Here is a 72,089-nt window from a genome sequence, read left to right as displayed (position 1 = left end):
GCCTATTTCTCTAATATATATATAATTCAGCTAATAACACCTCATTTAGTTATTGCCTTTTATCAAAAATTTCATGGGTTCCTTCTCTGCCAAGGTTTTTTTTTTTTGCAAATGGGGGAAGGTGAAACCCCCCAAAAAACAACCCATACTCAACTTTCCCCACTGCTCCAAGTCTCCCACTGTGGTCCTTTCCTGCTGTTTCCAGGGTCTTCTTTTGGCTGAGGTTAGTCTAATACAAGAACCTAGAGCAGCTGGTATGGACTGTAGTGGGAGACTCCTTTTGCATCTTCGCCTTGCTTATCCTGGACAACCCTTTTAGGCTCCTTGGTCCCAATAAAAAATCTGAGCCAGGCCTTCCAACTAGGATGCACTGTTTATAGTACTGGTCTCTTAAAATTGGGAAAAGACACCTTATGGGCCTCCTAAGGTCCCTGTTCCCAGGTGTGACCACACCCTCTGTACCCCTTCCAATAACACCAGTTTCTTTGCAGTTTAGTCATTCAATCCCATTATGTATGGGTAAATCAGAACTGTGAAAACTGACTCAGAGGGCTGATCTGTAAAAAAGAAATAGAGCATGATTTATTTTTTGTGGATCACAGACAGCACATGACAATGGTCAATTGTCATATGCTGTCTAAAAGCCAATGGTGTGAATTGGCTCCGAAAATCAGACTCTTCTTTATGATGGACTGTTCCATGAAGGCTGTTCACAGGGGGGACACAAGCGTCTATCACCAGTTACTGATGATTAGATAGTCTTCTTTCACACAATTATAATAGTGAAGCTCAGTTTCCTTTTCTGCATACTTGTGGTCACTTGTGGGTAACTACACCATCCCCCAGCAGGCAGAGATGGCACTGTCTCTAGTTGTCCATGTGATGTTGTTCTAAGATATCATGGGGTTGATAGCAGGAGAAAGAGAAATATAACCAAGATAGTTTCTGATCTGAACAGAGGAGAAGATGGACAGCAGGGATATGATAGTAAGAAAGATCAAAGTGCAGAGTGACAGACCATAAGGTGAGGGGCCCAGCAATGTCAAAAATCTGTTTTCACTGGACTGCTCCTTTAGGGTGTATATACATTATAGTTCCAAATCAAGGCTTAGTTATGATGGGGCTCAGATATAGTAACTGTATCCAGGTCCTGGTACATGATAGGTCCCATAGGCAACATGCAACATGGGAAGATATTGGAAATATACTATGTGACATATGATAGTTGGGGAACCCTGTTACAGATTTTCCATTGGTATACAGGAACGTTATTATATATCCGTGTAAAATTAAGATAATAGTGCCATATTGTGCCCAAATGCCTCTTAGTTTGCAGTTGTCCTCTTCAGAGTTTTTTTTATGATATTCAAGGGGGATATTTGTTGATATCAGTCAACACCTAAAGGGTTATTCCCATATACAAAGTTATGGTATATTGTTGGGATATGCAATTACCTTGAGCAAAGTTTATGCCTATTGTATAGGTTTTAATGTTAGAGACCTTTATCATGAGTTTCTTGACAATTTCTACAATATTCAAGATACATAATAGATTCCTTCACATTACTGATGAGCAGATTCTGCCTCGATCCCCACCGGCAATTATATTGTGGAGAGATTAGACAGACCCATAAATCCACTTGCTCTCTAGTAAATCTCTGTATATCACATTGTGTTTGGCGTGCCGGCTTTGTGAGCTTTGATTATGGAGAGATCCTGCGCCGTAAGAAGACAAATGACTGCTGAGCACATAAGAGAATTACGCTGCTGCATCCTAAAACAGAGGCTTTAGCAAATCAAGATGCTTTTCAGGATTCTGCTAAGACACTTGACATGCTGAATATCCTCTTACTGAGCCACCATCTGCTTGAGATGCTGGGAGATAGGACTGTGCCTAGTGCGGAGCTTCAGAGAAAGCCTGTATATTCAGAGGACATTACTAGATATTATCATCTCCCCATATAAGATAAAGGTGAAATATACTGTAAAGTCTACAAGTAACAAATTCTAATATTATCCACACATCTGTATGGATGAGGAACATCTGCAATGTTCATGGAGGTTCTCAGACCTGCAGATACGTAACATCAGGTAGTCATCATGGAGAGGAGACATTTGTTTGTGACCTCATGTAACTAACAAATTCTGAAGTATTACACTGACAGGTATCCTATTAGACCAAGCTTCTGCTATGGCGGAATAGGCTGATACTGAGGGCAGACTTCTGATAGACCCCTAGCTGTATGGTAACCCATCAGTGGCCCATGATTGTGCCTATTGTTGTGCCAATGGACTAAATAAGGGTGTTACCTCCCTTGTGAAATGCTTTAGATGCTGTCGTTGCTATTTACTGAGTTACTTAAGGGGTTAGTTGGTTGGGATCAGAGTGATCCTGGCCAATGCATCAGGAGTTGTCACTCACCCCTGTGCTCCTGTAGTTACTCCATAGGTACAAGAACTAAGCCTGTGTGATCACTATGATGTACATGCACAGTATTCTCCATTACAGGGTTTTCCGGGACTTATTAATTGATGACCTATCTTTGAAAATCTGAAATTGTTCGACACCTGAGACCGCTGTAGATCAGCTGGATGAAGCAACAGCAGCACTCCCTGAGCCCTGTTTCCACTGCTCAGGCCATGTAATGTCACATTCATTGGTGACATGGCCTGATCGCAGCTCAGTTCCCTTCAAGTGAAATGTGCAGCGCTATATTTGGGATGGAGAGTGCAGCAACTTCTTCAAAAATCTAATCAGCTGGGTGTTTAATGCTGAACCTAAGGCTAGGTCATCAATTATATAGCCTTGAAAACCCCTTTAAAGAGGACCTTTCATGTCCTCAGAGATGGGCAGTATTATATACTGCTAGAAACATGATAGTGTGCTGAATACATCGCACTGTCCACTTTGCCGGTATGCACCTGGGAGCCAGAGATCGGTGCTGTTAGTTCTGGAACTGATATCCCTCAATGTCAGAAGAGTGGGCCGTATAGCCTAGCCTCATCACCGGGCTTCATTGAGCTGCGAGGAACTCCCGTTGTGACAGTACAAGGCTATGGAAGAGTACTGTCGGGGCTGAGTTCCTCACAGTCCAACAATGACACTAGGCTGTGAGGCTGCCCTTCTGACAGTGGAGGGATATTGGTGCTGATGAAGGTCTCTGTTCTGCACCTTGTATCAAAACCAATGCAGTATAATAATTCTACCAACTGCTCCCAAATTTCATTATAGGTCTTCATTCCATTAAGCAATACTTCACCATGTAGTGCCTACCCTCGGACTGCAGGGAAGCTTGAACTTGTTTGGATGTTAGTCGAGGTTCTTTATCCACCATCCGCACAATCTTGCGTTGAAATCTCTCATCAATTTTTCTTTTCCGCCCACATCTAGGGAGGTTAGCCACAGTGCCATGGGCTTTAAACTTCTTGATGACACTGCGCACGGTAGACACAGGAACATTCAGGTCTTTGGAGATGGACTTGTAGCTTTGAGATTGCTCATGCTTCCTCACAATTTTGCTTCTCAAGTCCTCAGACAGTTCTTTGGTCTTCTTTCTTTTCCCCATGCTCAATGTGGTACACACAAGGACACAGGACAGAGGTTGAGTCAACTTTAATCCATTTCAACTGGCTGCAAATGTGATTTAGTTATTGCCACCACCTGTTAGGTGCCTCAGGTAAGTAACAGGTGCTGTTAATTACACAAATTAGAGAAGCATCACATGATTTTTCAAACAGTGCCAATACTTTTGTCCACCCCCTTTTTTATGTTTGGTGTGGAATTATATCCAATTTGGCTTTTTGACAATTCTTTTTGTGGTTTTTCTATTGAAGACAAATTAAATGAAGATAATAATACCAAAGAATTAGTGATTGCAATCATTTTCTGGAATAAAATGAGTATTATCTGACAGAATTGCAGGGGTGCCAATACTTTTGGCCAACACTGTATGTTCCCTCCTATGTTCTGAATGAATGGGTTTGGCTGTTTCTTATGTTATAGACATGACTACATGTGTATGGAGATGCTTCCATTGGAGACAATAAGAATTCTGGAACCCTGCGACTGATATGGAAGATACCATTAGAAAAATGGATCTGCTTTTTTCCCAACCCTTGTCCATCGGCCATGTCTGGTGTTATGGATCAACCACAGTCTTTAGGCATTTAATCTACCCAAATGAAAGCCCAATCTGCACTACATGTTCTTCTAAGTAAAACTGATATCATCATGGGTTACAATGAACTACCTTTGCTCTCTCGCTCCTTGTAAAATTGTGGTATTTCTGATGCTTATATTATCCAACCCAGAAGGTCCGGTCAACAGATATGTCCAGAAGATAATGCCCTCTTTCTTCTATTCATAATAGTTTTCTGTTGGAAATAACCTGGCTCCAAATTTTTAAGTTATGTTAGACATATCTAGTGGGGTCCAAGCAAAGCCACAATGTTTATTCATAGTATGGCAGCCTGCCTATAGATTTACAACAGAGCTCTTCAGATCTTTATGGTGGACTTGGTCCCAGGTTCATTCTTGGCTTCTGCTAAGTGGCTGGATCCGTCTTTTGTGGATAAACATAGAAAAATACACTTCAGTGTCTATGGACAACCTTTAACCCCTTCAAGGACAAGTCATTTTTTGGCTTTCTGTAACACACTAAGTTTGGAGATTTTTCTACTCTTCATTCCAGATCTAATCACTTTTTTATTTTTGTATCAATACAGAAATATGGGGCCTTGTTTTTTGCAGGATAATTGTAGATTCATGTACCATTCTAAATTACATACATGTAAGAATTTTCTATTTTTATTTTTTGGTGTGTGTGTGTGTGTGTGTGTGTGTGGGGGGGGGGTATGCAAGAGAACCATCTGATTCCATTGTTCTTTTTCCCTATGTTATATCACTGACCTACAATAACTATATATACTTATAGCACTCGTTGTGATGGTTACTTTGATATCAAATATGTGGGAAAGAAGAATATGTAGGTATGTTGGGGTATTATACCTTATAGAGAGTCAGTATGGGACATTATACTGTGTAAAGGGGCCATTGTGGGACATTATAATGTATGAAGGGACCACTATGTGACATTATACAGTCTAGATAGGCCACTATGGGGCATTATATCTTGTGAAGGGCCACTATGGGGCATTATACTGTATGGCCACTATGGAATATTATACTTGATGAAGAAGCCACTATGGGATATTAGAGTGTGTGTAAATGTGATGTTATACTGTGTAGAGTGGCCACTATGAGACATTATACAGTCTGTATGGGCCACTATGGGGCATTATACCTTGTGAAGGGATCACTATGGGATATTATACTTGATGAAGGGGTCACTACGGGATATTATAGTTTGTGTAAATGTGATGTTATGCTGTTTGGGGGCCAGGATAGGGGGGTCCTAAGTCCAAAGTTTACTATATGTCCCAGTCTTTACTAGTTGCACCCCTGGGCATAGATGTGAACATAGCGTTAACTGCTTGCCATTGTGCTGCGTCAGCATTTATGAACTGGGAATGCCATTCCTCTATAATGCCACAGAGTGGTGCCAGGAAAATCACTGTGTGGCTCCATATCTTGTTCCTGATTTGCTTTCCCATAGGATTAGCACATTATACCACAGTCTATTCATAGGATATGTTTACATGGTAGAATTTGCTGTGAATTTGGGGGAGGATTCCGCCCCTGAATCTGCAGTAGGATGTGGTAAAGATAAACTCAATACAAGATCGCAGCAGGATGTTAAATAAATAAGTGTCCTGCTTGATCTTGTCTAGGATACTCACGGCAGATTCCACCTCGGAGTCCGTGACTCAAGACTCCCTGACAGTGGCATAACTAGGAATGGCGGGGTCCCGTGACAAACTTTTGACATGCCCCCCCCCGACCCACGCTGAAGTCCCCAACCAACTCCCCCCCATTCCTGCGCGCTCTATTATGCCCCATAGTTTCCCCTGCACACAGCATTATAACCCATAGTGGCCCCTTTACTCAGTATTATGTCCCATAGTGGCCCCATCACCCAGTATTATGCTCCATTGTGGACACCCATTAACAATTATTATACTCTGGGGTCTTTTCAGACCCCAGAGTATAATAATCGGAGACCGAGAGGGGGATACAAACATAAACACTGTTACTTACCTATCCCTGCGCTCCCCACTGTCGGTTATCTTCAATGGCGCGACGCATAAGGACGCAGGCCCCCGTCGTGTGACGTCTGAGACATCACACAAGTAGGCCCCGAAGCCTTTGTGGAGCGTGGAGAGGTAAGTAACACTGTTTGTTATGTTCTCTTACCTCTCCCAGGCCTCCAATCATTATACTCGGGGGTCTGAATAGACCCCTGAGTATAATAATGATGTTTGCGGGGCCCACGGTGTTACTTACCGATCCCGGCCCCTGACAGGATCGGTAAGTAAGTAGGGCCTATTAAAAAAATAAAAATTGCAGCGGTAGCGACTGTCGCCCTGTGGCAGCTGCCTCCACTGCTTCCCCGGTAGTGACACCCCTGCTCCCTGATGATTTCCCATTTGGAAAAGTTTTGGAATGCTGTTGTCCTGCATTGGCATCCCATCATGGCTAGACCGAGCCTGAATATACGGTGGCGGAACAAGAAGAGGCATTCCTCTTCATTTTCCTCCAGGTGAACATACCCTTAGATATTAATGGACAAATCACTGCAAATTCCAAGCAAATCCTTATTGTAATGTCACTTGGCAGCAGGTGGAAATACTCTTCTCCCTCCCTTAGCTATGCCACCTGCTCAGAACCTGCCTGTCTTTGCTCTTTGCTTTCATCTCGAGGACAACACTAGACAATGAATAACACGGTGAGCTGGAATATTTTTAGCTAAGGCTGCTTTTCAGACTATTGGGATATTCTATTGATTTTAGGTGTGTGCGGTGAAAATGGACAGCGCCTATATCATATAATTCTTACTGATCCTACCTGGATATAACCTCAATACACAGAACTCTCTGTCCCGCATTCCTTTCTCAGGCTGGGCTCTATTACATAATGTGTTTGCCAAATAGATAAGGATTCCTAGTACAGTAACCGCTGCAGATACGGAGCCTCCTGCGGTTTCTTTCACCCACAACTGATTCAGCCAAGAGCAAAAACCCTGAGAAGTAAATAAAGATTTCTATGGAAAGGATAATGGAGGTGTACCTATGTGTTTTACAGTCTTCCTATCCATAGCAATGCAAACATACTCACATTGCTTTGTCCAGCTGCAATGATGTTGATTTATACTGTAATACCTGTACAATGGCTGGTACTGCTGATACACGTTGGGGGTTGTAATTGTTAAAAGGAGTCTGTCATCAGTAAATAGGTTATTACCTAACCCCAGTACCTGGTAGAGGGGACAGGGCCTACATAAAGCTGGTTTTAATCCTGACTTTTCATAGCTATAGACATAACCATCTGATATATTATCTATTGCGCTTATATAATTCCTGGCGCCACCTTGTGTGTGGCTGCCTGATACAGTGCTCCAAGCTGGGAGCAACCTTTATGTTTCCTTTTTCACTCTTTTTCTCTGTATCTTCAAGAATCCTGTAACCAAGCAAACTAGCACTATGAATTAGCAACTATAAATCGAATGGAAGATCCTGTGGAGTATTTTGTTCCTTTTGTTGCTATTGTTAAGCATGGACAATGACTCAAGACCTGGAGTTTTTCCTGTGCACATGTGCATGTTACCATCCCCCCAGGAGCTAAGGACAGCATGGACACCATGTGGCATGGAGGAGAAACCTACATGGAAGTGTGGACTTCTTCTTTTCAAGGAGATGATTTTTGGAGTCTATTGCTGATGTGTGAAGATGCCTACAGCTGACTGGTATTTCTTTCTATTACTGTGGACACATGGGACTGTTACAGCCTGGGAACCTACCATCACCCACCTACCCATGTGTTTATGGAAGCTTGGCAAGAGAGCAGCACCCTGTCTGGATGGCTTCAGACCTCTCTGGGCAGTAGAACACAGTGGTAAGAAGAAAGGAAGAGGAGGGCTCGTGATGAAGGATATTTGGGGCATTTTTTTGTGGTTAATGGACAATATCGCTAATGCAAGATACCGAACTATCAGCTGTGAGCAGGAGATCTCACCACCTACCAAAGGAACTGCCACATGTTATCATGATAGCGGCATATGCCCCCCACCTCTGCAAAAAAAAACAAACACGTTTTTTGCTTGTTATATCTACATGCTGTGACCCCTCCGCATGTCCTCCAACCATGGTCAGGCTGTATTATTAACATCACTTCATACAGAGAACTAAATGATCCTGCAGGGTGTCTGTGTTTCTTTCTTTTTTAGTTGCTATGATTCCTAGGATTTCTCTATCTGCCATGTGCTTGTACGTGTTTCTCTCTTGTTATACACTACTGTACCATCTATGAAACTGTATCACTGAAATTGCCCCATTGTGGGACTATTAAAGGATTATCTTATGTTATCTTATATTGGTATAAACATGGTGTGGTTATAAGAACTGATTTTGGTTTCCATTCAGACCTTAGTCAGTATCATTGTTAACTGGTACTGTATGTGTGTAGGATCTGAGCCTTTACTGTATGTTGTGCTTCAGTGTTACTTGGTGTATAGTCAACTGATAGAAATTTGTCTCTTGTCTAAATAGCTCTTATTCTGGGTTTTCACTCTCACTCCTTTTCCTTTATTCCGACTCTGCATCTTCTCCTTCCTTTTCTTTAGTTTTGACCATCTTTCCATTTACAGTCAGACTTTTGATACTCATAAACACAATCACAGGCCTCATGAGTGATATAGTGATAACATCAGGACGAGAACCATAGCACATAGAGGACGCTCTAGGAAGAAGACTGGACTCCCTAGCAGAGCCCAGGAAAGGTGAGTATGGTCATGAACGAAACATAAATTTTTTAACTGAACTCAAACTTTTTGGGGTTCAACACCTATGCATTATTACTATACTCTGAAATCTGTTCAAGCGCCAGCGTATCTTGGTCTGAGGTCAGGGAAGGTGCATAAAAATAAAGAAAAAAATTAAAAAAACACTTAAAGACTAAAGCGCCACGTTTTTCTTTAGGAAAACAACTAGACTTTAGAGTACAGTAATAATGTAAAGGTATTTAACCCTGAAACCCAAACACAGGGAAAACATAAAAACTACTTGCAGATATTGTCCTTGGCTAGATGCGTACCCAGGACTCCAGCGCTGCAAGGCAACCATGCTGCCCGTCTGTTTGCATAGGACACTGAATAGTTCTACCGTGTATGACATTTCCTTCTTCAGCATGCTAGCACCTGGCACAGTGACAAATGTTGCCATAACCTCAAACAATTTATTTGTCATATAGGACACAGGAGGAAGTGGTTTTCTAAGCCACCCCAAGGCTTTGTTGGCACATTATCCTAGACAGTATCTTATTATTGTCCAGGGCGTAACTAAAATCTTGTGGGCTCCGGTGCAATCTTTTGTCCGAGACCCCCCTACCTCATCCCTATAGTGTATTCTTGATAGTGTTGGTTATGGGAGCTAAGGAGTTTAATCCCCCTTAGTGTGGTTGGGGTAATCTGTGGGTCTCCTTGGCTTATGGACCAGATGGAAGCTGCAATCTCAATACTGATGCCAGTGCTTATGGGCCCCCTAAGGCTCCTGGGCCCTGGTGCGACTGCACCCTCTGCACCCCTCGAGTTACTCCCCTGGTGTAATGAATAGTGTGTAGGATCTGTATCTTTCCTGCATGTTTTGTTTCTGTGCTACTTGGTGTATGTGTGATATTTTTGTGCTGTGATCCAGTTTGTACCCGTTCCTGTAAGTTTGTGATGCTTACCTGCATCTGTCTGCAAGAAGATAATGAACAACTTGTGACTAGATTATCGACAGGAGACCGGTGTAACTAAAAAAATTGTCCAAATATATGAACCCCATTATGTTTTTTGTACGTAATTGTCTGCTTGTAGAACAAAGACAGTAAAATGTCAACACGTAAAGTCTCTTGACCTGAATGTGGGGATTGTGACCTGGGATCTGCACAATGATACGTTTGCACTTGGGCATAGAAATATGCAGTAGTTCCCTATGTCCTACCTGTGAGAAAAAGCTCTCAGATTGTTGGACTTGTGAAAGTGTCGACTTTCCGGTGACTTCAATGACAATGAAAACATAAAAGCACTATAAATAGCACAGCAAATAACACTAAAATAGTCAATGTGGTTTGGTATATACCTATCATACACAAATCCTTAAAGTGACTCATGGTAGGAAAGATCACATTACATGGTCCTATGACAAGTACAATGGGATTGCTGCTGGTACTGCACACAGAAAAATGAAATGGTAATGAATACTTGTATAAGCAAATAAAGAAATATAGGAACTATTTTTACATACAGGGTGGGACTTTATTAATATCCTGGAAAATTTGTGCATAATAAGACGCTTTATTGTATCGTGGTATTGTATAACACTAAAGTGCTGCTAGTATCATAGATCCGTCTATTATGTGATTCCGAGAACAGCAATGGATGAGATCAGCTATGAGCGGAAGAATGTTTGGTACACGCCAGTGGGTTTGGGCCAAATGGGCCTAGTTCATATGGGTTGACTTGTAAGTAGGTTGGAATCCATCATTGATGATATACTGTATCTTGTGTGTACAATGATAATCATTATATGTGTACTATACCATTTAATGGATAGACCTTCAGTGGATAGACCTATAGACTCTTTTCCATGTGGCCCCTATGACTCTAAAAATGATGCTGTCATGGTGGACTCATGTTAACCAAATTACTGGTAAAACAATTACTTATTTTCCATGTCATCCCCTATGACAGCATATATTGATAGTTTCAGCCATCATGGTGGACTCATACAAACGGAATTACTGGTAAGAATATTTCCTACTTTTCTCTGGTTGACCCAAGGAATCCCAGTCTGGCTTTGAAAAGAAGATTCTACCTGTATGGTGTTCTGGATTTCTTATAGGTTGCCTATGGTCCTTGGGATATATGTATTAATGTGTGTTCTATGTAGTTGGTGGCTACTGCCTCATTTTATGGCATACACCTCTACCTTATGTCTATGACTGTTAAATGGTGAATTTAATAGAGTAGTGGTCTGGGAAATATCTGTGCTTGTAACTGTAACTGTACAATCTACTGCCAGCATGTGTGGACGTACTCCTAAGACATACTAAAATCTGTAATAAAGCAAATAGACTGCAAGTGACTCAGACAAAGAATAAAGCACTATTACTACTTGTGCATGATGGCACTATAGATATAAAACGGCAATAATACTGTCTCGCCCATGTCCGCTCTGTGTCACTTTACTTTTATGTACTCCTTACTCACACCCAAGGTGCAGACGCCATTCACAGACCTTAGTGCTGATGACCTGGCCACGTATTTCCATGATAAAATTGATAAGATCCATCAGGAAATAACTGCCCAAGCCCAAGGTGGCATTGATTCCCACACCTACCATAGTAATGATCCCCTCACCAACCACACTTCAGACTGTCTCTTCTCATCTTTTGAACCTGTTACAGAAGAGGAAGTCTCTCAGCTACTTTCTTCATCTCGCCCTACAACCTGCAGTAGTGACCCCTTCCCCTCACACTTTCTCCAATCTCTGTCGCCAGCTCTCACAACTTACCTTACCAAAATGTTTAACCTCTCTCTCTCTTCTGGAATCTTCCCATCCTCTTTCAAGCATGCTGTTATAACCCCGCTATTGAAAAAACCCTCCCTGGACCCGTCCTGTGCTGCTATCGACCCGTCTATAACCTCCCCTTCATCTCTAAACTTTTGGAACGCCTGGTCTATTGTCGTTTAATCCGCTATCTCTCTGCTAACTCTCTGCTTGACCCCTTACAATCTGGTTTCCGCGCTCTGCACTCTACTGAAACGGCTCTAACAAAAGTCTCCAATGATCTCCTGAAGGCTAAATCCAATGGTGACTTCTCTCTTCTTATTCTTCTGGACCTCTCTGCAGCTTTTGACACTGTTGACCATCAACTTCTCCTCACTATGCTCCGCTCAGTCGGCCTCAACGACACTGCGCTCTCCTGGTTCTCCTCTTATCTCTCAGACAGCACTTTCAGTGTATCATTTGCGGGCTCTGTTTCTTCCCCTCTTTCCCTTGCTGTTGGGGTTCCTCAGGGCTTGGTCCTAGGCCCCCTGTTCTTTTCACTCTAAACAACCCCCATTGGACAAACCATCACCAGATTTGGCTTCAGGTACCATCTTTATGCTGATGACACCCAATTATACTCATCTTCCCGTGACATCACCCCTGCACTCATACAGAACACCAGCGACTGTCTTTCTGCTGTCTCTAATATCATGTCCTCGCTCTATCTGAAACTAAATCTCTCTAAGACTGAACTACTACTGTTTCCACCATCTAATATATCTGATATATCCATTGCAGTCTCAGGCCTTACTATAACTCCTAGGCAGTATGCCCGCTGCCTTGGGGTCATGTTTGACGTAGACCTTTCCTTCACCCCTCATACTGAATCACTCTCACGTTCATGTCACCTCCACCTCAAAAACATCTCCAGAATATGCCCTTTCCTTACCAGAGATACACTAAAGACACTTATTGTCTCTCTGATTCATTCTCGCCTTGACTACTGTAACTCCTTACTAATCGGTTCTCCCCTCTACAATCTATTCTGAATGCAGCGGCCAGGCTCATCTATCAGGCTAGACACTACAGTGATGCCTCTGGTCTGTGCCAGTCATTACATTGGCTGCCTATTCATTATAGAATAAAATATAAAGTTATTACTCTCATCCACAAGGCTCTCCATAATGCCGCACCTCCATACATTTCCTCCCTCATCTCTGTCTACCACCCAACTCGTGCTCTCCGCTCACTCAATGACCTAACACTTACATCCTCTATTATCAGAACCTCCCACGCTCGTATACAAGACTTCTCCCGAGCTGCACCACTTCTCTGGAATGCTCTACCCCGGACAATCAGATTAACTCCCAATTTCTAGTGTTCAAATGCAAACTAAAGACACATCTTATCAGACAGGCCTATCACAATGTCTAACGTAAACCCGTCCATACTATAATTAGAATCCCCAAAATGTAACCCTCCTCTGTCCCCACTCCCACATTACCCCACATAATATGATGCCTTTTCAGGCTAACTTTATTTGTCCAAGCTCCATCCACATGTTACAGGACACCACTAGTGATGGCTCATAAAGTTTTGTTTGTGTAATGACAGTCACCTCTATTACAAAACTGTCTGAATACTGTATAAGCAATGCCGCCCCTGCTACCTCTTGTGTCACCCCCTCTACCTCATAGATTGTAAGCTCTTGTGAGCAGGGCCCTCAGTTCCATTGTGTGAAATGATGTTCTTTGTTATGTATCTGTCTGTATTTGAACCCTACAAATTGTACAGAGCTGCGGAATATGTTGGCACTATATAAATAAAATGTATTATTATTATTATTATTATTATGTACCATGCAATAGTACCATAGCCATCCTGCAGGCAATAATCCTGAGAACTTCAGTATTATATGGAAACTGATCAAATAGGTTTCATAGAAAGTGTTCCGTTCCTGGGAGATGGCACTGTGACTTAGCACCAGGGATAATATATTTCTAATATTACTGCTCTGGTTTGATAGATTGCAGTCATTATTTATATATGTTTAATTGGTATATTAACTGTTTCATCCCTGCAGGGTTAGTATTGATCATGTCTAGCCAAGGTACATTGATTAGATTATTTCCTATGAATTACACAGTTCTAGAAAAACCAGGCGCCCCCATACATCATTGTGAAATTGACTTATATGTCTTTGTGCTCCCTATGCTCATTTATAACTAACAACATCAATACAAGGGGATATTGTGGGCACGGGATAAATAATGGCAGCTACGCAATGACACTGTACAGCAGACACAACTTTTTTGCATTCATATGACTCCATTAAAACTTATATAGAGTGCCAACATATTCCACAGCTCTTTACACGTCAGAGGGGACATGGACAGACAGCATTTGACATTACAATGTGACAAAGAAATGAATGTATCAAACAATAGGGGGATGGCTCTGCTCACAAGAGCTTACAGTCTATAAGGAGATAGGGGGACACAAGATGTAAGAGGGCTTGTTTGGTACAAAGGTCCAGCCATCTTCTTTTTTATAAATGAGGCCATATAACTGAAGCTGTATGAACCAACACCAGCCGGTATCTGTGCATATAAGATACTAAGTGCATGGAGTGCAGGTAACTTCTAGATGGAGAGGTAAAGTTCTGAGAAATAAAATAGGAAGGATAACTTAAGATGAGATGTTAGCATAGTATGAGAAAGCAGAGAACAATATGATCAGGTTATGTGATAAGTTTGTCTAAACAGATGTAATTTTATCGCAGTTTTGAGCTGTTAGGGTTGGATATTAATCTAATTGTCTGGGGTAAAGCAGTCCAGAGCACTGGTGCAGCTTGAGAAAAGTCTTGGAGATGGAAATGGGATGTTTGAATAACAAAGGATACAAGTCTAAGGTCATTGGCAGAACAGAGAAGACTGTTAGGGTGGTATACAGTGACGAGGGTTGGAGATGTAGGGTGGTGCAATTCTACGGATGGATTTATGGGTGCGTGTTATAATTTTTTATTCTATTCTATGGTAGATGGTCTACCAGTGTAGCAACTGGAACAAGGTAGATGTATTTGTGTACTGGTTTGACAAAAATATGTGTCTGGTGGCTGCATTCAGGACAGAATGTAGATGGGAGAGTTTAGTGCCTGAGCTCCACTGGCGGATTCCGTTCCCCATTCTGTTTTAAAAATTCGGAGAGAAAATTCCTGCAAGTATTTTTCAAGCAGAATGGGGAACGGAATCCTCCAGCGGAGCTCAGGCGCAGGTGTGAACCTAGCCTTACTGACAGTCCACAGCTACATAAGTCCACCAATAACCTTATCTGTTTGGTCAACCACGTACAAAACACAAAGTATATGGGGAGGAGAGAAGAAAGGAAAGATGGGTTTGACCATATACACAGATATTTAATAGCCCAATTTCTCACACTTTACTACTCAAGACCAATCACTACTGTCCTAAAAATCAATACACAAAGAAATTGCCAAACAGCAACAGAACATAGTCCATGTGCAGACATAGACCTTTTGTGTAGTCCATGTGCAGACATAGACCTTTTGCAGAATGTCTCAACAATGGTCGGATGCCCGAGCATTCCACAGAGCTGGTGTCTTCCCATGGGGCGGTGACAATATGGCTGTACCACTGCGATTGGCACTGCACTCCTCTACTGTGCCTTTCCTATTTCCACACAAGTTGACATTGACCTTTGTAGGTCATCTGAAACTCCCCAGTAGCAAAAATAGCTTAGACATAAAGGTTTATTGAAAACTGGACATGTAGATGTAGCATCTGTCCATCTATGGTCACTTTTACTTGCAATGGACAGATAAGATCTCATAACGGATTAAGTTTTATAGATGTAGTGCAGACTTGTTATGAGACTGAAGGGCAGGAGAATTTTACAAATTCTACACCCTGATACATGCAAAACTGTGCAAGCCCCATTGATTCTAGAGAGCTGTTTGTTACTATGACAAAAGCAATGTCACCCTGACTCTAATAGGATCTATATGCTCTTTATCACCATATTGATTACCCATAATATCATGACACTGCGTACAAGCCTATATCCTAAACTACAGTATCTGTGCTGGCAAATGTAAGTCAATGGATACTCCTAGTGGGTACTAGTACAGCCCTGGAACTATGGAGACTGGGGGAACCCTTGTGAATCCCGCCTCAGTTGCCAAGATGTTGCTGGTTTGTCAATATGCAAATGAGCATTTTGGAGCAACTTGGGTATCGTCAATGCTCCAAATTGGTAAGCGCCAATGCCCTTGCTAAGCCAAATACCTCATTTGCATATTGACAAAAATAGTAATATCTTGGCAATGGAGGAAATGATTCACAAGGCGAAAACACTGTTTGATTCGAGTGACCCTAATCTATCTATCTGCAGGTCTGGCTCGATATGTTGGGTTCTTGTGACATACGTATAAGTTTCATTACTTGCCTATACCAAAATTTTCAGTAGTTTTATATGTAACTGGAGGAAGGAGTTAAAAACGTAAAAAGGTTCAGGGGTGTATCATTGAAATTGGGTTGGGAATTGCCTATCTAGGTGAAATCTTAAAGGGGTTGTCCAGTTAAAAAACACACTTTTATACATTCTGAGTTTTTAGCGTGACCATTGACAATATCTAGAAAAAAAGCGCCTCTTGTCTGGAGGACTCAGAATGCTCTAGAAATACATAACCCATTAATTTGAATAGGAGAAGTGTAATGCTTTTGTTCCCCTGTGGGGGTGCTGCAGGACAATTAAGCTCTTGCTGCCAGGTCCCCCTTAGATTACAGCTAAGAAGAGAACACCCTAAAATTAGTTTATTTTTGGGACTTCTCTAGCAAAAAAAGGATTTTCCAAGCAGACATGAACATTTTATTAATTCAGATGCCATTAAATCATGAATAAATTATAAAACTGTTTACAAAATTGATACTTAAAGGTTGAATAAAAGTTTTATAGCCAACAATAAAAATAATTTGTGAATGTGAGTGCTGTTCAAGGTGCTGATCTCCGGAGAGATGTCCTAACGGAGGGTCAATAATATAAAAAACACTTGTTGGGAATTTCAGATATAGAGTAAACCTTGTTAGCGGTTCCTCGCTTTCAATAAATCTAAGCATAATGTTTGAGTTATTGAATATCCCAATGACATAACTTTCCTTTATGGACGCAAAATTTATAGCCCAGGTTTTGCCGTTGGCAGAGTGGACAACACCTTGATGTTGTCCAAAACAAGAACTCCGATTACAGAAAACCATTAATAAACCTGATGATGTAATGATGGATGGAAAACTAAACCACATTCTAAAAGATGCTTAACCAAAATATACTGTGGTTTGGCAGGCAAGGATGAGACGAAACATTGAATCCACAGAAAATCCCAAAAAGTCATATACTGTAAATAGTCCTGAAGAAGGCTAGACAGCAGCAGCTCTCACCCTGGTGGACCTGGTCCATGGACTGTCCATGCTTCACCACAGCATCTGCTGTTTGGTGCTGCTCTCAGGTGCAGATCTCATGTTAAAGAGACTGTAATTTGAAAGCCCCTTTAATTTTAGATCCTGCTACGATATGGCTATGGCATTAGATATTAGTAACAAATTATGATTAGCATTTTGGCATTGGATACAAGATCCCTTAAAGGGGTTTCCTGTGACCTATAGATATTGGATACTTATGACTTATCCAGAGGGTAAGTCATCAATATCAGATCAGCGGGGGTCTGACACCTGGGTCCCACACCGATCAGCCAATTTGGCTGCTGGAAGCCATATACTGTACATATATGGCCGTATAGGAGCAGAGCTGCAGTTCCCAGACGTCACTGCTACAGTGTATGGAGCAAGGTGCTATAGACAGTGTATGGAAATGTACATTGAAGCACTGCTTTCAACTGTATACAGCTTCCAGCAGACGCATCAACTGGTCAGTGTGGGGTCTGGTTGTTCTGAGGATAGGTCATCAGTATACCATTACCCACTGATCTTGGACTATACAATACAACCTGCTGCTATTCCTCCAAAGCTCCACATTAACCTGAACACATTGCTTAGTCAATTGGGGAGAGGGGAATAATTTTCAGACACGTAGTTTATCTTCCTTCAGAAAAAAGTGAAATCTGTCTGATTTTGCCCCAGGAATTTACTGAATGTACTGAAGATGGCTAAACAGTTGGCCAAACTATAACTATATATTGGATGGTGGTCTGGTTCTGCAGAACTTGGTGAGTTTGGCTGAGCTTGATCTAATGGCTTGGTCACCTTTGCATTCTATAACTATTTCTTATCTAGACGTGCTGTGCAGTTTTATTACATCTATGCTTTCTGTACGCAGTCACTTCACATGGGGATGTCTACTGTGGAGGAGTTAGAAAATATCTACTCATGACCATTAGTTTATAGCACCTACCAACACGTTCTCATTGGTGGACTGTCTATATAATACAGGACAGATCTTTCAGATCAAGATCCGCTCTATGTAGCTGACCAAGAGATGAGTACTCGGTCTGGGGGGCCCCCTTGACTTCCCTAATAGGGTACAGATGTAGGAAAGTTTTAAGAAATACTCCAGGATAAACCCTTTTTCCTATGTATCCATCACCTGATTCTCTGTCACTCTCCTGGCTTCATTCATGTGTAATGCACTCATATCCCTGCTGTTTAGGTTCTCCTCTGCTCCATATCTGACACCATTTTGTCTTCCATATTTCTTTTTTTCTTTGGGCAGCTAGAGACTATCTACCTGCTGTGGGGACAGTGCAATTGTCCTTCTCTATATATTTCTATAAGAGACTGTAAGTATTGTGAAAAGGTGAAAGGCAAAGTGCTGAAGTCCTGCTATATCAGCCCTAGATTCCTGACTTATGTGTGGTTCATGGCGGGTCTGGAATAGGTTTCAGCTCCAGGTATGGGTCCTGAGGCTCGTTACTGGACATAAAAGCCGCAGAGCCTGCACTTCAGGGCAGATCCTGAGAGCGAGAGGAGGTGTCTGGGTCTGTCCTGAGTCCGGTGAGACCAATTTGTGCTTGTGTTTTTTGTGTGACTGATAGTAAGTCACAAGTATAGTTAGGTTATTACTTTTGTTTAGTTAGCTGCTCAGACGAGCAGGAATTTGTTTTATTTTTGCCTGAAGTTAAGGCTGTATTTTGTTTTGCTCATTTGTGCCTGAAGTGAAGATTTATTTATTTTTCTGTTTTACTAAATAAACCGGTTTGCTGCGTAGTTTGTGTCCCTGCTTTGACTGTTTGGGTCCGCACCACTGCTTCTACCGAGCTACCTTCCCCTCAGTATGTTATCAGGAATGCTGAGGTGTGAGCTCCTTCATCATAGCTGTTTTACAGGAATTGTCTGTGGAGACCCTCTGTGGAATAATCCATTATAGAGGGAGTCATTAAAGGGGTTTGTCCAGGAATTTGATACATCCACCATGGAGGCCAGTGTCTATTCAGTTTCATGCTGTGTTGTCGTTGGTGAAGTCATGTGCTCCACGTGATCTCATAGACCAATCGGTGGCCTCGGTGGTCACTGGTAAGGAACTAGTGACATATATGAATGAAGTCCCCAGTTCCTTTCCACCAACTGCTGAGGCTAATGATTTTCCTCAGTAGGCACGTGAGGCTCAAGACTCAAGGCAATGAGTACACTGCATGAGACCGAATCGATACCAGCAGTGGACAATAATGATGTTATGGTTATAATGACATCCAACTAGAGATGAGTGAGTAGTACTCGATCGAGTAGGTATTCGATCGAATACTACGGTATTCGAAATACTCATACTCGATCGAGTACCACTCGCTATTCGAATGGAAAGTTCAATGCAGAATCAGCATTGATTGGCCGAATGCTATACAGTCGGCCAATCAACGCTAGTTATTCTCCTACCTTTAGAAGTCTTCTCCGTGCAGCTTCCCCGCGGCGTCTTCTGGCTCCTCATTCACTCTGCCAGGCATCGGGCCTGGGCAGGGCCGACTACGCATGCCCGCTTGTAGTGCCGACATGCGCAGTTGGCTGTGCCCAGGCCCGATGCCTGGCAGAGTGAATTCAGAGCCGAAAGACGCCACGGGGACACTGCACAGAGAAGACTTCTTGGAGGATCCAGCCCGACCCTCACTCGTGGACTTGGTAAGTGTAATTTGATCGAACGTTGCCTACCCCTGAAACGAGAATTTTCCCCCCATAGACTATAATGGGGTTCGATATTCGATTCGAGTAGTCGAATATTGAGGGGCTACTCAAAACGAATATCGAACATTTTACTGTTCGCTCATCTCTACATCCAAACCTACATCCCATAGGCTCATTATCCTCATAAGATAGCAAAATTCTAATAAAAAGCCTTTTATTATGGGACAGACCCTAGTATAAAAACCGGTGTAACACCAGGGTATATATTCTATTCCAGAGAGGCAAATCCTAATTTTCAATGAAATAAAGAGAAACCTTCACCACAGATGAGTACAAAAATGATGTTTAATATCCAAGGGTAGTCTTAAATAACTAATATCCAATAGCCAATCACACAACATTGCAATTAATTTAGAATACAAATAAATTAAGTCTTAAATATCACCTTCTCTTCAGTGCAAGATATACATTAAAGTTACCATTTCTACAAAGTGACCGCTCGGCTAGAATACAAAAGAGGCTCGGAAAACGTCAGTTGCTATTGAAGTTTTTTAGTTTTACGTTATTAACCCGGATCAAGGCTCGTCGTCAGATTGAAAAATATTTGTGCAAAAACAGAAAAAAAAACCCATGAAAAACATTTTGTACAATATAGAGATTGAAAAGGCCGGTATTGTATCCATGGAAATGTGGTCTATGTTTTCACCATTCATTTGATTCCTTTAATTTGGAGTCAATTTAGTTGGAATTTTAGGAGAATTTATCAGAGTTGTAAATAATTACAACTAGCCCTATATCCATGTTTCCGCGGCCAAGGCAGAGTGACTGTAGTGTTCCCCCCCAGCTGCCAGCACCCAGGGCACATGTCTCACAAGCCCCCTAGCCCACCTTGGATATATTTTATCTATATCCAAAAATACTTGCCACATTGGTGCAAAAGGTGAAGACATCAAGTGCATGGTAAAAACAATCTCATGGATAAAATGCCTGCCTCCACTATAAGGTGAATGCACAGATTCAAGGGAAATTTTTTTTGGATAGACCTTTACCCAATTGGGTGATTATTGTTATAGTTGGCATTATTGGATTGTTGGAACCAGTGATAATATCACTATAGATGCACCTAATATTGCTCTAAATACTTGATATTTTATAGTGTCTATGTTGTTGTTACTTTTCTGGACACTTTTTGTAATGCCTTTAGTTTATACTACTTGTTCCTGTTCCGCAAACTCAAGTCCCAGTGGTGGTTGACTAAGAATGTGTTCACACTACCGTTATTAATGTCTATTGCTTTCATCTATCATAGGATGAGAGCAATGGACTTTAATAGAGTGACTGATGCAGATGGAGCCCTCTCCTTCTGGCGTTCATTTCTATTGACTCTAATGTAAAAAAAAAAAAACATGATGGAAGTTTTCTTCCATCTTTTTTTTTACATTAAAGTGAAGGAGAGCGGATACAGACAGAGGGATTTTCATCTGTTCAGTCAGTCTATTGCCATTAAAGTCCGTTGCTCTCATCCTGTGATAGATGAAAGCAATAGACATTAATAACAGTAGTGAGAACATACCTTAAGTCATCCACCATTGGGACTTGTGAACAGTATTGTGAATGTCCTCTTATATGAAAACCACAGTGCAACGGATGTTGTAATGCTTTGGAGTAAAAGAGCGCACATAATAAAGGGAAAATCTTATGGCTACTGAGGGGTTGTACATGTTGTGTAATATTAGAAACAAAAACATTACAAAAAAACTCTCCAGTTTCATGATGTCTCGCAAGTGTCCTTAAACTGAACCTCCACCCTTCAACAGTAGAGATTAAAATTTCAGCATAGACATAGAGTTAAAGGGTTTGTCCAGGATACAAATAATCAATAAGCAGGGGAATGTGATAAAGTAAAAAAAAAAAACAACAACTTATATTCACATAGTAAATCCTCCACCACTTCCTTGTCTCTGCTATATCTCCGGTGATCCCTGTTGACTTGTCTTGTGATAATGGCATGACGTACATGCGCACATGACCACTGTAGTGAATCACTGGCCTCAGCCGTCTTGTGCCATACATGCAGGTATCATGGGAAAGACGTTCACAGGAGCGAGGGATTCACAATGTTATTATATCTTATTTTTTGTTTTACCATATATCCCCCTTTCATTTTTTTGGATCCTGGACATCCCCTATGCATTATATGATTCTGGCTGCCTGTAGCTTCCACTAGGGGGAGGATGTATATAAAACCCCTCTGAAGCTCCCTCTAGTGGTAGCGGCAGGCAGACAGTGTTTTATATCTGATCTATATAAAGTGCAAGGAATTTGAAGCGCTCTACTAGAAGAAGAGACACGGCACTAGCACAGATTTGTAGACCTAAAAATATTCTACAAAAGGTGGAAATTCACTTTAAAGTTAATCAATAAGAAAATGTTTCACTGGAGAATTTGGGTTGGCCTACTTGTCTGTTTTCCCCATGTGCAATGCATATCTATGGGAATCTCCTCATTTAACTTGGTAGACAATGGTTAAAATGGATCAATAATAAAAATGAAGAACTAATGTAGGTAAATATTTCTTTGAACAATGGTTAGTGCAATTCTAAGTGTATGGTAGCAGAATTATGTGTAGTGAATGAAGAATTCAGCGTGAACCTGAACAGTATAAGGTTTAGACTTTACCATTGGGTTACGTTAGCTAAGGCAGAGACTCACTTTTTAACCAGATTTTTTTTTCCTTTTCGTTTTCTTATTCTCGAAAGCAAATATTTACAACTAAGGTTACATTATATCAATCTCAATGCACAACTCTCCGTCTGTGATATCTAATGACTAAGGAGATCTCGACTGTATGGTCAACAATAGAGCTGGCATTTCAGATCCCTGGCCGTGTTGTCTTATCCTGGCCATACAATGTGCACTTTATGGCCTTTGCAATAATCAAATTGATATTTAGAGGACTATAAAATGCTACTGAAAGCATAGGTTCTATACAGTATAAGAAACCTCCTTAAGATTACCAAACGTCTTACTTCCCTTTAGAACCTGGTCATTTCTTAACTGTTGGAATCTATGGGACATATATGGCCAACTTGGGTACTCTGAACACAATGACCTATCATAAATGGATGGCTCAGCTTGTATCGTACATTATGGGGCATCAGTCTTGGCTCCAAAGTGTCTGGGTGTTTTGTCTATAAGACAAAGAAGGGACAATTTTGGTCGAAAAGAATAAGGGGTTGGTGTTGCGAAATTAAAGTTTTACATGATCGGGGATAAGTATCTGATCACTGTCGGGAACCCCATTGGTCATGAGAACAGGGGTCATCCATATGTGTGATGACCACTCCATTTCCTACTGGTCCTCTAACACAATAATGGTGCACCAGAAGACTCTCAGATCTGAAGGAGTCTATTTCCTAATGGTGGCTGGAGGATGGGTCCCCAGCATCGTTTTATATGATGGGTTCCAAAGAACCTCAGTAAGATACTGTTAGTCCCATATTAGTGAATGGAGTGATGGCCATGCATGTAAAACTTCATTCATACAGCAGACTTGGGGACCCCCTTTCTCAAGATCAGTGGCCAGCAATCCCACGGATAGGGATAAGTGTCACTTGGGTAGCAAAACATAGATGGACTAGTTAACCCTAGGAATTAGATGCTGTCATAAGTAGTGAAAGTAAATACCTGTATCATAATTCTTATATATCTTGGTATAGGGGAGAATTATTCTTGTGAATTAGCCGTATCTTTCGAGAAATCATCAAAATGTGTCACATCAGATATCGCTGTTCACTTTTCTTCCTGTTATCTGTGACCGAGTGCACTAAACTACCATTTTTAGTTAATGTATATGAAATATGACAATTTTTGTTAACCTTTTTCTATAACATTTCACTTTTTTTTTTAGACACCTATTCTTACAGTCCCGAAGTCCAAAAGCCTCTTAAAGTGTTCAGGAGAATATGGTGTACTGCCCTTTCATTGGAGACTAAATAATGAAGGGGATCACATACAATGCCAATATTCTGGTAAATAAAATGGTTATCTACAGTTTACATCAATATCAGTTGTCCAGGGCAAGTTGATTAAATCCTGGCAGGACTCTTAGAAGAGGTAGAAAGAGTCATGAGTAGCATTCAGAATGATTGACAGCTTGTATCAGTGGGTTCATATACAGCTGTCAATCTGGCTGTGTGGGCGGAATAATCAGGACTCTTAAAGTCTCTCCAAGGAGTCCTGTCAGGATTTACTTAGAATCCTACTTCGAGCAACCTCTATCATATGCTTCTTCTAGATATCACCTGACGTGTTCCCTTTACTGTTCATAGATGCTCCCTTCTACTAACATGCTAATATTCCTTGTACACAGCATTGTATTGTATTATGTTGGCATATTGTGTGTGCACCAGTGGGCAAAATAAACTCTAAAAAAAAAAAAACAGTTTGCAAAATGAGTCATTTTTATCCATAGCTTTCCTTAAAGAAGGTTAGTGTGAAATATCACTACACCACACATGCTAAAACCTGCTTTACAACAATGAATACATCTTACAGGCAGTCACATATCATCTCCTTGGAATCTCAGGTAAGAGCTGTGCAAGGAATGTAGACCATGTCGGTCTGATGCCAAGCACAGCTGTTTTTCTACTACTCCAGACATGGGATTGTGAGATCGAAACCCTTATCTCATAGTGACTCACATTCTCACCATTGTCTACGGTACGAGCCAGTCATTAGGACTCCATGTTAATTCCTCTTACCATACATACTATTCTTCCCAAATACAGATTGAAACAAGTAAACCATGAAACAATACAAGAACTGAAGAAGGGAGAGTCCATTGGACCAATGTCTACAATCCAAGCCATTTATCATGTAGCGTCGATGGAACGATGAATGAACTTTACTATACTCGTACTCGTGACTTGAGAGTAGAGGTGCTGTGAAAACATTCCAGTTGGTCATTGAGTATCGGTTTACATGGACTTTTTGGAAAAAGACACGCTTGGCCAAAGAAAGTTGGTTGTTCACGTGAGTCTTCTGATGAGTCTTACAAGACCAAAGGTAATAGGCTAAAGAAGATTAATACTAATGCACTGTATAGGTAATTTCCTTCTTAAATATACAAAAATAGCTTTCTTCTTCTCAAGTTTGAAGGTGTCAACATATCGGCTCCGAATGAATATTCTTTTCCCATGGATATCACCAAGCTGTCCCTAGATATACATCTACGAATATACTGAAATGCCAGCAGCATGGTATATAAGAGAATGGTCCATTAGAAGCAACACTTTTCAGAGTGTCAAAGTAATAAAAAGTCTTACGGACAGATGGGCCCAGAACTCATAGACTTACACACTGCAGTTTGAGAAATAAAATATTAGTCTGGCCCAAACTAGATGCTTTTGTAACAAACAGGTTTAACACTTGTAGCGTCAGTCATTTCTACGCTGGACACACACCCGTAGAGTACTTGGAATCCAAATATATCTCAATTTCCAGTGTGAAGTGTTGTCCTTCTCCATTCTCCACTGCTTCACATTATGCAAGACACATTGGGTACTGTCCCATGTCTTTGGGAAGGATCATGGACCCCAACATGTGCCCTGTTAAGTATATGTGTCCCAGCTGTAGTCTCAGATGTGAATTGAACAGGATGGGTCAGGAAGGTTGCTCCGTAGCTGGGGAATGCCATTATTTTCTGCAGATCCCTCTCAGACCACTGCAAAGCAACAGCGACAAAATTAGAAGTTTTTATATGAGTAAATACAAGGTAGTCTGATAAAATGGCAAGTATTATAGCATTGGCTTCTCCAGGTCGCAGAATGAAGGTCGTCCATAGATTGCACGGGAATATGCTTAGCAGAGATGAGACTGCAGTTTATAGGTGACCTTCATTCTGGGACCTGTAGAAGCAAACACTATAGTAGCTGTATATACATGGCACACTCCGGATACATGGAAGACTGGTTAAACAAACATTTCAGCATTTTAAGCTCTGGCCTTATATATCTGCAATGCATAACATGTGACCCAGGAGTCACATGTGTGGCATGATACCTGCTCCACTATTCAGGAGCAGGTATTTTATTTGGTATTATATGTAGATTTTTGGGTAACTATGCTTATACCTCTCCACTATATTGTATGGGATTTATGAAAGGCTGGGCTGTAATTAGAACACCCATAATCTACGATGAAGAAAGCCAAAAGTTCACTGGTCTTCTTGTCTCTGGAGTCATGACTCGGGAAGAAGGAGACCTTTATACTCCAAATTGGTTGAAGTCCGGGAAGTGGAAATGGAACGTATCGGGCATTTATAGCATATACTGTTGGTATATGGTAATATCCCATGAATCTTACTGGACCCTTTGGAGTGGTCAGTATGACAATGTGGCCCCTAGACCTATTGTTGTGAACCCCTGTTCCAGCACCTTTGTCCCAAGATATATACGTACAACATAGATATACATATTATCTGAATATGACAAACTACCGTATTTTTCGGACTATAAGACGCACTTTTTTTCCCCCCAAATTTCGGAGGAAAATGAGGGTGCGTCTTATAGTCTGAATGTGGGTGGAGGAGTGGGTTTGCAGCATGGCCGTGCTACTGCCGCCGCTGGTTTTCTTCAGCGGCAGGAGCGTGACAATCTGCAGGCCCCGGCAGCTAAGACAGTCCCCGGCATCTGCTGTAATAGACCGGCGGATGCCGGGGAGTGTCTTAGCTGCCGGGGCCTGCAGATTGCCGCGCTACTGCCACCGCTGGTTTTCTTCAGCAGCAGGAGCGTGACAATCTGCAGGCCCGGCAGCTAAGACACTCCCCGGCATCCGCCGGTCTATTACAGCAGATGCCGGGGACTGTCTTAGCTGCTGGGGCCTGCAGATTGCCACGCTCCTGCCGCTGAAGAAAACCAGCGGCGGCAGTAGCGCCATGCTGCAAATCCGCTCCTCCTCCGCAGGTCCCGGCAGTTTAAAGTTAGCCCCGGGGCCGGTCCCCACCGGCCCCATACCTTTAGTGATGCAGGCCGGCTCCTGCACGGCGAGGCCGCAGGAACCGACCTGTTCCGATGACAGCCGGGAGCCTAATAAAGGCTCCCAGGCCTGTCATAGATATATATTACTATCGCGGCTGGTCTATGACCCTCCGCGATAGTAATGTATAGAATCTCCCATAGACGGCAATACACTTGTATTGCCGTCTATGGGACTTGCAATCAAATGATTGCAGGTTCAAGCCCCCTAGGCGGGGGATAATAAAATAGTAAAAAAAAAACAACAAAAAAAAAAACTTAAAAAAAATATAATAAAAAATAAAATAAATAAAAGTTCCCCTCCTTTCCCTAGAATACATATAAAAGTATAACATTACTGTGAAACATACACATTAGGTATCCCTGTTTCTGAAAATGCCCGGTCTACTAATAGTTTTATGTACAGTGAACGTCAAAATCAAAAGTGCTAAACTGCCGGGTTTTTCTCTCTGTTTTGCCTCTGAATTAAATAAAAGGTGATCTAAGCAATAAACATTTCCCAAAATGGTATATCTAAAAAGTACACCTGGCCCCACAAAAAAAACGCCCTATACATCCCCGTACAGCTGCAGGGTCACCTGTCAATGTGGCCTTGCAGCTGTTCCAAAACTACAACTCCCATATATTAAATATTTTACCATTTTTTGCCTGAAAATTTTTTTTCCCTATTTTTCTCCTCTAAAACCTGGGTGCGTCTTATAGTCCGAAAAATACGGTATATAAGGTCATGTTCATGTTGCTTAATGAACTGTTCTCATGTACAGGACTGGATGGGAAAGACCCCATCATTGCTAGAAGTAGTATATAAAATCATGGTAAATGGATGGTTCAATTTTTGTAGTCGTATCCTAATGGTGGGACCACCTGACTATGTTATGTATACAGCGTCTCCACACTCTCAACAGAAGATGTTTGGGAACGAAGGATCAGTCATGTTGAATTTTCATGCCCAATGAAAGCTGCTGTGAAACGTATATGGCAACCCATTATTCCCCTCTTCCAATGCCGAACATGCATTCATTCCAAGCATACATGTGTATGGGTGGGCCAGAAAGAACTGAACGTTTCCTGAGCCTAGTTTTTGGAAAGAGTTAAGTGCTTTTTTTGATGGAGCTACATTTTAGAAGACAATACTATATTATCTACTGACTGTGAAATGTGGACTCATTGCATAAAATAAACATGGTTTTCTGGATTTCTGTTTGCGCTAATTTTATAGCAAGTGGAAACAGGATGTTCTATAGGATGAAGTTTGGAAACCAGAGAGGTTTTTGGGTTTAGGGGTTGAAAAGGGCAGCTCAGACCATAAATCTGTGGCCTTCTGCCAGATGCAATTCAGAATCAGTGAACGGCAGGGCTGAAAGGTTTCAGTATCTGCAGCGCTGTTACGTCTAACTGTCGACGTGAAAACAACGCAGCCATTGTGCGGCTGAGTAAGATGGGGACGTGCACAGAGTCCCTCTGTCTCCTATGGAAACATGTGGAGAGATGGAAAGACTCCTCACCCCCATGAGGTGCTGCTGTAAATTCATAGTCGGGAGTTGAGAATGTTTCTCTGTTCTTGACATCGGCCAAGTCACACCTGATGCTTCCCAGTGTTAAACCAGTGGATAATGGAGGATTATTAACTGGTTCTCAGGCTCGCCACCATGAAAGGTTCCTGAGTCAGAAGCACATCAAAGACAAGTAACATCCTAAAATACTGATGAGGATGTTAATGATGATGGCTTCATAAATAGGTAGGTAATATGTATAATCCTCAACAAGCATGTAAGCCTGGGTTTCCAATTCCTGAATGGTTGTAGGAAACCACAATATCTGTGCAACGAGAAACACATCTCAGTCTTGTTATGGCCGGATGTACATATTACATCATGATATCACACATACTTAAAGGGGTGGTCCACTGTATGAAAGACACAACTGGATGTCTCCCATATATAGTACCATGCTGTATCCCTTCAGTGTTTGGCAGTGTGGCCTGCCCATTCTTCATTTAGTTTTTGGGTGGGATACATCATTATTAGACATGAGTTAGTACTGTTCGGATCAGCCGATCCGAACAGCACGCTCCATAGAAATGAATGGATGTACCTGGTACTTCCGCTTTGACGGCGGCTGGCCGCTTAACCCCCCGCGTGCCGGCTACGTTCATTCATTTCTATGCGAGCGTTCTGTTCGGATTGGCTGATCCGAACAGTACTCACTCATCTCTAATCATTATGGTTAAAAAAAAATAAAAAAAATGTCAAGTTGTGATTTTAGAAGATCCCCAACTTTTTATAGGCAACATAACACTTTCAAATATAGTAGATGATATTGAACCGTATGGCTATTAAAAGGTTAAACTATTAAAGATATGGCTCTTATCTTAGTGTTACATGGCAGTGAGCTGGCATTGACCCTAGTCCCAAGTTCTAGTAATATTATGGCATCCTTGATGTCAGTAGTGTACAATATACTATCTGGATCTGCCAATAACTGGAGGGACACCAGTCCTAGTATTGGTCAGATCCTTGACTTACTTGAGCAGAAGGGTCTACTATTAGACAGCTTAGTTATGGGGAGACATCACACTTACATATTCCCTTTGCACTCGTACCATAAGCTGGTGTGATGTCCATCTGCTTACTCTCCTAGTAACTCCTGCTTGCTCATCTTCTGACTGGGTGTTGAGCATTTACGGCTATGACATCAGATGTGTAATTTGTACACTAACACTTATGACATTAGTTTAGTTAAGGAGCATAAAACGTAACATTCATCGTCCTCCACCTCATTTTATCCCTAATACATAGGTACCTGTCTCTGACTTGCAGCAGGAAGCTCCTCCTTTGAAGAGTCCATCTGGTTTCTCCTGCCGACACATTACTGATCGACACCACTCCCGGTACTTTTTCCAACTACAACAACTGAAACACAAAAGGAGATTGGAGATGTAATGGATGGAGATCATTGGATCGTTGTTCTTTATGGCCATTAAATATCCAGTGTCTAATGCTCTATGATTAATATCGCATATGTGGGTAGAAGTAGAGAATTGTCGGACAATGCCAGGAGTGACTGGTTGACTCTGAAGAGTTGGAGTCACTAGACAAGGCCCAGAAACCATATGCGGCTCTGGTGTCACTGGTCACCACCCATCTATATACCACACGTTGGTGAACATATAATATAGAAATATATAGAAATATATTGTGCTAAGTTTGGAACACCATGACACCATGAGCACAGCTTCCCCTTCACTAGCAGGGGCTGTACCTGGGCTTGTTCCATTCACCTGAGCTGTAGTACCAGGTAGGCAATGTACGTCCATTTATGTACCAACAAGGGTTCTGGACATGGTCCACCCTACATTGGCCTTTGCTAAGGTCAACCCATCAATGATTATATCTTGGAGAGCCTGTTTACCACTATATGGTCACTGTATTACCAGTGGCATAACCAAAGTCTTGTGGGCCCCACTACAATCTTTAATCTGGGCCCTCTATCTCATCTCTACAGCGCAGCGAATTCTTGATAGTGATGCTTATGGGTGCTAAGATGTTGAATCACTGTTAGGGCCCCTTCACACGGAGTAAACGCGTGTGTATTTTGGCAAAACACACGTGTAAAAAATACACGTGTAAAAATCAGTCTCCCATTGACTTCAATGGCATTTCTTTTTACACGTGTAAAAAAACACGTCAAAATACACGTCAAAATACACGTCAAAATACACATCAAAATACGCGTCAAAATACATGTGTAAAATGTCATTGAAGTCAATGGGAGTCTTATTTCTACACGTGTATTTTTACACGTGTATTTTGCCAAAATACACGCGCGTTTACTCCGTGTGAAGGGGCCCTTAGTGTGGTTAGGGTAATCTGTGGGTCTCCTTGGCTCATGGGCCAGATGGAAGCTGCAATCTCAATACTGACACCAGTGCTTATGGGCTCCCTAAGGCTCCTGGGCCCTGGTGAGACTGCACCCTCTGCACCCCCACAAGTTACACCCCTGCTTATTACAGAATGGCCGCAACTTAAAGATGGTACGACTAAAGGAGAACAGATTTTCCTACTTACTGCATTAATATACAGCCCATAATGAGAAGGCCCGTGCATATGACGGACACCGCCACTAGTGCCGTGATGGTATTCTTCTTCTGACTTGCTGCCACAACCGCCAGGAGGTCGGCATGCTCACAGCGTTTGCCAGCGAAGCCTGGAAGACATCTGGAAGAGAAGACAAGAAGCAATGTCAGCTGTGGTCTATCTAACATATACCGTATGGTGGAATTCAGACCTTATTCTGCTCACAGTCAAATATCTTGAAATTAGATACAAATTTTTGGAATGACATGATATAGTAATTTGATCTAATTCAAAAAGAATCTGTAAAGTTCCCTGACAAGTTACCTTTAGTAAATACTTGTATTCCCTATGAAGTATGTGTTATAACTATGTGTTAACTAAGTTGTTGTGCATAAATTGACAACAGGCTGTTTCCATTCTCCCTGTTAAAGGGATGAGTTCTTATACAGTCGTCAATGACAGGGCAGCCTCATACTTTGCAGGGACTCTCGCCCAGTGGAGCCTTCATATATATCTCCATGGAAAGGGTATATAGCAACGTTATTTGTTGTTGTGATTCTTTTGCATTGTACTTTTTACTTTGCTCTCTGAAATTTTAAGGCTGACAGCCAGCCGGGTGAAAGTGACATAGAAATGACGTACAACGAGGCATATCAGAACTAGTTATCAGAACTGGTCTTTCCCAGTTATTCCATGAATGTTGAGAAAATCAAAGGTTATCTGCTTTATACGGGTATCTAAAGGCGCGTAGATGAGGCAGAAGGTGTGAAGTCCATACTGAAGTGCCTTTTTGATAGAAGGAAAAACTCCCATGACCTTGTATGTTCCATATTTCATGAAGTATGATATAACTAGGTCCATTCATGTATTTTGTGGCTTATTGTTTAACTATAGTACATGGATTTCTACTTAACGCTTCAATTATTTCTTAAAGGGGTTTCATAGGACTCTGATATTGATGATCTATACCAATATCAGATTGGTGGGGTCTGACACCTGGCTCCTCAACAGATGAGCTGTTCATCAGATGCAGCCACTTCTTACCAAGCACAGTGCTGTACATTATATAGTGGCTGTGCATGGTATTGCAACTCCTTTCCATTCATTTTAAACGGGCCATGTGACTGATGAACAGGTCATTACGGACCCTGCTAAAGTGCTGTGAATGCTTCAAGCAGCTGATCGGCGGGAGTGCTGGGAGTTCAAAAAAGAAACAAACTGTGTGTATTCTCATTCATAGGTGGCCATACCCATTAATGTTGACTGAACCTATCATTTTTGGTGGGACTGGCTGACCATCTAGTGTGTATGGGGGTTCTGACTCTCCACTATATTGAATTTCAATGCCTGATCATTTTGTTCTTTGTGGAGATAAGCTGCTTAGTGTCCCCTCCCCACAAAAAAAACAAAACCCATGCACACTCAGCCAAACTGAGTTGGAACGTCATCCCTTGAACAGGTGGAATAGAGACTAGTTGAGGCTTTGGAACACTATTGTAACTGTCGGGGTCACAGTGATATCAACTGGGCCCAGAAGACAAGGGAGGGCCTACAGGTATACTAGGGATGGATAAACTTTTTTGATCTTCTGTCTGATTTCTTTTGATAGCTGGAAGGCTGTCCATTGCAAATTTAGGACTCCTAGTCTCTGGTGAGCTGGAGTGATAAGATTTATGATCCACAGCCTTCCACTATCAGAAAGGAGCAAATTAACCCTTCATGGAAAAAAAAAATACATTTGGTCAGTAGTATATAGTCAAGGAGTGATTGAATGGTGGAGGCTGTAGCATGAAAGGGGGCATTGACAGGGAATGGGAATTGGGAAACTAGTCTTTATGGCGATTTGGGCACAGATAGAAAAGAAAATGCTGCTAAAATGTACAGGCGAAATGTTGCTGATGGAAGTAATGAAACCAGCAGCGAATCGGTAAGGTGAGCACAGATTTTCGGAAAAGATCGGATTCCGATTGGTGATCGAGTAAATTTCACAATCGCGATCGGAATTCCGATCCCGATCTTTCCAGCGGGATCGAGGTCGGAGGTTGCCTCAAGATCGGCTCAACCCTATAAGTGACTTTTCCCATAGAGAAGCATTGACTAGGGTTGAGCGATCGGGATCAGAAAAGATCGGATTCCGATCGGCGATTGAGCAAATTTCACGATCGGTATAGGTTGGAAAATGATCGGAAATTGGATTTTAAAATCGATCCTGAAATCTCAAGATCGGCTCAACCCTAGTCCTCAGCCCAGGAGAATTGTGAATGCAGCTCTAGAGGATGTAACTCTGTGAATCAGTACAAGATCAGTGATATATGTAAAGTTGCACAACTTTTTTGCAGATAAGTTCTATATATATACGGTAAAATTATGTGTAAAGGTGAATATACTCATGTTACTGCTAACCATGACGCAAGGTCAAGTAGACACTGTTCAATGCACCGGCACATTTCTAAGACTTGCCTTGGTATTTACCTTGGTCACATATATCTGCTTCTATTGCTACAACATTTTCCATGTATTGCAGTGCAAATATTTAATTGTACCAAGTTTTGCTAAGATGAGAAAATATTTCCATGGGAAAATGATACGAAAACATATGGACATGTACCTGACTTGCCTTGGGGCTAAATGTTTGTGTCTATAGCTAAATTCTCTGACATTGCGGTTTCCAATGTAAATATTCCTCAATAAATCCAACATATCCTTCATACAACGTGGCTATATTATAAGAAGTGGAAAAGCAATGATGTGGATGGTAACTTACACACAGGCCGGTTCCTCTTCTTGCACCAGGTACCTGCAAGTTCCATGGAAACAAAAATTGATGTGGGCATCTGGGCATTCTAGAAAGTGAGATCTCACGGCAGCCGCGACCGGAGGATCTGCAAAAGGAAAAACACATTAAGGATAATGGATATATATACAGGTATATGTCAGGTGTACAGGATATAGTAGAAGATTTCCAAAAAGCCACCTCTTTGAGAAGACCATTCCCTAATGCTATACAGTCCTATGAAAAAGTTTGGGCACCCCTATTAATCTTAATCATTTTTAGTTCTAAATATTTTGGTATTTGCTACAGCCATTTCAGTTTGATATATCTAATAACTGATGGACACAGTAATATTTCAGGATTGAAATGAGGTTTATTGTACTAACAGAAAATGTGCAATATGCATTAAACCAAAATTTGACCGGTGCAAAAGTATGGGCACCTCAACAGAAAAGTGACATTAATATTTAGTAGATCCTCCTTTTGCAAAGATAACAGCCTCTAGTCGCTTCCTGTAGCTTTTAATCAGTTCCTGGATCCTGGATAAAGGTATTTTGGACAAACAATTCAAGTTCAGTTAAGTTAGATGGTCGCCGAGCATGGACAGCCCGCTTCAAATCATCCCACAGATGTTCAATGATATTCAGGTCTGGGGACTGGGATGGCCATTCCAGAACATTGTAATTGTTCCTCTGCATGAATGCCTGAGGATTTGGAGCGGTGTTTTGGATCATTGTCTTGCTGAAATATCCATCCCCGGCGTAACTTCAACTTCGTCACTGATTCTTGAACATTATTCTCAAGAATCTGCTGATACTGAGTGGAATCCATGTGACCCTCAACTTTAACAAGATTCCCGATGCCGGCATTGGCCACACAGCCCCAAAGCATGATGGAACCTCCACCAAATTTTACAGTGGGTAGCATGTGTTTTTCTTGGAATGCTGTTTCTTTTTGGACGCCATGCATAACGCCTTTTTTTATAACCAAACAACTCAATTTTTGTTTCCAAAATGAAGCTGCCTTGTCCAAATGTGCTTTTTCATACCTCAGGCAACTCTATTTGTGGCGTACGTGCAGAAACGGCTTCTTTCTCATCACTCTCCCATACAGCTTCTATTTGTGCAAAGTGCGCTGTATAGTTGACCGATGCACAGTGACACCATCTGCAGCAAGATGATGCTGCAGCTCTTTGGAGGTGGTCTGTGGATTGTCCTTGACTGTTCTCACCATTCTTCTTCTCTGCCTTTCTGATATTTTTCTTGGCCTGCCACTTCTGGGCTTAACAAGAACTGTCCCTGTGGTCTTCCATTTCCTTACTATGTTCCTCACAGTGGAAACTGACAGGTTAAATCTCTGAGACAACTTTTTGTATCCTTCCCCTGAACAACTATGTTGAACAATCTTTGTTTTCAGATCATTTGAGAGTTGTTTTGAGTAGCCCATGATGCCACTCTTCAGAGGAGATTCAAATAGGAGATCAACTTGCAATTGGCCACCTTAAATACCTTTTCTTATGATTGGATACATCTGGCTATGAAGTTCAAAGCTCACTGAGGTTACAAAACCAATTTTGTGCTTCAGTAAGTCAGTAAAAAGTAGTTAGGGGAATTCAAATCAATAAAATGATAAGGGTGCCCATACTTTTGCACCGGTCAAATTTTGGTTTAATGCATATTGCACATTTTCTGTTAGTACAATAAACCTCATTTCAATCCTGAAATATTACTGTGTCCATCAGTTATTAGATATATCAAACTGAAATGGCTGCTGCAAACACCAAAATATTTAGAACAAAAAATGATTAAGATTAATAGGGGTGCCCAAACTTTTTCATAGGACTGTATATACATAGCCGGTACTTGGTTGTGCATTTCATGGATCCATATGTGACACGTTCACCTTAGGCCGCCAGCTGTGATGTCATCCATGTGCCGCCCGTGCACCGGCCGTGCTTTGGCGGCCCCATTCATTCAATCAATAGGAACTGCAGAAGCATGGCAGCAAAAGTGGACAGGAATAGGCCCTGTCCTGAGTTTTGTGGCCCAGACTGTCAGCCTGCACACGGAACCGTGTAATTCATGGTCATGTTCAAGGACTGACAGAAATGAATGGTTAAGGGGGCGCTCCTGTGCTCTCTGTGTCATTCCGCTGGGTTTCCATCCTATGCCACGGAGAAACTGGACAGGGGTTCGGCTTCCCGGCGGTCAGTTTTAAACCCCATTTATTTGAATAGGTTTTAAAAGCAAACCGCTGGTGTCTGTATGCCGCCTCTCCGCAGGGAAACCATTTTTTTGAGCCGGACACAAAGTTGGACATACAGGGCGCAAGCATGAACGCCCACTAAGTATGCTATCCAGAAAAAAGCCACAGTCGTCTGCAATGGAGAGAATCTGGTCCATGATAACAGAACCATGAGTATGATCTGAGCATGTTCTAATTTGTCGTAGAAAACGAACACCACTTGGTTGTGTGAATAAGCCCTTATCTGTACTAGTTTCCTATGACAAATGTTCAATTCCACTATGTGTTATGCATGCTGGCTGTCTTCTTTAGAAGACCACCCCGAAGAAGAGTATTTTTTATTGCAATATCAAAAATATTGCACTATACGATTTCCTAGATCTATATCTATCTATCTATCTATCTATCTATCTATCTATCTATCTAAATGTATATATACATATACAGTATATATATATATATATATATATATATATTTTAATGGCCCGTTTTTTACACATTAGATGGTCTTAAAATATCAGTGGGTTTGGTTGACATTAATCTAATGAGTGTAGGAAGCGTTATTCCATTTCTAAAGCTATTCACACTAATAATATTACAATAATACCACTAATATCAGCTCACAGCGATTTCCTGCCCCCTCCCCATAACATGTATTCCCGACTCACCATCCATTCGAAGCTTTACCCAAATCCCAACACTCCTCGGGATAACAAAGATTACAACAATTCTAACAGAATATATATTTTAGTTTAACCAAACATTATGTTATGAAATAAATCAAAGCCTCACATCATATTTCACATAAGAAGCATATAGGAAAAACATTACACCATGGTAAAACCCCATAGAGCTGTGCCGTAACCACGCAACAAGGATAAATTGTGACTCAGAGCTGCTTTATGTCACAAGAGTAACATGTAAAGGTCCTGTAAACACATCCATAGATTTTGTGACTAGTGATGTCATCGGTTACATCTGTAGTTACGTCGTCCCTTTAAAAAGTCAAACCTCCAACTGAATGTGAAATATAGAACTGGAAATGGAGATGTAACACCCTTTATGTGAAGGCATGAGCTAATGTGACTGCCTTGTACTTACTTTGGACTGCCTGATATATATATTTCTATATATTTGGATATATTGATAACATATGATTATGTTAAAAAATTTCAGCTATTTTTTGTGTTCCACTCCCACTTGCTCACTTGAAATACCACATTGCAAATAACTGGGCGTAAGCAAGGGACCTGCATAAAGATGTATCATGACACCCCTGGGACCCAGTAATGACTGCCTGTTTCATACAGATACTGTATATATAGATATAGAATATATGATTGTGTTAACGGCTTTCCAAAAATTCCATTTCCTTTGGTTACTTCTTGTCTTCCACTCCCAGTCTTGTGGACTCGTAGGCAATACAAATAGATGCTTCCTTTAGGGCGTCACCTGCATTACGAGGTATTATGACACCCCTGGGACCCTGTTATAGATCTTTCCATATATAGATATAATGATAACATAGGATTGCGATGTATCATGACAAATACGTTTCTAAGGGATTTAGTGGTAGATCGAACATACTTATAGCAGTTGTACATGGTGCTTGAGAAGCTCCAATGGTCACTTGATCACGTAGAAGATATTCGTATTAGTCTATGTTTTATAGACTAGTCATGTCAATTACAGATCGGCCTTATTAGTATAATCCACATACTCATAAATGAGACACCAGCCATTAAGAAAATTCTTCCAACAGATCAGAAGGACTATAAATGTAACATAATGAAGACGTCTTGGAAGGATCTAGATATTTAAGGCTTTTTTTTCCCGCAATTTCTGCAATTTGACGGGTTAACTTTCTGTACCTGCAGTCATCTTGGCCTCACTTTGTGGTTATATTGGAATTCGCTAAACAGCTTAGAAATTCCCTGGGCGAGGGGAGCTGACAAATAAGTAATCGTTTTATAAGCGCAGGGAGAAACCAGGACATTCCACAAAGATACTTCTTGTTTTCTCAAGATTATGAGGTCAGTGTCACCTAGAACTCACTAGAGGAGGCTATCAGCAAGTGATAAATGTTGGTATATAGGCATAGTGACTGGCAGCGTCCAGCAGGAGCGGGATAGGATCTTGTACAAATCGGGGTCTAATGAGGGGTGCATAGGCCCAGGTTGTTGGGTGATCCAACACAGATCCTGGGCTCAGCGCTGCACCACCCATGAGGCGACCTGAAGCGACCGCTTCAGGCGGCGCTATGTCGGGGCTCCGGGGGAGGGCGGCATTTTCGCTGACCTAAGCCAGTCCAGGACAAGCAGTCCTGGACTGGCTTAGCGTCACCATCACCGAGCAGTGGATTGGGGCGGCGCTGTGGACGCAGCGCTGCTCCAGCAGCCGTCCCTCACGCTCAGGCAGAGAGCAGGTCCTCTCCCTGCCTGCTAACGACGCTCGCTCTGCCTCCTCCACTTGGCCCCGCCCCCTCCACTCCACCCACTCCTCCGGGGTGGGGGGGCGGCTTTCTGACGTCCGCCTCAGGCGGCAGAAACCCTGGGTTCACCCCTGCCTGGGCTATGGCAACAAACAGAATATTATACACCCATGGTTGAGTATAGGTCTTGAAGACATATAGTAGGATATTATCTAACAGATCCATCTGCAGTTTTATTTGATTTACTTGTATCCATATGCCCCTTATATATGCTGTGCCACGGTGGTCTTGGCCTGTATACCAGGCCACCTACCAGGTGCATTGTCTTCCCTGCGCCTTCACTCCGCACCTGATTATTCCAATAGCGACTAAACCCTGAACTTTTGTGACCACCTGTTTACAGCGGCTTTGAACTTTATCACAGATGTCTTCCTCTTTGAAGTCTTCCGTACAATAACCTGATTTATCAATATACTGGAATGGGCTTAACCCTTGCATAACTACAGTAACAACTATTTAGCTCATACGTTTCCTGCTTCTAAGACCGTCTTGTTTTTTCTGTGGTTTATTATTAGATTTTTTTGTATCATTACAGAATAACTGGCCAGACGTGAAGCTATTCCTATATTTTGGCACATATAAAGTATTCAAAGTTAATTCATTAACCAAGCGTGTTTAGGTATTTTTTTATTGCTCTTTTAACGTTGTGTTAGTCATACCAGCAGGGACATAGCAGGGGCCATGGACCGTGAAGGGGCCCCAAAAGTCCCTCTGCAGCCATAAAATATATCACTATTCTAAATGGCACAAGGTAGGTAGGAGACCCATTGCAGATTTTTTATTAGGGTCCAGGAGCTTCAAGTTACACCGTTGCATCAATTTATATCATTTGTGAAGTCCTAGTATGACTATTAATACCTAGCAGAGTCAATCTGGACCACCAGAGTACCAGATGATCCACAGTAGGCTCTTATACTATAATAGGCACTAAAGATCCAGAAGAAGATAACTCTACTTTATACCTGACTTGCCACGGTATTTCATTCAGTAAGTTTGCTTGTGGACCCCCCGAACGGAATACCGAACGCATTAAAAAGCGATGAGCAATGAAAGCACACGGACCCCATAGACTGTAATGGGGTCTGTGTGTTTTCTGTGCGCTGTCCGCATGAGTCATGTGGAGAGGAAAGTACTTAATGAACTACTTTCCTCTCAGCATACTCATGCGGATAGTACACGGAAAACACACAGACCCCATAGTCTATGGGGTCCATGTATTTTCATTGCTCACCACTTGTCAATCCATTCGATATTCTGTTCGGGGGTCCCCAAGCAGACTTCCCGAACAGAATACTGAACGCAGATGTGATCCAGGCCTTACACTTATTTCTTTGATTCAGCCTCTATTGATGATATGGGGGTTGAACCCTGCGACTAATGTCCACTGGTGGGCCCAAAGAACCTCAATCATCCACAGATAACAAGGGACCTGACAAAGACTGAGTTCACATCTGCCCTGGAGTCTCTGTTTCAGTTTAATAGAATGGTCACCTGATGGATCCCATGTCAATGGGGTCCGCTGGGCACTGGTGCATGTGTCCTCCGACAGACCAACAGATATGAACATAGCGTAAATGTGATCAGAGTCCAAGTTAAGTAATGCATAGACCTTGCTCTGCAGATACGTGCCAGGCAATTGGTCATGGATGAACAGCTAGTCTTCCCCTTATAAACACATCTGACCTGAGCAATACATCTGGCAGCAGTTTATCTATCCAGCGAACATTAGCATGTTGAAATCCTATAGCCTTATCCCTATTTTCCCCAACATCTGCCATCAGGGGGAAACTCAGGACACCCCCAGTCATGCAAAATTTCCAGGTTTCACTGCAATTCTTACAACGGCGAAAAACAGACGCGTAAAGTCTGTTGTTTTTATTGTCCTTTACATGGTTGTTTTAAGAGAGGCAAAAATAACAGTCCAAAAACGGCCATGTTTTATATTTGTCAAACGCAAGGACACAATAGAAATCGATGGTTCTGTTTTTAAACAGATGTTACAATGATTTTATATCCTTATATCTGAGTTATGTCTGTTAAATATGGATCAGTGGGTTAAATAAAAAACGGCCAATGAAATTCAACCAATTTTTTAACTGTTTATTAAAAACGTAAAACGTAAAATACGTATGCAATATGGCCACCAACAAGGGACATACGGACATATACAAAACAGCCATTAAAAATGGTGTGAATTAATCCATATTGCTTAAGACAGGGGCCAGCAACCTTCGGCGCTCCAACTGCTGTGAAACTACAACTCCCAACATGCTGCATTCACTTCCATTGGCGTTCCAAGAACAGTAGAACAAGTATGCATGCTGGGAGTTGTAGTTTTACAACAGCTGGAGAACCGTACGTTCCCTACCCCTGTCCTAAGACCTTACGCACATGGTGGTGCTGTTTTCACAGACCTAATGTAAAGTGCACGGATGGCCCTTACTTACATGGCAGTGAGTAATGGCCATGCGGTGGCCATTTTTGAAACAGCCATCACATGGCCATTATAGAAGCCATGAATTCCAATGGATCTAGTCACATGGGATTATTTATATCCATTTTCACAGTTTTTTTGATGGACGTGAAAAAACGGGACATCAATAAGATGGCCTAGTAAATATGCACATTGAATGCAGTGTGTTGATGACAGGGCCATGTTAAGGACGTTGCAAAAACAGCCGTTACATGATGGTTTTTTGCATTCATGTCAATAGGCCCTTACATCCCAGAATATCTGTCCAGATAAGGCTATCCATATGCAATAAAAAAAATCTCGTCCCGCTCCTTAAGAAAACTGAAATTGGGATTTGACAGCAAGTTGGAAAATTACTGAGAGTTTGAACACATCCCTTCACCCCATTACAAGTATTAGTGAACGCTCGGGATAAGGTCCTGCCTGTTTATCAATAAACCTTTGGGTTCCAGGGCTGCCCTTTTAACTCTGCAGCATAGGATGCCCCAAACCTTAAAAGCCGCCTATTTATTTTACTGGCAGCAGACATATTTGCAGACAAATCTTCCAAAAGACACAGCCTACTTTTCAACAACACGCTGAGCAAACAAGCCGTGCTGTTAATGAAACGCTCTTTGAACCCTCTGAAAAATAATTCAACTACAAACAAGAATACACGCCTCCCTTGTATCACCTCGAGAAGAAGGCTGGAAATTCTGCATTTATAACCATCCCCCTCCCCCCGGGGAGGCTGCATGAAGAATACAGGGGCTTATCCAGTTTTTATTTTAATTTCTCTTATTTCTGCATATTTATTAAAGAGGAGGGTGGATGTGAAACCCTTTTTTCTTAGGCAGGCGCCGTATAATCGGAAACACAGGACGGTTGGGAGTTTCAGGTTTCAACTCCTGACTTGTGAGCGGAGGTTTATGAATGAAGTCAGTGATAGCAGAGCGTGTATGTGTGGAGGCACGTCACCTGCCATTATGCTGCCCTGAAAACTCATAGGAAGCATTAGGCCACAAAAATCCTAATGGCAAAAGACCTAACACATTATACTGGTGAAATGTTATCGGTGCCAGAGAGGCCATCGGAGCCCTGGCAGCGCAGTCACCGAACACCCTACACACGTTAATGGTGGGCGCCTTAAATGGTAGGGAAAAGGTTAGATAAGCAAAAGTAAGAGCTCTAAGATGCTACTGTTTCGATTTTAACTATTTGTTTAGGTTGCGTTCACCACCCCGGGGGAATTTATTAAGTAGCCTGCCCCAGTTGCGTGGCAATAAAAAGTCCCAAATTACGGAACACGTCATATCTATGTTATAATTAGAAAGTGAATGTGGTCTCCAGTGGCTATTACTAATGCCAAAAATTGGCACGTCTGCTCATAGATTTCAATTTGGGACAGCCAGAGATGCACCTACAAATAAATTTGGCATATTTGACTTCAGTAAAGTACAGATTAAGACGGTTCTAAATAAATCTGCCCCTGTGGAGATAGAATTTAGACTAAAAATTTAGAAACAAAGCCCTATAACAATTAAATTAGAACAGGGTCCATCAAGGAATACCACTTACCGAGGGGCACGGATTATGAGACTACTGAGATTTCGTGTACTATATCGGTGGTGTTGGTCATGATTGATTGAATAAGAATTGGTTCCCTTTGTAACGTACCTCCAAATCAGAGAAACTTTAGAAGTCTCCATGGTTTAGATAGATCATCGTCAGAGAAGGCAAGATATGACTTTCAACAGTACAAATATCTGTCCAAAAATGATGTCATATAGGGGCCTTAACCACTTCAGTACTGGGCCAATTTGTGGTCCAGGACCAGACACATTTTCGGGGTTTTTTGTATGTGCAGTTTTGAGGGCTGTAACATTTTTCTCATACGTCTCATTCAACTAATTTCTGCATCTTTTTTCGGGGACACAAAGGGCTTTATTTTTATGTTGTTTTTATTTTCGAATGTGTTTTAATTTTTTTTTATATCCGGGAAAATATAAACATAATAGGAGGGAAATTGTGTCTGGTTTTCACTTTATTATTATTATTTTTTTATTTAATAACACAAAGTGCTACTGAAAAACTTTATAATATAGTTTTTCCTCTCTGTTATGGTAATTTTTATTTTGTATGGTGTCGTCGGGGATGAGGCTATAACCTTTAATAAAGGTATTTTTTTAAAAAAATTATTTTATTTACATTTTTTTTATTATATTTTTTATTTTTTTTTAAGATTGTGTCCCCATAAGGTCATAAGAGACCTTTGGGGACATCTGATCACTTTTTGTTTGTTAGGGAGGCTGATTTCCCCTATAACTGAGGTTGGTACATTTAGCCTCAGTTGCAGGAGGAATCCAGCCTTCTGCACACTGTTATTTACACTTACAGAGCTGATCTGGGTCTTGTAGGACCCAGCAGGTCTTGTAAGACTGACACCAGCGGATCGATCACATGACCACCTGGTCAGAGGGTGGCCCCATCATGGCAGCGCCTATAGCCGTGCATACACTGCGATCGAGAAGGCAGGGAACGGAATAAACCTTCCCTGCCTTCTCTCTGGGAGCTCTGGCTGAAGTTACAGCCGGCTCCCAGCTTCAGCCGCTGCACGATTTTGTGCAGCTGCTGTGTTCTGATTGGACGTACCGGTACGTGCTGTCAGAACAAGGCAACCACTTCCCGGACGTATATAGTCTATGGGCGGTCCGGAAGTGGTTAATAGCAGTAGAAACAAACATTCATAGCCACAAATTGATGAAGGAATGCAAATCAGATGGTCAAGTTTTTTCAATGCTGTGACATCAACAGCCATTTTAGAGGACATTCAGAGAACTTGTGCCTAGCTATAGGCAAATATGGCAAAGGTATGTTTCTTCTCCTATGAAAGGCCCCTATCACAGCATTATAGTTAGTCTGGGAGGGCTGATAGACTTACCAGACCTCCTTTAAAGGGGTTATCCAGTCTCTAGGCCTTAGGACAGCCCATCAATATTAGATCTGTGGAGGTCCAACACCTGGGAGCCCTTCAGATCACTTGCACCAAGACAGTTTGGCTATGAGTAATATTGACATACTGTGAATTGCGCTGCTTGCTTACTGTACAAATTGTAGTGACGAGGATAGACCATCAATGCTAAAAACCAGACAACCCCTTTAAATACAAGAGGATTTGTTTAGAGGATCAATAAAGCACTTCACAGCTAGATATTCCTCCTGAAGTAACGTCTATCTACTTGCTCCCAGACGTCTCCTATGCAGTAGATCTCCATCTCACCATGTTCTAGATTTAGAACAATATTGTTGGGACTCTACAAACTAGTAATTGAATGAGAAATTCTTTGAACAGGATTTATTTCTACAATTCTCCAGAATATTTATCATATCTGAGCCATTTATTCACTTTGATCCTTGATGGGACAGATTGCTTACTTTGATCCATGACAATTACGTCCCAATTTTCTACTTGTGACCACATCAAATAGGCTTAGGGCCATTAATCATGTCTTTGAAAGGACTTTACACTAAACCTCTGAGCTGCGCCGGAGTAAAGCAAAGTGACTTCATGTTCATTCATAAAGCATAATAGTTTATAAAGTTGCTATTATTATTATTATTGTAGGATATGACTTCCAATTATTCCTTGTGTATGGACATACTCATTGTGGATAATTCATAGTGATCTTCCACATTACCAATATGGAATCCTTCTATGAGATTACTCCTGTATGAAGCACATGACTATCTTCTGGAAGCAACCAACAAGTAGGGCCAAGACTATCTCCTCCTACATGTCTCCGACATTACAAGCTTTGCATCATGGACTTATGAACCATCTACTGACCTGATAAGATATTATGAGCATTGAATGGAAATTTACATCATTACAATTATTGAACATACAATCTCCAAGTTGTACGGAGCCAGAGAGGTTTAATGTACATCCGAATGCTGAATGCCTTTGTACCTGTATGTACAGCACAACCTTCGGCATGAGACACTCCGCTGATAAGTCCCATTCATCTGAGGCTGATCAGAGAGTGAAGCCGGAGTGCCGGGAGTGGAGAGGAATTTAAGGTCCCCTTCACTTTCCGTTGCATGAACATATCCTTATACAGACCTTGATATGATGTGTTTAGTAGATCAAGTAGTCAAATTTGTCTCTGGGAACTTGGAACATGGATAGAGAGACTACTACTTGAGGTCAAAAGTTCTGTAGCGACTGCCACTGCCATAGCATATTCCAAAATTCAGCATGGTTGATGTAGTATCGGCGGACTAAGATTTTGTGTTTCCTCACGGGGGCAGGTATGCTTGATGGACATAATATAAATGTCCGCATAATGTATCATCAATCTTCATTGGTCGTATGAGGATGCCCGTACACGGTAGTCGGAGACAAGGTAACCTCGTGCCGATTACTGCTTATTGCCATACTGCAGCTGTACTTGCTATTTGAAACAACTGCAAATGCAGATGTGGCCTGGAAATAAGTGGAAACCCTCATGTGGTTACTGTGTCTTGGTCGCACCATGTATGGACAGCCTCAGCTATTTCATTTCTCTGTTACTAATAGTAATGCTAAAGACTTGGCTATAGAGACTATATATAGCAGAGATTACCCTGGGAACTGGAGAAGAAAGTTCACCAATTAAAGGGCGTCACTACTCTTGAAAGAATAAAAACAGAGAAGGTTGTGACTACAAGAATTGTCGATTGCTGGTCATTAGATTCACGATCATAAGTGAAGAAGATCTATGGGACAGACAATATGATTCACCACTCTATAACCTATGTGACTTGACCCATTACAGGGAACCAGATCTATGTAGGTGGAGATACCATTATGGTTTGATGATGTGGAGATGTCAATGAGGCTCCTGCTGGCTTCATATGTCAACAGTCACAACATGTCCTGGAAGTTGCATGCCATAGTTTTGTGACAGATGGAGAGTCACATGTTGCAGACCAAAGAGTAAACCTTTGACTCCATACTACTCTAAAAGAACATAATGTCGTTATTCACTAATATAGATGTTGTTCTCTCACACCCTGATTTTGAGCTTTTCATAGAAGAAGTCTCGCCACTCGCTCTTCTTTCTCGATATGCCGCGTTTTTTGTCACAAGGCCACCCCTGCTCTATTCCATTTGCTTGTCCTTGGAATACAGAGGGGTAAGTCACGTGATGAAGAGTCAGAGCACCAGCAAGGGAGCCATATTAAAAGCCATATACAGTTCTCAAATTTTTGATCATCCATGAGTTATTTTTCCCAACTCCATCATAAACATGCACACTTGGCTGTAATCCAGTATTCCTGATCAATCCTTCCACTGGAGTCTGCCATCAGGGGAGTTGGGGGATCCCGCACACATTAGATCTTTAGCTCATCCCACCAAACTTGACAGCTTTGGTTGACTTTTGCATAAGGAGTATCACAGTCAACTTATTGGCTCACGACTAAGCTTGACAATGATGACCACCACGCCATAGTCAGACCAGCAATGTACAATGTACAATAACCATGACGGCAGAGTTCAGACTGGGTCATAGGTATGAGATGATCATGAGCATCACATTCACAATCGCCCATCTATAACCTACCATCACTTTTATACAGAGCCCTGGAAATTCCCCCAGTCTCGCATAAAGCAACGACCCATCCCAGTCACTGCGAAATCCTCAGACAACTAACAACACTTCATTCCCCCAATGAGTTTAGCCGGAGGATTATCAGGGATCAGAATGACTGCTGGAAGGAGAAAGGAAATTACAAGGAAATCTAGAATTAGAATAAAAAGCCGATTCTGGTGCCCACGCTCTAAAGGACGAATATTTTTATCTTATAGTGGGAAAACACAGCAACATACGCTAAATGCAGTTTTCTGGTACTGCACTTTGTGACTGTATACCATGTATACAGTGTATGAGCTCACTACAGACAAGGAAATATTGCAGGTAGTTGTATCCTATGTGCACTGTAATAACTATATATCTGCAGCTGTGTAATGGAAGCTCTGATATATACTATAGGAGAACGTCTCACTGGATAAGGGATATTGGATATGCCCATGATAGGCTATGGAGACCTATAGCCATGCAGCTACAATATATCCAGCTGCTTTTGCATGTTGAAGGGGTCTCTGATTTTAACATTGATGTCCTATCCTAAGGAAAGTTCCCAGGGTACACCTTTAATTCCTTTTAATATATAGATATGGTCTTGGAGAATAGTTTTAAGGGGAACTGGTAAGAAGCCTTTCTTACCTATCTATAGATGTATTAACACTGTGTACAGCAGCTTTGGCACCTATAGACTCTATTGGGATCTACTTTATTTCCGTATCCCTGCAGTTCCATCAATTCTTTATCAGTTCTCATTGCTTTGGAGAACAGCTCTGTATCATTGTGCTGAATGGAGCAAATGGATAGCTTACAAGCTTGTGGCTCTTCTATAGGTAACTGCCTGGACTCAATGTGCCATTGTACCAAATCACAACTTTACAGAGTTTCCATAAGTAATAGGAAAATTCAGCAGTGCAGTCGACTATTATGTATTGAGGAGTCCTGATTCTCAACCTACAAGTAATGTTGGGGGACAGAAGACTTAACCTGCTTTCTCCTTTTCAGAACACAACCACATTAGACCAAGCTGAGCATGCATGTGTATGCGTTGCGAGGAGGAATAGCTGTTGGAAATATGTGTTGCCAGCTTGCAGTAAAGAACCTGAAGCCTATAATACATTTCAAGAATAAAAAAAGGAACTATCTATTAATATCTGTAGGTATATCAGCGTGTTCCACTTTATACAGTAGAAACTGCTCCATTTACTAGACAGGATGAACTTGTTCCGCACAGCTGGAACGTTGGTAAGGAACAGCATGGTTACAAAGTGTGCTCCAAGACAGAAAAGTCCTAATATCAAGGAAAGAAAACTCCTCATAAAATCTACCGTCTGGGGAAGGGTTGCAGATCTGGCTGCTTAAACACACACGTGAACAATCTCACATGAGAGTGCGCCTTACAAGGGAGCTGTCACTATTTGCTCTGTGAATTCACAGGTGAAAATGTGTCGTTGCTTCAGCTTTAACCCTTTCTACCTAACATCTCAACCTTCGCTTCCTTCCAACAAGCTTCCTATCATAAACCCTCATTCGCACGTCTAGATCTGTATTTAGAGGTTCTTTTTTTCTGCTACTTCTGCAGTTTTGTTGCTCATTTCATGTCAATGTCAAATTTATTAAGACTGGAATATCATACGTGAGTCTTAATAAATGGCCCGACTGGCGCCGGGATTAAGGCGTCTCTTCATAAATCTGTCTGCCGTCTCTGCGCCATAATGGAAATCTATGCAGTTAGGAACTGGTATGGATTTTCATTGTAACTCATTGTCGGAAAACATGATAATAAATCTGTCGGGCCAAGGCCAAGACGCTATGGTCTGCCCCAATCCTTGCAGACTGGGCTCTAAGGTGAACATTTGGTGCAAAAAAGGGCTGAGTGCCAAATGGGTACCAACTATGGTAGCCCAAGACAAAAGCGCCAACACAAAGAGTGTGTTGAAAATGGAGTATAACAATAGGTAGAATCATACAAAAGTTTTTGTGCACCCACATTTATGTACGGTGTGAAGGTGGACTGACATACTTCCATTCTGAATATATATAGACTTACAATAATATGTGCTCCATGCTATACATTCCTGAGAAACAGAATAGAGAGCTCAATGTTCTAGATAAATCAGATAAAATTCCCCTGTCTATATGTCAAGTCTCTTTATAATAACAGACTATAGTAAAGATAGATGTAGACAATGTTGAGATGAGCGGATGTAGGAAATGATATACATTTTTGATGGGTTCTACCTCTTGGACAATGTGGGGAATGAGGATGTCTGGTCCAGCGTCAGACTTAGTTTCCTTGGGTTTATCAGATGAAACAATTCCAAGGACCTCCCTCCATCTGTATATACAGTATCAGGTCATGCCTTTTTAATGGCACACACAAGTCATATCTATTGGGTCTAATATGGTGCCATCAGTTAGAATTTTGCAGCCCATTTTTACGTCAGAACATGGAACCCATTGGTGGATCCTTTGCTCCTCTATCCTGACCCGTGCTATGAAGAGAGAGCCATTCACATGCATGGTCATCTCTCCATTCATTCTCCACCTAGATGAGGAGACAAGAGATTGCCTCATGAGTTGAGCCAGAGGACTTCTGTTCTCCACATAGGTGTTGGTGCCATATATACAACTATACCGTATATGATATGTAGAATAGTATGGAGAGACACAGCCCTTACTCTATAATATAATAGATATTACAATCTTATGGCTCCTAGCACCTTGTAATAAAGGGATGGCCCAACCATATTGGGCACCACATGCTCTCTTATGTATGACCTTAGTACACACAGAGGTGATACGTACGCAGAGATATATGAGATGTAAGGTTACTTACCACTAACTGTAATTGCATCTGTCGTGTTTTCCAACGCTTGGCAGGCAGCTAAAAGTGTACCTGAAAAACAGGACAACACTGTATTAAGACTATAGCATTATAAGAGAACAAACCACCTAATGTAGTCAGATTTATCAAACTTATTGCAAAAAAATATTTGGCCTGAACCAGTTGTATCAGTTAGAATGAGGGTGTATTTACTGAGTTGGTTAACATGTATATGACCACAGTGAAAGCTTCCGATTTATTGAAGTCTCAGGCCAATGTGCATACCTCCCATAGACTCCCACCTGTCTGGTATGTTTACCATCTGGTCACTGACAACCTCTTTGTGTCGGAGGGTATTACTATCATTGTATATAGGTGGAATAAATATGCATTAATATGTTGAAACAAAGACGCCTATTAAAAAAATGCTAATTTTTGACACCCATTGCAAAGTCTGCCAAGACATTAGGCAGCTACTAAGCTAAAGACACCAGAATTCTGGATCTATATATTATTATTGTTATTATTATTGTTTATTTATATAGCACCATTAATTCCATGGTGCTTTACATTTGGGGGTTACATACAATACACAAAATATACAGGTAGATATAATACTAACAGTGACCGACTGGCACAGTGGGGTAGAGGGCCCTGCCCGCGAGGGCTTACAATCTATGGGGATCTATGCAAAAAAACTGTTGCACCAACCCTGTACCAGATGTATTATGTGTTTTAGAAAGAGGGGGCATAGCTTAGCTGTAAAGGGTTGGCTTAGCGGAAAGGGATCATCCATATTGCATCATATACATTAAAGTCATTAAACGTCAATAGGATCCATTGGAATCCATTTCCATTATGAAGGAGATCCATCATACCCGTTCAAGATTCTATAAAAGCCATGCCCATGATGCAGTAATAGTCACTACCGCACTACCAGGCCCTGGACCCTGTAGGGGTCCCAAAGGTCCTAATGACAAATAAAATATACCTCTGACACATAAAATATAAGACGCCATTACAGATTTTGGATTGGAGTCCAGGAACTTCAAGTTTCACCTCTGTTTATAAGTGTAAACAGAGACTTGGAAAGGCAAGTTTTGAAGACCACATATGGTTACATGAAGTGACTTGAGTTGGACCTTTTAGGCCTCATGCACACAAATTTTGGAAAAAAATGGACATTTCCTTCCACGTGTTACAAATTTTTCATACATTTTCAGGATGAACTTCATTGGTTATCACTCAGATGCAAATCCACTTTGGCAGACATTAAAAACAAACCCATTGACTTGTATTGGGTCCATCCAGTCATCCACATGGGTAAAAGTGTCCTATTCATGGTCCATTAAAATAAACATATGTGTGAATACACCCATTGGCTTCCACTGTTCTAACAGTCACCACACTTATGTATGAGGTCTTATATTAGGCAGAAGACACCATCTTGTCTAGACCGTATTGGATACTTACTATAGTGTTGAAGATTTTGGGTCAGTTTGTCACATTTGGCAACAAACTCTGAAATCTTGAGTATTAGGGTTATAGAATTGATGTGAACTATGTGCTGCCACCCATTCACTACAGCTAAGAAGGTAAACAGTCATTTCCAGGTGGCTATTAGTCATCAGTAAAATATTATTTGCATTGGTATGGCAGGCAGACAACACTACTGCCAATCAGCCATCCTACGACGTAAAGCTTGGGATGAAAGATGGAACGCTCCACAAGTTCCATATGGTAACTCTTTGGATCTGTCCTACTGACTAGACCTTCAGTTCCTCTCTAGGGTCTTATACTCTCCAACACGTCATGGTTTTTTCCTATTTACACCAAGATACAGTCAATATGAAGTCTGTGTTGTTGTTTTCACAGTCTGATCAGGACTGCGCCGGCCAACTTTTTGAAAGGCCAAAGGCAGACATTAAACTCCGGACATGTTGCCAGGACTTCACATATGGAGACGTCACATAGGTTCGAGTTATGGCCACTATTTTACACAGCATGTTCATGGATTATGTCACATTTGATGGAAACCACATAAATATCTGACATTCTTTAAAGGAGTTGAAAAACTTAAAAAAAAAACAACTTTTTGATAAACTCCCAGGAAATAGAAGGGGTCCTCTGCTCAGAATCCTCCTGGCTGGAGAGCTAAGTGGTTCTTAAAAGCGTCTCCCAGTCTGGAGGACCTGCCCTGTCCTACATCACACAGAAAACTCCTTTATTTGGAATGGACACAGTGTAATACTTAATTTCTCCTGTGGTGGCACTGCAGGTAAATGGAAGAGTTACTGCCAGGTTTAACCCCATATTACAGATGATATGTTGGGTTCCTGCAGCAAGACACTTTGCGATCAGCTTATTATAAACGGATTGTCCAAAGCACAAAATCCCTTTAGGCCAAGGCCCTACTTAAAAACAAAAAAATTGCAGAAAAAAATGCAACAGAAACGCATCACGTTTTTTTTCTCCGCAGCGATTTTTGATTATTTTAGATATAAATTCACTGGATTTTAAGTCCATTGTCTTTTTACCATCAGAGCAAAGTCAAACAAACTTTTGAAAGGCAGAATTATATTTCCTATTGTCTTAACTTGGGAAGTCAGGTGAGGACAATACAAATTTCTTTTTTTGAGTGTTCCGATCTGAGGCTCCTAGACATGAAACGGTAAAGGTTTGATCTGTCGCCAAGAAATCTATTTGGATGTTTTCCCTTAAGGTGAAGAAAATTCCCAGCGAGCAGTTTAATTCCTTTTTTTAACACCGGATTTAACCCATTAACCTGGTCACACCTGGCTGTATGTGCACCGCATGCAAATCTCCCCAGGGTAAAAGTCAAGAAAATACATATCTAGGATATCTAGTTTTTAGATTTCCCAAATGGACACACATTTAGTAATAACATAAGATTAGGTCAGATTGCTCAATTTACGGTAATAATGGGTCTTGTTGAGCGAACAGTGAAATGTTCGAAGTTCGATTCAAGTAGCTGCTCAATACTCGACTGTTCGATCAAACATGGAACCCCATTATAGTCTATGGGGAATAAATACTCGTTTAGGGGCTAACCACTATTCGACTCAGGAGGGTCACCAAGTCCACTATGACACCCTAGGAAATGATGCCAACACCCTGGAATGCAACTGGGACAGCAGGAGAAGCATGCCTGGGGGCATCTAAAAAGCCCAAGTCACTGTATTACATCGGGATCCTACATGGACACACATGTCAGCACTGCCAGCACTGCTACACCGGAGATGTGAACCCTGCTGCACACTCAGCTCTGCTGCATCTCCGGTGTAGCAGTGCTGAGTGCACGGCCAGCACTGCTACATCTTGGCATAGGAATACATTGACCAGCGTTGATTGGCCGAATGCCATACAGAGTACAGCATTCGGCCAATCAACGCTGGTTCTGCCGGAGGAGGCGGAGTCTAAGATCAGTCCACAGCAGTCTCCATTCTGGCCCGATCTTAGACTCCGCCTCCTCACAGATGAGCCTCTGGCAGAACCAGTGTTGATTGGCCGAATGCTGTACTCTGTATGGCATTCGGCCAGTCGACGCTGGTCAATGCATTCCTACGGGAAAAAGTCAGCTCGCGTATATCGCAAGCTGACAGGGATTCCGACCAGATAGAGCCCCAAAGAGCTGGGTGAGTAACATTCCCACCTAAGTAAAGGTAATCCCTAGCTAACCCTGCCAGTACATCTATCCCTGTCTCACAGTCACATAGTTCACAGTCTCATATGAACCGGATATTAAATCCACTATTCGTATAAATTGGAGGTCACCTGATTTAGCCAGCCAATTACATTTTCTGTTTTTTTTTTTTTCGATGCCTCTGGTGTCGTAGTTCCTGTCCCACCTCCCCTGCACAGTTATTGGTGCAAAAAAAGTGCCAGGGAAGGTGGGAGGGGAATCAAATTTTTAGTGAGTTTGCCACCTGGTGTTCGACTCGAATCGAACATCTCGAACAGCCTGATATCCGATCGAACATGTACTCGATCAAACGCTGTGTTTGTTATATACACATCGCAGACACGTCCAGGTTCTGCCATTGCTGTACACGCTCCATTGTTACACTCATGACTTACTAATTATCTTCTGTGTCACACTAATGAGAAAATGCTAATGTTATGTCAACTAAGACATATTGACCTCTCTATATGCATACTCATTGAGTTGTACCAGCTAATGGACTCCTAAAACCAGACAGGTCAACATCCAAATGAACAAATTCCATTGTAAACAGAATATTGTCTGTTGTATAAAATGATGCCCGCAGATCGGACACCTTGCTCAATGTGATAGGTTCCTTTAAACGTTCATAAGATAAGATAACCCTTTAATAGTCCCACCATGGGGAAATTCAGTGTGTTACAGCAGCATGGATAATACAGTAATATATTACAAGCAAGAACACATACAAGCTCATAGCAGATAGAAAATATACTAGGAGTCATAGCAACTAAAAAGTAAAGAGAGACTTCAGGATCATTTAGTTCTCTGTGTGGTACATAGATTCCTATGAACCGAAAAAAGTTTCTTAAGAAAATTGTACCTTTCTACAGCATACCCACACACTAGGAAGCTCCCATTATACTCAAGCCAGCGAAGTTATAATCCAGGCCAATAGCAAGTAGTTAATATTTCTATTGCCTTGAACCGTACGAAAAACTAACACTACCTCGTACCCAGTTTACAAACTTCCATTCACCGACACTAGAAATACACAGCGGACGCGAGGGTTGTCAAGTAAAGTCTAAGGTTTTCCAAATGTCTCCTTCAAAGTGAACGTGTACCTTAATGTGTTCCCTTTTTACTCAGGTAAGACTTACTCCATGCAGCGATCATTTTTCTTCCGCCGTCTCCTACAACTAATTATACTACGGCCATTAGCCAAGCCAAACAGGAGGAGGAGAAGGTCCTGATTTACTTGAGCTCTATATAGCTGCTGGAGAAGTCGCTCAAGGCTTCTGGTCCTTGTCTTTGAAGTGGTTGGACCCGGCTTGTGCCAAGTTACTAAGCAGTGTATCGTCTTGACGGGGAAGTTTTGAGCGCAAGCTACATGCATTATGCCGTAGACTGTCTACGGAGAAGTATCAGGTCTTATGCGGTATTTAGGTGTTATTATTTAACTCTTTAAGAGGGTGGGAAGGATCCATATTTTTTAGCTATAAAGCCGATGAGTGAGCAGTTTTATAGGTTAATTACTTGACTCTTAAAGGTAAGGTCACTTTTAAAGCTGTAATCCCCAGAAGTATCCCATTCATTTACATAGTAGATAAACTAGTTTTTTTTAAGACAAGCCGAATGCCAGATTATATGTATTACATAATATGTGCAAATAAGAAATTAAAGGGGTTGTCTGAGAATTTTATTAAAGAAATCGTCAATGAGACGAAAACTAAATAAAATAAAAAAATAACCCAGGGGTTCACAAATTTTCTGAACGCAGGACCCATTTCTAGGGAAGAGCTTTATTTAGGACCCCAAACCACTACCGTACTAAGTCCTATGTGAAAAATCCATCCTCTATCATGGCAAAAATGGTGTTCAACCTCCATCCCCTTAAGAGCAATGGGTGCCTCTATCCGTAGTGATGGAAGTGCTCAATACACCCCCAGTAACAGTGGGTGAGGTGGTGCCCTAGGCAATCTTTACTTGACCCCTAGGGGGTCACAATCCGCAGTTTGGTAAACAGTGAAATATTATATACTCCAGCACCTTTACTCCAGTCTCCGCAGCTTCAGTCTCTGTTGGTCCTGCAATGATCTTGATGCCATATTCATTATTAATGGCTTCCAATTTTTGAGGAGTCCAAAGTCTACTTACTAGTAAAGGCTTGTATGGTCGGACTGTCCCCCTACGATACAAGGAGATCCTCACTTAGGCGCAATGGGACCCCAAAATCCAATAGAATTTGGGCCAGATTTGATGGTTTGGAGCCTTTCACTTTTAGGATCTATTTCCTATGGGAAATTTACAGATGACCTCTTAGGCCTTGATGATATATCCTGTATGTAAAATGATAGCAACAGAATATGATGTGATTAAGAGTAGACCTATAAATATTATATAGATGGAAAGTGAATCATCTTCTATGATGGACCCAAAGAACGCCAGTATATAGCAACCTGACTAAGGATACTTTAGGATGATGAGAGATTTCCTGGTAAATTTGCTATGTATCACAGTGTCAGGCTATTTAGCTGTTAAATTGCCCTTTAAGGGAGGGGCTTAACCCTGGTTAGTCCTACCCTCTAGCTATTAGGTTAGGGAAACTATGCAAACTTTGACCAGAAAAATGCATTCTGAACATCAACAGGTTGGTGACTGGCCCAAGGACCCTGGAAAGAGGGTCCTTCTGCAAATCCCAGCATCATAATACAGAACTTAGTTTGGTAGGGAGCCCATTTTGGTAGGGTTCCCTTTTCTGTGCTTGCCGAAGCTATACAGTGAAGGTGTGGCATGCAGTGGCATTTATAACTGAGTTGTGCCAGAGCCAAATGTCTAAGTCATGCGGACTACCAAAACTCCTGCTGGACAATGATCTCATGTATGGTTGCTTATTATCAGTGCAGGTTACACTATTAGTGGCATCTTGCCCGCTGCTGCCCACACGTCCCTGCTTATGACGCTCCAAGGAGATCTTTCTTGGCAGTCGGAGAGACGTAATCACTGTTTTTATGAAGGAAAATCACCTGTAAGTTTGGAAGCCCGCTTAGTTCTCATCCTCTGATCTAGTTTACTCTGGACACCATCCAGCCTATGTAGCACACAGCTCTTCCCTAATATTATGTACAGGCAATTTTCCCATTGAATTCCAGGCCATGAATTCAGAAGATGAGTGACAGCAAAACGCCGGCTATAATTTGCATTTATGAAATTCTGCCTAACAAGCTTGACAGATAACATTCCAGAGTCTCAGATCAGATTCCATCAAAGGTAGCAATTATTTGTTGGGCATCACGTGTTGAAATATCAGATATGCAAGGTGAAGGAACAATATAACAAAGACAAGAATCTACACTGCATTGCATTATATACTGGATACACCGGATGCATGCTGACATATTTAAAGGGGTTGTCCAACACCTGAAGGTAATTGATACTGATAGCTCATCAGTATCAGAACGGTCAAGGTCCCAATTATGTTCACACAGAGTTTTTTGTCAGGCAGGAAAAAAATCTGATTCAGGTTTTTGAAGCAATTTCCCAAAAGGGTCTTCTGAAGCAGTTTACTGAAGCTTTTTTTTTTTTGTCTAACACACAATGTGAACATACCCTAGTTATCTACATATACAATTGATTAAAAGAGTTGGTTGTCCATCACCCAATGCATGTTTCATCCTGATGACCTATCCACAGTATAGGTCATCAACATCTGATCTGTTGGAGTCCAACACTCAGACCCCCACAGATCAGCTGTTCCGGCAGCCTCCAGGTGTTGGAAGCTGCTGCAGTAGATGGTGAACTCTATAGCAATGGACCCAGGGTACCCCACCCCATTTCTATTTCTGCTTCTGATCCCCATCCACTGCAGTTATTTTGGTGCCTGGGTGATGCCAAAACACCTTTATGTGGTTGTACTAGAGCACCAAGTGTGGTTATGGTCTTAGTGGTCAGATGAGGTCTAAAATATTTGATGACCTATCCTTAAGTTAGCTCATTAATATCTGATCGGCGGGGGTTCAACACCTGGCACCCCCACGATCAGTTATTAAAAGAGGACCTTTCATGGTTTGGGGTACAGGCAGTTCTATATACTGCTGGAAAGCTGACAGTGCACTGAATTCAGCGCACTGTCGGCTTTCCCGATCTGTGCCCCGGGTGAAGAGCTTTCGGTGCCGGTACCGTAGCTCTTTACAATCAGAAGGGCGTTTCTGACAGTTAGCCAGGGACGCCCTTCTGCTCACAGCGCTCGTCCATAGACGAATATTATCAGGAGGGGAGGGGGCGTTCCTCCCCGCTCACACTGTACAGCGCGATAGGCGCTGCTTTGAAGAAGGACGTACCTGACAGACTGTCTGTCAGAGCTACGGTACCGGGACCGCTAGCTCTTTACCCGGGGCACAGATTGGGAAAACCGACAGTGCACTGAATTCAGCACACTGTCAGCTTTCCAGCAGTATATAGAACTGCTTGTGCCCAATCTGATGAAAGGTCCTCTTTAAAGGAAAAGCAGTGTTTGGATGAGCTTTGCTGTCTGTCACTACTTACCAAGCACAGCATTGTACATTGTAAAGTTGATATTGCAGCTCAGCCCTATTCACATGAATGAGACGGAGCTGCAAACAGGCCATGTGACTGGTGACCATGACATCTCATGGCCTGCGCTGCTTCCATGTCCAAACTGAGGGTTTCAGGTGTCTGATTCCCGCCAGTCTAAGGATAGGTCTCCAACATTTTAAACCTGAAAAATACCCTTTAATGCAGCTCTGCTTACAATGTATACGTATATCTATTCCTATGGCTGCAGTCATAACAACTAGAATGTTGGTAAAATTGGTCTTAGTATTAGCGTAAGGCCGCACCCCACATGGCCGCAGTTTGGTTGCGGAAAAAACCCAGCATTTTACAGCCTACGCAAAGTGGTGAATCCCATCTACGCATTGCGGAAAAATATCCAAAAATGTCAATTACATCTACAGAAACTCTGATGGTTTCCATCTGCAGACTTTCTGTGAAAAACTATGTGGGAAAAACCACGGTGGCAATGTATCGCGGTTCTTCCCGCAACCGTTAAACAGAAAGTTGACAGAGTTTTCCGGACTTCTGTTACAATTATACCTATGGGGAAACCGCTGGCGTTTCCGTAGGTATAATTGACATGCTGCGATTTCCAAAACCATACCGATTTTGGTCATCAGGGCGTGTCTGCACGGTGGTTTTTACCACAAAGTGGGCATGGGATTCGCTAGAATCCCATCTACTTTGCCTGCATTGTAAAACGCTGCAATTTTTCCTGTGGCATCTCTGCCGTGGGCAAATTGTGGCGTTTCCATCCGTAACTTTACTTTGGCTGATCTTGTGCAGGCTCAGTGAATAGTCTATGAATTCATTGGATCCCAGACCCCAACACAAAGGTCAGTTTCACCCCATTAGAAATACCACGCACTGGCTATACAGTAACTCCAGGGTGTCTCCGCCTGTCTGACCTTTGAGTGCTTGCAATGCTCAATACTAAACAGGTTACTTTGTATAGCACCTCTGATGTCACCGCCATGAGATGAGTTATTCAAGATGTGTTGCAAGGTGTGGAACCTGGACATGGCTCTGCAGACAGTCCACTCCCACCAGTGACTCAAGTCAGTTACACCTCCTTGTGCTCTCATTCCCAAAGAGGGGAGTTGTCACTAAACATTGTCTCCCTGACCACCTCCCAGCCACGTGCGGCCAGGACAGAGAGACCTGTGAGAAACTGCCTGTCTGCTATCAGAGGAATGCAGAAGGATAGGTGAGACATTCTCATCCAGCTCAACACAAGAACGAATGAGCTGACAGCCATAATTGCTGCAATTGTTTGAGCGAGATATATATATATATATATATATATATATATATATATATATATATATATATATATTATACAGAAAAAAAGAGAGAATTTCCCATAAACAACATAAACAAACAACATTATCAGTAAATACAAGTCAGCAACTTTTCAGCCTTGACTTAGTAATGTCTGTTCCTTGGAAAGTTGGGTAATGTGGAAGCGAGCACTGCCATAACTGTAGGGGCTGCAGTGGTCACAGCGTGGACCACGGGTCACCCCAACACACTAGGGCTGGATGAACTCCTTTCTGATTTCCTTTAATGGCTGCCAGTTTGTGCGTAGTAAATTTATTACCCCTGCCCTCCGGTGAGCTGGAGTGGTCTAGTTTAGTCACAACTGTGCTGTGTAAGCAACAAGTAACATCCTTCATGTAAAATACTCTGCGCGTAGTGACCCACGTAACTGAGAGACTACATTCTCATGACCAATGTGGGTTCACGCGGACATAATGCTGCGTGAATATTTCCGTCACCGTTATATCGAGTCGATACCGTTATGAAAAAACAGCCTCAAGTAACCCTCCAGGGATATTGATGCTCCGACTGTTCTCAAGCTTTCGAGCCTTATGGCTACACTTTCTGACTTGGCCTTCCTTCCTTTTCATAGAAACGTTGTGTGGACCCAAACACCATCCACGTCAAGGCGAATATTGTCTATATTTATTTTTGGAACCCAAGGATGATGGTGAATGTAGCCTGTCAGGGAGTTGTGTCACTGGGGTGGAGCACGATGCTGTGGCACCTTAGGTAGATAAGGTAAATCTCTCCCTACCTCTCCCATTAGTCACAACGTGATCCTTATACAGTACCTAAAAGTCACCTGTGTGAAACAATATCCACCATCATAGACATCATACAGTAGCCACAATACCATATAGTAGCCACAATACCATAGAGTAACCACAATACCATATAGTAGCCACAATACCATACGGTGTCCACAATACCATACAGTAAATACCATACAGTAGCCACAATACCGTACAGTAGCCACAATACTATATAGTAGCTACAATACCATACAGTAGCCACAATACCATACAGCAGGGGTCCTCAAACTTTTTAAATAGTGGGCCGGAGGCAGAGCAAATCGCACAGACATCGGGAGCGGTGCCCTCCAATAGGTAAAGTGAAGTGCGCTCCATGGCCTGGCCCGAGCTCCCCAGGAACTTCTTTATAAATGCATGCCTGCCAGCGTTGTCAGCGGGGCCAGACAGAAGTGCTTGGCGGGCCGCAGTTTGAGGACCCCTGCCATACAGTAACCAGAATACCATATAGTAGCCACAATACCATAGAGTAACCACAATACCATATAGTAGCCACAATACCATAGAGTAAATACCATACAGTAGCCAGAATACCATACAGTAGCCACAATACCATACAGTAACCAGAATACCATATAGTAGCCACAATACCATAGAGTAACCACAATACCATATAGTAGCCACAATACCATACAGTATCCACAATACCATAGAGTAAATACCATACAGTAGCCAGAATACCATACAGTAGCCACAATACCATATAGTAGTCAGAATACCATACAGTGTCCACAATACCATACAGTAGCCACAATACCATATAGTAGCCACAATACCATACAGTGTCCACAATACCATACAGTAAATACCATACAGTAGCCAGAATACCATACAGTAGCCACAATACCATATAGTAGCCAGAATACCATACAGTAGCCACAATACCATATAGTAGCCACAATACCATACAGTAGCCACAATACCATACAGTGTCCACAATACCATACAGTAGTCACAATACCATATAGTAGCCACAATACCATACAGTGTCCACAATACCATACAGTAGCCACAATACCATACAGTAGCCAGAATATCGTACAGTAGCCACAATACCATATAATAGCCACAATACCGTACAGTAGTCACAATACCATACAGTGTCCACCATACCATACAGTAGCCACAATACCATACAGTAGCCACAATACCATACAGGCCTGTGTTTGCTCACATGTAGCTGTATCCAGGCTATCTACATACAGTATATGATTGACATAAATGGGTGGCTGCCCATCCCCTAATGCATGTTTCATCCTGATGACCTATCCACAGGATATGCCATCAGCATCTGATCTACTGGAGTCCAACACACCCAGACCCCCACAGATCATCTGTCCTGGTAACCTCCAGGACGCAGTTGAATGGGAACCCCACGACTACATCCTATGGCATTGACAGGCTATGTTCTATTACTACGTACTAGGCTGCGTATGTGGTTGCCTCCATCACGCGTAAATAATGGGTGGACCGTAATATAATTTTACACAATATCTCTAAATATTTTACAGGCCTATAGTAACACATTGTATTGGTATTCCAGGAGAGTCATACAAGTCTATTTAGCTCGGCCTATACCATAATATAGATTTTTATGTTCTCCAGTCACCTGAACATCATAAACATACCTGTATCATGACGTCTCTAAACCTTGGGAGGGACTCTGCCTTACATGGATATTAGCTGACACTCCACACATTACAGGAGCTTTCACATTTTACTGGGCCTGTCCCATAAAACCCAACCTTCTACCTGCACTCGTCACTCCAAACACTCTTGAAAAGGAAGATTCCTTCGTAAACCGTATAGCCGTAATCCTGTTTGCAACTCTTTAAATGGTGCTTAGTTAGAGGTGAAGGCAAAGGTCATGCATCTCAAGAGCTTGCAATCTAAAACTGGCCATAGGCTTAAGGTTCTTGAATTGTTAGACCTTGCCCAATAAACTTAGGCCATCTTATTGTGCCCGCTAAGCGACTTATTATTGCATTATTACTATTGCTGCTGCAACAACTCGCAACCGATCACTGGCTTCAGCCGTGATGCTAGCATGTACGGCATGACACTGCTGAGGACAGTGATTGGCTGCATGGATGTACATGATGTCATCACTGCAGGACAAGAATCACAAAACCCAACTGGACTGCTGTAGCAGCAATGTTGCTATTGCAAGGGATTTGCGATATTATCCCATTTTTAGGTAATGTTTTTGAAATTCTAGGAACCCCCTTTAAGGGTATGTTCATGGCATCCCGCTCCTGCTTAGACCCGGATGAATGGGCAAGAGGGTGTCCCGAGCCCAATGGGGTCCATTGGGTGCTGATTGTTTTCTAGTTTATGATGCACCATGTGGTGGTATCTGTTATAAAGTCGATGCAAAGTACAGTTTATGTGAGTACTGTGCCATAAGAATAGCAACAGGACTATGTAGCCGACGACACATAACAAGAATGTTTTCAGCCAAGATTACAGTAAATACATATTAATATACTTACATATCTACTATAAAGTATCTGGAGAATATATAGTATTGTCAATTATACAGTAAACCCTTTATTGTTTGGCGCTACAATAATATACTATGACGTCTGCATGTCAATAGTACATTCCTCCTGCGTAGTACATATTAATACATGAAATCGCACAGGGATGTAAAGTGACACCAAGCAACTCACAAGAACATGGAACCATCCCAGGACATCAAGGGCAAGTGCTGTAAACCTAGTGACCAAGCAAAGGTGTGTGGGAAGTGAAGGTATTCCTACAAGCACATACACGCACACACAACCCTACAATACTATCATTCACAATGTCAGGATATCATAAAATATCATGTACTAAAGGGAAGTATATAGTGATAAGGAATATAGAAAGAAGAGGTTTTCCAGATAAACGGGGTCCTGATCAGCGTAATGAAAGGGCTAACATAAGCACCACAACTTCTTCAAAGTCTATCCAACAACTGGTCAGTTCTGCTAAGCCAATAGGAGCACCATAGGTCCTGAGTGTTGGAGGGTTGGACCCCAGTCAGTCACATATTGGTGGCCTATCCTTAAAAGGGTACTCAAGTAACAACCGGTAACCCCCCTATTCAAACTTCCTGTTCGAAGGGCGCTACAAACGTTGAGACCCCCACCGATCACAAGACCGAGGATGTTTTGCACCCCAGTTTGAATAGAGCAGGACATTGGACAATACACATGTCTCCATTAATTTCAATGGGACCGATGGAACGTCACTGAAATGAATCGGACCACTTATTAGAAAATGACCCCCTATAATGTAGATAAGGGGTCATTTGTAGTTACGGGAATACCCCTTTAAATAACCAGACATGCTGATTTCTAATGTATAGGAGGGTTATTAAACCCTCTCCTGGTGCATATGTTGGAGAGAGGGAAGGATGACCTAACGTCTTGTTCTCATGGGATAATTATTAGTAATGTCACTTATTCCCCTCTTACTATTGAGAACACATGCATGCTCAGCAGCACACTCATTGGGGTGTTATGTGTTCAGTGTATGACGACATTTAGGATAGACCTTTACTGTGTTATCCTAGCAAACCCTTTTCCCTATACCTGTCATTGCACATATTGCGTCTCACAATGGCGTAACTTAAGTCTTGTCCGGGGCCCCCTACCTCATCCCTACAGCGAATTCTTGATAGTGATGGTTACGGGTGCTAAGGAGTTGAATCCCCCTTAGTGTGGTTAGGGTAATCTGTGGGTCTCCTTCGTTTATGGGCCAGATGGAAGTTGCAATCTCCATACTGATGCCAGTGCTTATGGGCCCCCTAAGGCTCCTGGACCCCGGTGCGACTGCACCCTCTGCACCCCTCAAGTTACGCCCCTGGCGGCTCACACTTGTATGCAAACACTGCTAAAGTACAAGATGTAAAATTCCTGCACAGGTGCCCAATGTGAATACATACTATAAAGAGAATGTATTGAAGCACTTTTGCTCACCTTTCGTACCATACATTGTGCAATGATCAATGGACCATATCAGGTTATCTCCTAAGACAACAGATTTATTGAAAGTGGATTTCCCCTTTATTTACGAGAATCGGAGTCAAGACTCTTATGGACTGTCATCACATTAGTTGTGTGACTAATGTTATTAAGTTCCCTATATTACATTAAGTTAATTGAAGCTACTTAACCGTATGTAAAGAAACTTTAATAACCCAAAGTGTCGCCACTTAGTAACTAAGATCTTGTCACCAGCATATATTGCAGCAGGTAGTAAATTGAGTCAAAGTAATAAACCCGGGCCCAGGTGATCACTTACCTTCAGCATATAATCCCTTAAAATGAAGATAATGGGGCTGAGGTACAAGCTGTGGCTGGGTAGAGCGGAGTTTTTGGCGCATAGGCGCCATGTACAATCTTCTTATAGAAAGATTGATATCAAACTCATTAAGACACCGCTTTGTCTTCTGTGTATACCTTGAGAGGTAAGTCAAATTGCATTACTTATGTCTAGTTACAGTCTGCAATACAGTCCAGAGCTGTAATCATAATTCTGCAGTCTCCAGAGATGACATTCCCCAGCTTTCTTGTTGCCACACTGTCTACACACTGTCTTACACTTTGGCACTGTGTAATAGATTGATGTAGCAATATCTGACTGTCCCGGTATATCATAGGAGCTCACATCTGCCCACTTACCTGATGTAAAGGGACTCTCTACCACTGTAGATGGGGCCGAGTCGGGGTGTCAGAACCCAGTAGTATATCCCATGTTTGTACACCTATCTGTGGTCTTGTTGGCTCAAGCTATTTCTACTAGTCCTAGTAAGTCACTTCAATGGTGATGAAATGCTTTGGGCTGTCAATAACAAGGTACATGGAAGTGTGAATTTATAGGGCCAGTATTGGGCACTGTAAGGGCGAGAGCACTGGGGTGTAAGAGATAGACTGTAGTAAGAATCCGGCTGGGGAGACGTTTGATCCCATCATGCACAACTGACAAACTGCTTGGACTTACATCATAGACATCACCAGGAACCGTCCATTTATAGGATGCCGGATCGTTCCTTGGTACCACATTGGTGGCTTTATGGAAACATGGTCCCATAATCTGTTGTAGATCTATGAAGCTTGTTTTTAATGGGTTACTTTGTAGGACATTTTTAAAGGTCTTTATCTAAAGTTACATTTTACTGATCTCTCTCAGGACTGAGGCTGAACTGTTACAGTTGTCTGTCAACAAGCTTGTCGACTGTTTCTAGTAAGAACCGGCAGGACATTGAATGGAGCTCTGGGCTACAATACAAGCTGAAACAGTTCAGGATCAGGGTACAAAGTAACGCTATGTATTCATAAAGGGATTAGGTGTTATCTATCTATCTATCTAGTAGAAAAAAGGTTCAGATAAGAACCGAAACGTTGCTGCTTGGAATAAACCCACACTTTTTCTAAATATTGGAGTGCTGCCATTTTTTCCATTTTCTATCTATCTATCTATCTATCTATCTATCTATCTATCTATCTATCTATCTATCTATCTATCTATCTATCTTTCTCTCTCTCTCTCTCTCTCTCTCTCTATCTATAGTATCTGTCTCATATCTATCTATCTATCTATCTATCTATCTATCTAATATCTATTGTATCTGTCTTCTATCTATCTATCTATCTATCTATCTATCTATCTATCTAGTGTAGATGATGATAAATTTGGCAGGGCCAATAACTCCTGCCATGTCCCATTACACTTCCTATAAATAAAGTGGCGTACAGGGTGTAGAATTATTTTTTAAAAAGTCAGAATTTTTGCTCAAAAAGTTTAAAAATGTAAAAAATATTGCAACTTTTTCATGGCTTGTATGCCAGTTTTCTGGTGTACGACATAGGTTACCCTTTTTTTTATTTTTGAAATTTGGATCATTGCAACAACAAGCAAATAGTTAAAATACTAATTTGACTTTTATTTTCAATAATCTGAAGCTCTACCATAGACAATTCTATCAACTGATCTACCCATTGGGACTGAGCTGTAAACAGGTCATATAACAGATGAACACGCAGACAGGTCATATGACATATCTTAGCCTCAAAATCAGCGCCAAATTCCTATGTGTCAACATACTCTAAAGTTCCTTTAGTTTCGCTCGTAATGTCAAAAACTCCAGTGACGTCATAGCCTGGTGTTCATACGGGCACTGTGACTGATCCAGAATACAGACTCCTAATCAATGTATTTTTCTGAATGAGGTATTTGACTGCATTATAAACTGTAGCCGTAATGCCACATGACCACTATGCCCCATGATTGCTATGCCGCATGACCACTATGCCCCATGACCACTGTACCCCATGACTACTATGGCTCATGACCACTATGCCCCATGATCACTATGCCACATTACGACTATGCCCCATGGTTAATATGCCACATGACCACTATGCCACATGATTACTATGCCCCATGACCTCTATGCCCCATGACCACTATGCCGCGTGACCACTATACCCCGTGATCACAATGCCACATGACCACCATACCACATGCCCACTATGCCACATGCCCACTATGCTGCATGACCACTGTGCCACATTGCCATACTGTGCAACTCAGTGCATTTAAATATGTAAGTGAGCAACTGCTGGTGGCTGCAGAAGGTCAGGGGTTAATTTTTTCTCTCCAGGATGATTGCAGGTTTTAATATCACCAAATTAAAAAACAAACAAGAGAGAAGGAGCCGCACCTCTCCTGTCATCCTTTCTCTGAGTCATCGAGAGATGCTACCAAGGAAATATAAAAGCAGGAGGTTGATACAGGCACCTGCAGCACCATGACAGTGACGCTCGGGGGGAGTTGTATAACCTGGCAGCACCTATTAGACATAAAGATTAGATAGTTCCTGGCCAAGTGTGCATGTGAAAACGCAGGGTTGGCCAAGTGTGCATGTATTTTCAATAGGAAGAGGAGAGTAAGCCGTTACCAGATAGCTCCGGCATTGGCTTATGTCCCCTGAGAGCAAAATCAATGTCCATTCACATGGTGGAAAATGAAAATGAATTAAGGCGGACTACCACTGAGATTTTCTCTGAACCGGGCTGATCAGCTGAGTGTCTCCGGCCACCACGTCTGTGGCTGACCATCCTCAGAATCCGCTGTAAGATAGAGTAGGACGTTTATTTTTTTCAGTGTCCTGCATTAATCTCAGCCTCAAAATCAGCACCAAATTCCTATGTGCGAACATACCTTAAAATTCCTAGTGTCAAAGTCGCCTGATGATTTGGCATGAACAAAAAAAATTCCGGTGCCCAGTTTGATATAGGTTTTTCTTCTGTGCACTCGTCTATGTCTGAATTGTGTCTAATGTTGTACTACGTCCATGTATACACTCAGATGAAGCAGAGCTGACTATAGTATGACTATAGTAGACATATATGTACCCTGGTCTAGGTGCCGTGACTTGCTGGGAAACCCCTTGGCATTCAGAACCCTGGCACTGGGTCTTAAAGGGAACCTCCTTATACTGCACATGAGATAAATACCTTTTTCTATTCCTTTGGCCTGTGAAGGATCCGAATGGCAATAAAGATGGTGGTGCTAATTTATGGTGCAAAACAGAATAGAAAGATTTACCTACCGCAACCTATGATATTGCTGCTTACATGTTTGGAAAAATGAGAGCTGAAATCTGATTGGTTGATATCCGCAACCCCTCCCTTAATAAATAAATCATGCCCAAGTCTACCCGTCACATGGACGACACATCAGTGCCCTATAGAAAGTGGCAAATGACAAATTCAGCTCTGCTATGCGCATACCTTTAGGGGGAAGTTGCACATTATCGGTTAACTAGTAAAATATGTAAAACCTGCTCAGAAATGACATAAATGTGAAATATTTGAGGATTGTTTTCAGTGGAAACAGAGTCTCTACCTGTAGTTTCCTGTTAACCGACTAGAGAAATGTCAGTCCAGAGGCGAAAGTAGCGCTGAGTCAGCTGAGGAACCCCAAGGATACATAGTTTATGGCGGAAATAATAGAAATAAGATCTGTATCTGCTGATCCTGAAAAAATGGAATACCCCCGCGGTCTGTTTAATAACCTATGGGGGATAGCAAGGATGCAACATGTTGGATTTTTGCCAAACGCCACCCAATGTATGTAATATTAAACTAATATGTTTTAGATGCTTTGGTACTACCAGCTGGGCATAGCCGTATAGTAGATGCCAACTCTTGGATAACCATGTGGGTATCTGGTCATAGCAATGACATCCATAGAAACATGTATTATCCCAATAAGCACCATGCTCATATATAGGAGTAGGTAGCCTTATCAGCCCAAAAGACCAAGACCAGCCAGTCGTCTCTGATACATATTAGAGGTGACCTGTGACCTTTGGTATAAACTCCATTTTCTCAAACTTGTCAAACTGACTTGTCCTTGTATTCCCAGTGAAATAATAATTCTGGGCAGAGGTGTAAGTCAAAATTCCTGGGCCCCGATGCAAAATCTGTAACGGGTCCCTACCTACCTTGTGCTGCTGCTACATCTGAATCCCCTATAGCTAAACCTCCGAATTTCTGGGGCAAAATTTTTTATAGTTCTAGCTTATGGTGTTCCTCTGTTATTCCTCCTAGAAATATATGAATATATTATCGACCGGGTATTATCATTCCTCTTCTTAAAGGGGTATGCCCCTACACAGTCTGGAAGTGTCAGCACTGAATGGGCAATGTCAGACATTGTCACCCAGTAGCCAAAGTATTCATGAATTTCTAGGAGGAATAACAGAGGAACGGAGAGAAGTTATTATGCCCTAAAATAGACATGTATCAGGATAATAGACAGATTTGCTTGGTATTAACCCTATAACTTTCTCTGTGATACCCAGAAAAAAATTGTAATAAGGGTCTTTATTAACCCATTCCTCTCCGTAAAGATCATCTAGGCAACCTGACGCTATTGATCCGCTGTGAAACTGACTATGTACAGGGCAGCCTTTCATATGATGGACCACGGCTCCCAATGGTTGTTGGATGGCACGCTGGGCAATCCAGTGACCGTGTTGTGGAACAAGACTAAAGTTTCCTTGAGAAGATTGACAGCCTTGTTGTCTAGATATGTCTTATCACAGGTGCTGATGTGTGACCAGATCTTCTACGACCAGCTCGAGATCTGACTGCGGCAAGTAAAATACAATTATTTTGATATTATTACGGTAGCTGGAGAGGATAAGAATAGCCACGGCGTAGACACGAGATTGTTATTCTACGTTATACAAGACGAATGACTCCATCTATAAGTGATGACATCACCGCGTACTGATTATAACATTGCTTGGAGGATTATCATAGTATAAACCTTACTCATGAGGTTTAATTCCACAGCAATGTAACTATTTACCTAATGTCTGAGCCAGTAATAGACCCCAAAATCCCAAGAAAATAGGGATCACTTGGAACCTGTGTAAAATGACCAATGAGACTGACTGACTTTCTTATGTGTATGGCGGCCATCATGTTCCATTTGTTAACTCCCTGGGAGATAAGCCATCACTGGAGGTGTCTCGCAGTGGCTTATTCTCTTCTTACCACTGAAAACACATGCACTCCTGGCTGAACTGAGCATGCATGTGTATGAGGGAATTATAAGGAATATCTGTTGACTTTTCACCACTGCCAGACACTTCTCTACTGAGAACAAAAGGGTTGGATTGTGGAATTTATCATGCCCAAACCTTCCATGGACATTACCTTTACGTTAGTCAAGCTACGCAGGATTGCTCAACTTTTCTCTTAGGCTTTTACAGGTGAGACCAGGAGCTCGAAGAGTAATGCGTGGACCTATAGATATATAGGTACCATGGATAGCCTCTACTGACAGAATGATGATATAGGGAGCACAGAGGTAGCAATCGCACCCAGGTCCTGGTGTCTCGGGGTGTCACATAAGAAGACCACTACGATAAATGCCACATGGTACTTGTGGGCTCTCTCCAAGATTTTGCACTTGGAGTTATGGTTTTACTCAGTCCGTTCCTCTAATCCCAACCAAATCTTTGTGTCTATGGAGAACTTTTCTATGATTATTCAATACAGTAGATGGAACTACAGAGTGTTCCAATAAGTGACCTACCTAAAATAAGCAGCATGGTGTATCCTGTAGAGGACAGCAGCATCGTCCAGGTGTGGATTCTAAATGGTCAGTGGTAATGGAATTGACATCCCAAACAGTGCCAACCTCTGTGCCCATAGTGGTTGCCATCCAACTATATAACCTAAAGTTAAACTTTTCCAAAAGACCACCTTCTTGAGAAGACCACTCCTTATCTAGACAAGATTTCAATGCAATTTTGGGTGATTGTCTAAAATAGGGTTTACTGTATACTGTAGGGGTACAGCTGGGTAGCTTGTAGGGCATATGCCCCTAGTGTCATGGGGCACCAACAAACCACTCTTCCTTCACCAAGGTTATTATATGATTAGATCGCCCCTCTGGTCACAACCAAATCTTTGTGTCTATGGTGAAGATGTCAATTTATAATCAATATATCTTTTATCAATAGGTTGAATCACAGTGTGATAAAATATGTGACCTACCCAAAATAAGCAGCATGATGTATCCTACACAGGACGGCAACACTGTCCAGCTGTGAAACCCAAATAACCAGTGGTGGAGGAAATGACAACCAAGCAGATGGCAACCTGATACTGCCCATATTGGTTGGCATCCAACCTTGCCAGGAATATATTTATACCTACAGTTAAAAGTACCACCACAATGAGAAGACCTTGCCCCTTATCCAGACATGATCTCCTCCCCTCCTGTAGGAGGCTGCTTTTTAATAAATTTTGGGTGGTCATGTCAAATAGGGTGTACTGTATACTATACATATTACCAGGGGTGAAGCTAACGGTAACTTGTAGGGCCCCTGGTGTAAGAGGAGGCCATGAAACCACTCTTTCTTAAGGGTACTTATATTGACCACTCTTCTGATCACAACCAAATCTTTGTGTCTATGGCAAATTTATCTTAAGACATTAATAAATAATCAATACTACTTTTATCAATAGGTGACCTACCAAACCCAAGAAGCATGATGTATCCCACAGAGGTCAGCATCAGTGTCCAGCTGTGGATCCTAAATTACCAGTGGTGACGGAATTGGCAGCCAGGTTCCAAGCAGATGGCAACCTCTGTTGTAGCTGCGATTGTGCCCATTTTGCTTTCCACCCAACTTTTCCAGCAATATATGTTACATACAGTTAAACCTTTCCAAAAGACCACCTCTTTGGGGTGACCACTCCCTTATCCAGACAGGATTTTGTCCCATCTGGTAGAAGACCAATTATTGATACAATTTTGGGTAGTCATCCTAAATTGGGTTACTGTATACTATACTATACCTCTAATGTAGGGTCACCAACTAATCACTCTTCCTTTATCAAGATATTTATATGATTGGACGTTGATTGGACCGCTCCTCCGATCACAACCAAATCTTTGGCTATGGCGAGCGATCAATAAATAATCAATACAGCTTCTATCAATAGATGAAAGGATACCATAAGTGACCTACCTAAGATAAGCAGCATGATGTATCCTGTAGATGAAAGCAACATTGTCCAGCTGTGGCGATGGAAATGACAGCCAAGTCCCAAGCAGAGGTGGCGAGACCTTTTAGTTCACACCGACAAGGCTCACCTTCTTGCAAGACACAGCCAATTCAGTCTACAAGTACACCGGCTGCTTCCTCCATTGGCCAGCCAGCTCAAAGCATTCAGATAATGTACGCCGCTCACAGCAGATCAATAAAAACCAACATCATAGTCAGATAAGGATCCTCGTGAAAGTTTCTTCTGACCCCTCTTATGATAGTATAGTTGTTACAATGTATTTTCGGGATAGGTGACTTCCATCCTGGGATTGTAGAGTATAGTCAGGTGTAATATATCCAAGATGTGAGCAGGAACAATCCCGGATCAGCCCCAGGAAGACTCTTCTGAGTGACAGCACTAAGTAATTCACAATGATGAGTCTGCAATGGACTGAGGAGCAGGGGGGCAGCCCTTATGCAGATAGCCCTGTAATATCCAGATCTGGAGAGGCGCCCGAGGCTTCTTGCTGTTTGTTTGGGTTCTTCTAAGTCAGTTGTGTTGTATAGGCAGCAGCGAGCTCTACAGTATGTGTGTCCTGTGTCAGAGCTGGGTGCTTTAGGTGACATGAACGCTCTCCGAGCTCTGAATACTCTCTATGGGCCCTCCCCTTTCTAACTACAGACTCTCCTGTGTACAATCATTGCTCTGTCATACAAGCGTTAAAGTGGAAGAGCTTTACAACTGCTCAAAAAAAATGACAAAAAATATAAATCCTTTAGTCATCGCCTAATGTCAGCAATTTCTTACTTATGTGTC

At 41.9% G+C, this 72,089-nt stretch overlaps 1 protein-coding gene across 1 annotated transcript; it reads right to left on the bottom strand.

Moving 5' to 3' along the window:
- Positions 1 to 29,214: 29,214 nt before the first annotated feature.
- TGFA (transforming growth factor alpha) lies at positions 29,215 to 71,859 on the bottom strand. Its single transcript, XM_075273063.1, has 5 exons — positions 71,255 to 71,859; positions 49,330 to 49,389; positions 33,668 to 33,785; positions 30,895 to 31,044; positions 29,215 to 29,739 (listed from the first exon to the last, which is right to left on the bottom strand). The coding sequence occupies exons 1-5, from the start codon at positions 71,295 to 71,297 to the stop codon at positions 29,604 to 29,606; spliced, it is 507 nt and encodes a 168-aa protein (XP_075129164.1). The 5' UTR covers positions 71,298 to 71,859; the 3' UTR covers positions 29,215 to 29,603.
- Between the last annotated feature and the right edge of the window lie 230 nt (positions 71,860 to 72,089).

This window comes from Leptodactylus fuscus, chromosome 5 (genome assembly GCF_031893055.1).
Source record: "Leptodactylus fuscus isolate aLepFus1 chromosome 5, aLepFus1.hap2, whole genome shotgun sequence".
Taxonomy (NCBI): domain Eukaryota; kingdom Metazoa; phylum Chordata; class Amphibia; order Anura; family Leptodactylidae; genus Leptodactylus; species Leptodactylus fuscus.
Note: the sequence above shows the minus strand (reverse complement) of the source record. Positions and strands in the feature narration are given on the sequence as shown.

Coding starts and splice junctions, on each gene's coding strand:
- TGFA (XM_075273063.1), bottom strand. CDS start 71,297: ATGTTGCTTTCATCTACAGGATACATCATGCTGCTTATCTTAG. Junction 31,045..33,667: donor GAAGAGGAACCGGCCTGTGT/GTAAGTTACCAT, acceptor CTTCTCTTCCAG/ATGTCTTCCAGGCTTCGCTG. Junction 29,740..30,894: donor ATGGGCTGTATATTAATGCA/GTAAGTAGGAAA, acceptor TTTGTGTTTCAG/TTGTTGTAGTTGGAAAAAGT.